Source organism: Pinus tabuliformis, chromosome 8 (assembly GCF_031772625.1).
Source record: "Pinus tabuliformis cultivar Carrire ecotype Pingquan chromosome 8, CPIR1, whole genome shotgun sequence".
Taxonomy (NCBI): Eukaryota; Viridiplantae; Streptophyta; class Pinopsida; order Pinales; family Pinaceae; genus Pinus; species Pinus tabuliformis.
In genome coordinates this window covers 826906671-826978759 of record NC_142294.1, presented here as the reverse complement: position 1 = coordinate 826978759, position 72089 = coordinate 826906671, and the positions used below count along the sequence as shown (strand labels likewise).

Here is a 72089-nt window from a genome sequence, read left to right as displayed (position 1 = left end):
TTGAAAGACAAGAAAGTGGAGTGGTATAATGTCTTTGCCAACTTAGAAGACAAACAAGATGCTAAAAGATCAACGATTTTTCTTGGATAGGATTGATTCTCACCTTGCACATGTGGAGGGGCATATTGCATGTGAATTTGATAGCAGGGATGTGCCAGATCCACTAGGTTCGAGCACAAGGGTACCGATAATGATCTCATCCTCAAATAATGATTAAAATTCCAGTCAGTTTGCTTTGCAGTTCTATGTTCTCTATATTTTGGTTCCACCAAGTGAGAAGAGCTTTTGACTTTATGATGTATTTAGTATATAGTAATCTATGTGGTGGTTATGGTGCAATGACTTGTTTTGTGAATTTTTTAACTAGTATTGTATGAAGAAATGTGGACTTGCTAGTGTAAAGAGTAATGATTTAAGTAGGATTAAAATCCTCACAGTTTAATATGGAAAAACTATGTAAACTTGATTTTTTTAGAAATACAAAGTATCAAATAATAATAATATAAACACTCTTATATTTCATATTCGTACCCATAAGAGTACACATATAAACCTATAAAAAATACAATTTACAACACATTAAGTGTACAAAACACGGCAAAACGATGACTACACATAGTCTTTAATTCTTAAACAACCATAGGAAATTTGTGGACAACAAAACAATCTCGTACATGTTCAACAACCTTGGTCAGCAAAAGTAGATCCAACCACAACTGTGACACACTTATATTCAGAAAAGAAAACCTCTATTCATTCGTTTCACAATCTATACAATAAAAAGTGAAATTAAATGTTGTATGATGTGTTCAAAGGGGCTAGATTTCATTATGGAAATTCATGAAAGCTTTTGAGATTGTAAAGTAAGGATAACTCATGAAAGTGTAAAGTAGATGTTAGTACAAATGTTTCACATTTAAATTCCTAGTTGCCCACCTGCCTAACCTTTAAATTCTTTGGACATTTGACAAACCAATGAAAAGATAAACTAAATGTAGATACATGTAATAGATTCATTATTATAGTGATAATGGTTGAAATAATGTCACACTTTTTTATTTTAATTTACACACATATCATTATTCCAAAACTAAAACCTCTCCACAAATTAACTTATTGCATTTATTAATATTATTTTATTTAAGTATTAATGATTATAATTTTCTGTTTGAAAAAAAATACGTATTTTTTCACAACTTTTAATAATTAAATAATATAATATAAAATTTCTTTAAAAACATAATTTGGGACTAATAAAATTATGGTAAATTTCTTTAAAAATATAATTTGGGACAAATAAAATTATTGTTTTGGGACAAATAAAATTATTGTTTTGGAATATATAAATAAATTCAATCGAGTGTATTTGAATGGTAATATTTGGTTTGGTGAATCAAAGTGATCCTTGGCCAACTTCAACCTTAAAATACTAGGTTTCTTTGTCTTTAATGTAGGATGTCACAAAACTTCTTTGGCTATGAATGTAATTGTCATGTTTATAAAAAGGAAAATGGAGGACTCTTATATTTCTTTGACAAATGGTATCCCGGAAATGAATTATGAAGTCGAACATATTTCGTTGCTTTGCATTTTACAAGTATAATACTGTACACACGGAATCATGAGTTTGATTGACAAAGTTCTTCCTGCTACACGATTTCTTCTGTATAATTGGGGGACTTTTATTTATTTTTGACAAATGGTATCCCGGAAATGAATTAGGAAGTAAAACATATTTCGTTGCTTTGGACTTTAAAGTAAAATAATATACACACGAAATCATGAGATTGATAGACAAAGTTCTTGGGCATACCAGTAATTGCCATCCGGCCAGTGACAGTTACCTGTGAATATATTAGTAACAGTAGCCCCGACAGAATTTAATATGTGTCCGTAATTTTCATGAGGTTGAAAAGAATTTAAAATTTATACACAATGGTCTCGTAGACCATACAAAGAATGAAAGAATATGGATCTCGCCCAAATGCTAATCTAATCTCAGAATAAAAACCAGTCCACCCTAGTTTCAAGATTTGGAACTTGGATATTTGTTATATCTGCCAGCCGCAATCCCGAACATGGGCGGAGTTGGGGTGCCATAAAAGCTGGATCCTCCAAAAAATTCACTCTTGTCTGTATCGCACCCAATGTTCCGATTCAGCCCTTGAAAGCTCTGCTCCACCTTCTGCTTCTGTCTCCCTGACGGCTTCAACTTATTAATTGATGAATTGCCGTCGCCCGGGCTTGGGCTTCCTGGAAGCTTTTCCAATATTGGACTATCATCACTGCCCTTTCTATTCTCCGAGGCCCTCTGCAATTTCTCTGGCTGATGAGCGTTGGTGTAAGCGTGGCCTACACCCGGGCTCGGACCCGACGGGAGTTTGTTAAATGTTTGAATGCCCATTCCTTCTTCATCTTTTTGTTTACTCTTGATCTCCATTGTATTGCGCCCATTGGTAGCCGAATTGCCTACTCCTGGACTTGGCCCAGAGGGCAGTATAGTCATCATCATTGCGCTTTTCCTTTTCGAATCTGTCTCTAGGGTGGTGAATGCAGTTTTCTTGTTTGATTCTGATTCTATATTACTCATCTTTTCCATCGTATTTCGCCCGTCGGTAGCCGAATGGCCCACTCCTGAACTTGGCCCGGAGGGCAGTTTGTTCATGATCATTGCGCTTTTCTTTGACTCCAACTCTTGGGCCACCTCGGTGTTGCCATTGATGACCTTGTGCCCCACTCCCGGGCTTGGCCCCGAAGGCAGTTTGTTGAAGGTGCCCAACTCTGATTGAGTGCCGGCAATAGCACTAGTATGGCCATTCCCAACACCGGGGCTCGGACCCGAGGACAAAACGTTGTTGGGTGTTATTCTTCCGGCCGGAGAAGAGGAATATTCGGTTTTAGATTTCTGCCAGTGCCCCACGCCAGGGCTATTTCCCGAGGAGGAAAGAATATTGCCTTCGATCCCATCATTGACATTCATGTGCTCAACTCCAGGGCTTCTCTCTGAATTAATCATCTCGTGAAGGATGGCCGCGTTGCCTTCGATTGGTGTGACTTCTTTGATACCTTCCGGCGCCTTGGAGCCACTGGCAACTCCTGGTGTTGCTTTGTAATATACCTATTGTGATTAACCCAATAACCCACGTAAGGTAATTTTAAGTTACCAATCAGTTAATCAACCTGCGTAAAAGTAATTTTAAATTACATATCAGTTACAACTAATTCTTGGCATTGGTTAACCCTAACAGGGGAGAGAAGGTGGATGGAGAATGGTGTGCTGTAGTGACAGACAGAAAGGGAGAAAAGAAAAGAACATACCTGGTTTTGGACTAAGTCTGGTAAAGACCAGATAGTCAAGACCCTAGGTGGTGCTGTCTTACTGAGGATTGGGATCCGGTAAGCATAAGCTCGGGGGGAGACTCAGGTCCCGAAGGACAAGTCTCAAGGTTGGGAGGATAACGAGCTTAACACAGGAATTTGCAGGAGGCTTGCTACAAGAAAAACAGTACGCGCCGTGACCAGGTAAGTAACGGAAACCTAATAAGCCTGTAGTGGTTTTATTAAGAACAGTAGAGTAAATAATTGTTGTTGCAGACATTAGCCTATTAGATCAGAATATCTTCAAACCTCTGTTACTCTTATCAGGTTAAAGATTGAACAACATTAGAATCTGTACTTTAGCTATAAAACCTAAAATTCGTGGAGCAGCAAAGTTATAATGCCACCGATGGGGTTTCTGGGAAATGTAACCTGTCCCTGTGGAAGTTAGGGCCGGGTAAGGGAACTAAATCACACTGAAACAGTGGAAGATTCTGCTATAGTGTTGTTACCCTAACCTGTATTCTTAAAAAACGGGTAAACCACTACTTCCTGAGTAACTGATAACCTCAAGACAAGTATGTTGGCTTAGTACTGTAAAGACAGGTAGAAGATAAAGAGCCGTGACATCAAGCTTTAAGGCGGGGTTTTCAAGCAGAATCTTGAACGAATAACCGAGTCGGTATTGAATGGTTTCGTGCTCAGTAGAAAAGAAAGAAAAAGCGTAAACCAATAAACATAGAGTTAAGTGGCTTCAGCGCCGTAACCGGCATAACCATCAGTAACCTGTATTCTCTTCGAAAACCCTCATGAAGAGGCTCGAAGACTATCGCAGAATTATAATACATACTCCTTGCATCGTAACCTTGAACCAAAAGGGTTCGGGTTCGAATTCAAAGAGCGCACTGCATGCGAGAACATCCAGCTCTGTTCTTTAAAGAAATAGATAAGAATAAAAAGGAATAGAACTTATGCATACATATGGACTTTACATGATAAGCATTGAACAGAACAGTAAACGATGTAAATGATAGCCCTCGTGGTGCTGAGTTGGAAATCATTTCATAATAATACAATAGTTCTGATCTAAGAGCCGTAAGGGCGTAAGATAGGTCCTGCTGTAGCAAACAAATGATATATATATATAAAACCCTGATATTCATGCAATAGTAAAACCCGCCATACATATTTCAGATAGAGCAATTTCCGTTTGGAATATAGAAACAACCATAGCTTATGCTTTAAAAGTAGATGGTCCGGGCAGCTGTATATCCGCATAGACTCAAGCCGAAGGTCGACCATGCAACCATTGAATCGGATGCAGGTGCGACCTCTCATGGCGTTCCAAGACCCAATGGAGAAATAAGAAAATGTAAACATAGCATTGAACTGAGTTAGTCATGGACAAAATAAATATATATTATGACGAGAAAATCGTATTACATAATCAAGAAATGTATGAGATCTTATTCTTCAAGGCACTGTACAAAAGCATGGTAGTCATTAACTGTAAAATATAACCAATGTCTGTAATTTAACAAAGGGCCGCCTACCCATAAAAGGTCCAAAGCCAGGGATATATGCGGAGAAATTATGAAGTGTGCTAATCTAAACTTTAAACACAATAATATAAGAAACCAGGCTCAGGTAGCCATTTTACATAGCGGCCGAGTAGTACAGTCTCATGATCCAGAGACTGACTTTCCTTTGGTCCGCGGTAACTAGACAAAGGGACTTAACCCAGCGGTTATGAAGAAATTGGTTCTCTGTCATCTGCACCAACCATGAAGCGGTAGGGTTGGGAACTCAGAATCGCTCGGAGAATAATCCCTACGACAGAAGACAAATACTGTTTAACCATAAGATACACCGAGTGTAGGAGAAGATTCATTATGCACCTGTGAAGAGTTCCGCCCGATTAACATCTGATGGAATATGCATACCGCCGATAAGCTCCTATGGCCGCCATTCATAACCTGACAAAGAGGAAAGCTCAGTAATTATCGTTCCTTAAGAGTAAATATAGGAAACCCCGCAATCTCTATTAAACAGTTAGGAATCTTACCGAACCAGCTAGGTAGCTTGTATCCCTGGAGCGGGGGTGCCACGGCAGTGTTGCATGTTGAAGGAAATTGTAACAGAGCCGAGGGTTTGACTTGCAGCGGTGACAGAATGGCGCGGAGGCAATGGGACGCCGAGCAAAACCCAAAGAAATCGCGAAGTATCTGGAGGAATTCCCTTTATAACTCAACAAGCCAACCTAGGAGACGTGGAGCTGTTTCCTCCATCGATCTCGGCCAGCGTTTATCCACCATTGATTGAAGCGGGAATACCAAAGAGGAGAAGCGGGGAAGTTCCCAATACGGGAGCCATACCCAGATCACGTGAACGGATCAGTCGACTTAAATGCCAAGTCCAAGTGTTCTGAGATGGCATTGCCACCTCACACATTCGGTACAGAATCGGACAAGACGTAGCTGCGTAGTATAAAAATACTCATGGCATGATATTAAGACGTAGATACTTCATAACAATGTTAATTTACATCTTTTATTAGATCAACCCATTGACATACGTTGTGATAAGGTATACAGCAAGCTCATATCGACTATGCATACGTTTATATGTATATAGTTGGTGTTATTACCGTGACCCAAGAAAAATTTTTTTATTACCTAAAGTTAAAATGGGTAGAGATGTGACAATATGGTATCAGAGCTAAAGGTTGCAATACTGGCGCCTTTGGGAATTGGTAAGCGGAAAGGATATTGAAGTACGCCATCAGTAGGCATTAACTCAGGTATGAGTTTAATCATTCGCATATTCATTTATGTCGTACACTTTAATCATTCGCATATTCATTTATGTCGTACACTACTTTTGGCATGACAGGTGTGATTCATGTTTATAACTTCTTTGAGAAGTAGGTGATAAGTTGTTGCATAACTACGTTCATAACGTTGGATTCCTGATGAGGATAAAAGACAATGAAACTTTTGTCGCACTTAAGAACAATATTGAACACTCATTGAGGAAGCGACAATCAACTACCAACTTTTGATTTGCACATATGGCCATAACAACAATGCATATATTGAACTAGATTGAAATTACCATGAACGAAACTTAATAGGCCAATACATGAATATAAATCAAGGGAAACATCCTTGAATAGGATGAAAAAATTGTTTTACAAAAAAAGGACATTAGAAGAACCCCTTTAGATATTGGAAAAAAAAAACATGCAATGGGTCAAGCAGCGAGACTTGAGTGTCATAACTAACTTTTGATTTAGCCTTGTCATGGATACATGAAGATGATTGGTAGTTGAGATTGGTTAGTGTTGTATGACTAACCCATAGAACTTATATGCATTAATTGAATTGGACTAAGATTGCTACAATTCGTAAACAAGTAAAGTTGATTGATGTCACATGCATGGAACGTGTGTGTGAAAATTCTTACTCTCTCTGTGCTATAGTTCTAGTTGTTTATGAGAAGAGTCTTAATTTTATTCACCATGAGAATGCATGATGAATAGTATATGCTTATGTCCTAATAGTTTTAATGATGATTACCTTCTAATTAACTGAAATCCATTAGCATGGTATGTGCTGATGTTGATCATTACTTGTTGGGAGACAAAAACCATTGGAGCCTCGATTAAATGATGGTTGAATTTATCTCTACTATGGGAATGATGGATTTCTTATGCATGTTACATTCCAGTGTGAAGTTAAGGGTAGAGGCATGTTCAGTGGGTAACAGTTCTAGGACCCATTCATGGTATAATTACATGTGATAATTATTCATAAATAAACTACCTGTGTTAATACAGTTGTCAGTAAACTCTAATTACCTTCCCCAACCATAGATGCTTCCAAAGGAAAAGGAAGCAAGGAGAAGGAAGAAGACCGTGCTGTAGGGACAAACGGAGATGGGAAAAAGAAATCGCTAAGTTTGGTGATGACCAGATAAAGCAAGCTTTGAGTGTTAGAATCTTGCGGAAGACTCTAAGTCTTGGGATGACTAGATAAGCGCTCGATGTGCATGTGAGTATTCCTTTGACCATGCTTAAGGAGTTGGAAAATGATAACTATAGAGTGTTGATGTTAATGATTTTCATAATGTCTCCTTGAACTCATTATTCTGAAATGGTCACATAGTAGTGTTATGATAGTTGTTGCATATAGCACCAAATGGTAGCTCTAGTGCATGTGTGACACTTAGGAGATTATGCTTTTAATTGCATAAGTAGAGAAATTGCTTCCGGTAGGGGTGGTTTAACTTGTTAGTTATGCATGTTGATCCAAGGATAAGATAAGTGTCTTGTTCACTTACTTGAAGAACACGTATGAATGTTTTATATGATTTCTTAGTAGAGAAAGTATTTGAATGCATGCAATAAAAGAATGGTTCTTTTATAGATTTTCTTGGTAAAGAAAATGTGTTAAGGCATGCAGCTAAAGATTGATTATCTTGTATGTTTTCTTGGTAAAGAAAATAGGTAGTTCCTATTAGAAACACTCCACGTGAGTCTTGTGTGTGAAATGCTTGTCTCTGGTCTATAAAATCCTTGTTAAATATAGCCAAGTATCTTCTTGAGAAAGAGGATGAGGTATATAAATGTCCTGAGAACATAGCATGGAAGGTGGCCAAGTTTGCTTGAATTAAAATATGTATCTTTATTTGATAAAAGCTTCTTGAATATATATATATATATATATATATATATATATATATATATATATATGCTAATTGCATTATGATTCTAGTTAGTCTCTAAGTTCTAGTGAAATGATTATGCATTACATGCATGATAAAAGATAACTAAGGATGTGCTTCTAGGCACATAGATATTTATCCCTAATTTCTTGAGGAAAGAGTATATTACATATATACATAAATATAGTCTCATCCTAAGAGTATGCATACTTCATGTATGAAGATAAAGGATTTTATGAGAGTTCTTGAAAATGGAAATAGAGGTTCTTTCCTTTAAAGACACATTAGAATAGTGTTCATACAAGAACCAAAATCCTTACTTGTTTCATGAAAAGAACTATGTGCATTAAAGTAAAGTAATTGTGTTAGGAGAACACATGTTGCATATTGGTAGCTATTTTGACTTTGGAATTATGAGACTGTGCGTACTTAGAGAAAGTGGTCATGATAGCTTCCTTGAAAATAATAATCTCTTGGAGAGATTGTCTTGTTGGAAGAGCTGTGTTGATTGCTTGATTTGATGCATAAAGGATAAGTAAACCTTGTTTTTGTATCTTGGTTTTTATGCCGAAAGATAGACATCTTTAATAATTTCTTGAAAGGGAATCTTGAGAAATCCTCACATCGAAAGATAGAGAAATGAGGATTAAAATGACTTCCTTAAGAAAGAGGTATGTGGTTTGTCGTATGAAATGATAGTGGTCTTCTAGTGAAGGGAATAAGTGTTGCATACATTAAAGAAGGGCTTATATGATAAGCAATAGTATGCACAAAGATTAGTCATTGTGACATAAGAGTTATGTTCTTGTATGTTAGAGAAATTATGTTTAATTACACTAACGATGCATGACTAAAGCTAGCCATAGTAAACGTAAGATAATACTCCATTAATGACGAATTGAATTAGGACCTCAGATTATGGCAAAATTGGAAATGCTTAGATTGTTAACTCAACTGTTGTTGACATTTATACATTAATGAGTATTTGCATATGCTTTTATACATGACAATATTGTATGCATGAACATTCTTGGAAATGGAATACGTGTTAACTGATGCATATTTATAACTATGATGCTGATGGGATTAAGTAGTGGTAGCTTAATGGCAACAAGAAAACTCATCACATAAATTGCTGCAATGTGAAATGCAATTATAAATGAGAAAGAATGATGTTATATGATATGCATGAATTATGTTATTTGGAAAATTTGCATGCATATAACGTGTATGATAGATATGTTTCCATCAATCTTGATGTTGTGGACCCATGTTGGGGGTTAAGTGTAAATGCATGGTATACATGCATGTTTGTTGTGCTAATGATAATATTCATGCTATGTCTGGTTAGGATCAGATGGCATAAGAGGAAAGAATTTTCCTGTGTACGCTATGTCTGGTTAGGATCAGATAGCGTTTACTGGCGAGACCAGTGTAATTGCGGTCGAGTAGGACCTGCAAGTGCTTGGGTTGATGACAGTTACCTGCCCGGAGGGGTTGATGGTACTTGTCTGCCCGGATTGTGAAAGGCTTGAATGCCTTGGGTTGATGACAGTTACCTGCCCGGAGGGGTTGATGGTACTTGTCTGCCCGGATTGTGAAAGGCTGGAATGCCTTGGGTTGGTGACAGTTACCTGCCCGGAGGGGTTGATGGTACTTGTCTGCCCAGATTTCTTCTCCCTAGAATTCTTCAGCCCAGATTTCTTCTCCCTAGAATTCTTCAGCTGGTTGGCCAGTGGAATTCTATGTTAGACCTGGTAAGGTCTCTATCAAAGCAACTATCTGGATGTGAAAATGACTCGATTTGGTTGTGAGAACCAGTTTCCATGGGTTGGGAATTCTTTAGTCCATTGTGGACTCATGGCTAAAGGAATTAACTAATCAACTATATGTTATGTTAAAAATGAATTTTACATATAGTTGTGTAAAATATGTTATGCACATTTAATAAGAAATGAGCTTAGTGCTCAATAAAGAATAAATGGAAATGTTAATTCCTTTATTGTGTTATTAATGTTGTGAACATCTTAGTGGGAGCTAAGACAATTCTTGCTTGATGCAGTGATTGACTGTTTTGATGATTAGAGAGCTAGGTGCTCTTTTGGTACTTCTTGAAGTACTTTACGAATGTCTTTAGTGAGAATTCGTTCAGTGTGCACGTGAGCAGTGATTTATCATTTGATGATTAGTGTTAGTGCTCTTTAAGTACTTGTAAAAGTACTGTGATTTAGAAAGCATCTAACATTGCACAATTGATTGCTAGTCAAAAGTGTCTCATTTGACTCAAAATATAGTGACTAATGTGGTTGAATTTGTTAGTCATATATTGCAGGAACTACTTACCATGGAAGGTTGAAGAATTGTCCAACCTCTATTAACAGGCTTACATGAAAGTATTCATGATTTTCAAGCATAAGATGGTAAGTTATGGTAAGTTGACACAGAGAATTGTTTATTATGAATGAATAAGGGCCAGGTGGTGGCGATTAGAAGTTGCATATTTTTGCAATTACGAATGATTATGACTATTGATGCTTATAACTAATGATATTTCTTAAGACTATATCATTACTATTTTGTTTGTCGTCTTTTCTTGGAATGAAATCGTTGATTTCAAAGAGAAAGGATCACGTTTTGTGTGGATTAGATGGTAATACCACGAGTAAAATATCAAGTTCTGACGAAAGATGAACACCGAGGACGGTGTTCCTGTTAAGGGGGGGAGTATGTAATATACCTATTGTGATTAACCCCACGTAAGGTAATTTTAAGTTACCAATCAGTTAATCAAACCTGCGTAAAAGTAATTTTAAATTACATATCAGTTACAACTAATTCTTGGCATTGGTTAAATGGATCAGCAAGCACCCTAACAGGGGAGAGAAGGTGGATGGAGAATGGTGTGCTGTAGTGACAGACAGAAAGGGAGAAAAGAAAAGAACATACCTGGTTTTGGACTAAGTCTGGTAAAGACCAGATAGTCAAGACCCTAGGTGGTGCTGTCTTACTGAGGATTGGGATCCGGTAAGCATAAGCTCGGGGGGAGACTCAGGTCCCGAAGGACAAGTCTCAAGGATGGGTGGTTAATGAGCTTAACACAGGAATTTGCAGGAGGCTTGCTACAAGAAAAACAGTACGCGCAGTGACCAGGTAAGTAACGGGAACCTAATAAGCCTGTGGTGGTTTTATTAAAAACAGTAGAGTAAATAATTGTTGTTGCAGACATTAGACTATTAGATCAGAATATCTTCAAACCTCTGTTACTCTTATCAGGTTAAAGATTGAACAAACATTAGAATCTGTACCTTAGCTATAAGACCTAATATTCGTGGAGAAACAAAGTTATAATGCCACCGATGGGGTTTCTAGGAAATGTAACCTGTCCCTGTGGAAGTTAGGGCCGGGTAAGGGAACTGAATCACACTGAAATAGTGGAAGATTCTGCTATAGTGTTGTTCCCCTAACCTGTATTCTTAAAAAACGGGTAAACCACTACTTCCTGAGTAACTGATAACCTCAAGACAAGTATGTTGGCTTAGTACTGTAAAGACAGGTAGAAGATAAAGAGCCGTGACATCAAGCTTTAATGCGGGGTTTTCAAGCAAAATCTTGAACGAATAACAGAGTCGGTATTGAATGGTTTCGTGCTCAGTAGAAAAGAAAGAAAAAGCGTAAACCAATAAACATAGAGTTAAGTGGCTTCAGCGCCGTAACCGGCATAACCATCAGTAACCTGTATTCTCTTCGAAAACCCTCATGAAGAGGCTCGAAGACTATCGCAGAATTATAATACATACTCCTTGCATCGTAACCTTGAACCAAAGGGGTTCGGGTTCGATTTCAAAGAGCGCACTGCATGCGAGAACATCCAGCTCTGTTCTTTAAAGAAATAGATAAGAATAAAAAGGAATAGAACTTACGCATACATATGGACTTTACATGATAAGCATTGAATAGAACAGTAAACGATGTAAATGATAGCCCTCGTGGTGCTGAGTTGGAAATCATTTCATAATAATACAATAGTTCTGATCTAAGAGCCGTAAGGGCGTAAGATAGGTCCTGCTGTAGCAAACAAATGATATATATATATATAAAACCCTGATATTCATGCAATAGTAAAACCCGCCATACATATTTCAGATAGAGCAATTTCCGTTTGGAATATAGAAACAACCATAGCTTATGCTTTAAAAGTAGATGGTCCGGGCAGCTGTATATCCGCATAGACTCAAGCCGAAGGTCGACCATGCAACCATTGAATCGGATGCAGGTGCGACCTCTCATGGCGTTCCAAGACCCAATGGAGAAATAAGCAAATGTAAACAGAGCATTGAACCGAGTTAGTCATGGACAAAATAAATATATATTATGACGAGAAAATCGTATTACATAATCAAGAAATGTATGAGATCTTATTCTTCAAGGCACTGTACAAAAACATGGTAGTCATTAACTGTAAATATAACCAATGTCCGTAATTTAACAAAGGGCCGCCTACCCATAAAAGGTCCAGAGCCAGGAATATATGCGGAGAAATTATGAAGTGTGCTAATCTAAACTTTAAACACAATAATATAAGAAACCAGGCTCAGGTAGCCATTTTACATAGCGGCCGAGTAGTACAGTCTCATGATCCAGAGACTGACTTTCCTTTGGTCCGCGGTAACTAGACAAAGGGACTTAACCCAGCGGTTATGAAGAAATTGGTTCTCTGTCATCTGCACCAACCATGAAGCGGTAGGGTTGGGAACTCAGAATCGCTCGGAGAATAATCCCTACGACAGAAGACAAATACTGTTTAACCATAAGATACACCGAGTGTAGGAGAAGATTCATTATGCACCTGTGAAGAGTTCCGCCCGGTTAACATCTGATGGAATATGCATACCGCCGATAAGCTCCTATGGCCGCCATTCATAACCTGACAAAGAGGAAAGCTCAGTAATTATCGTTCCTTAAGAGTAAATATAGGAAACCCCGCAATCTCTATTAAACAGTTAGGAATCTTACCGAACCAGCTAGGTAGCTTGTATCCCTGGAGTGGGGGTGCCATGACAGTGTTGCATGTTGAACGAAATTGTAACAGAGCCGAGGCTTTGACTTGCAGCGGTGACAGAATGGAGCGGAGGCAATGGGATGCCGAGCAAAACCCAAAGAAATCGCGAAGTATCCGGAGGAATTCACTTTATAAACACAACGAGCCAACCTAGGAGACGTGGAGCTGTTTCCTCCATCGATCTCGGCCAGCGTTTGCCCACCATTGATTGAAGCGGGAATACCAAAGAGGAGAAGCGGGAAAGTTCCCAATACGGGAGCCATACCCAGATCACGTGAACGGATCAGTCGACTTAAATGCCAAGTCCAAGTGTTCTGAGATGGCATTGCCACCTCACACATTCGGTACAGAATCGGACAAGACGTAGCTGCGTAGTATTAAAATATTCATGGCATGATATTAAGACGCAGATACTTCATAACAATGTTAATTTACATCTTTTATTAGATCAACCCATTGACATACGTTGTGATAAGGTATACAGCAAGCTCATATCGACTATGCATACGTTTATATGTATATAGTTGGTGTTATTACCGTGACCCAAGAAATTTTTTTTTTATTACCTAAAGTTAAAATGGGTAGAGATGTGACAATATGGTATCAGAGCTAAAGGTTGCAATACTGGCGCCTTTGGGAATTGGTAAGCGGAAAGGATATTGAAGTACGCCATCAGTAGGCATTAACTCAGGTATGAGTTTAATCATTCGCATATTCATTTATGTCGTACACTTTAATCATTCGCATATTCATTTATGTCGTACACTACTTTTGGCATGACAGGTGTGATTCATGTTTATAACTTCTTTGAGAAGTAGGTGATAAGTTGTTGCATAACTACGTTCATAACGTTGGATTCCTGATGAGGATAAAAGACAATGAAACTTTTGTCGCACTTAAGAACAATATTGAACACTCATTGAGGAAGCGACGATCAACTACCATCTTTTGATTTGCACATATGGCAATAACAACAATGCATATATTGAACTAGATTGAAATTACAATGAACGAAACTTAATAGGCCAATACATGAATATAAATCAGGGGAAACATCCTTGAATAGGATGAAAAAATTGTTTTACAAAAAAAGGACATTAGAAGAACCCCTTTAGATATTGGAAAAAAAAACATGCAATGGGTCAAGCAGCGAGACTTGAGTGTCATAACTAACTTTTGATTTAGCCTTGTCATGGATACATGAAGATGATTGGTAGTTGAGATTGGTTAGTGTTGTATGACTAACCCATAGCACTTATATGCATTAATTGAATTGGACTAAGATTGCTACAATTCGTAAACAAGTAAAGTTGATTGATGTCACATGCATGGAACGTGTGTGTGAAAATTCTTACTCTCTCTGTGCTATAGTTCTAGTTGTTTATGAGAAGAGTCTTAATTTTATTCACCATGAGAATGCATGATGAATAGTATATGCTTATGTCCTAATAGTTTTAATGATGATGACCTTCTAATTAACTGAAATCCATTAGCATGGTATGTGCTGATGTTGATCATTACTTGTTGGGAGACAAAAACCACTGGAGCCTCGATTAAATGATGGTTGAATTTATCTCTACTATGGGAATGATGGATTTCTTATGCATGTTACATTCCAGTGTGAAGTTAAGGGTAGAGGCATGTTCAGTGGGTAACATTTCTAGGACCCATTCATGGTATAATTACATGTGATAATTATTCATAAATAAACTACCTGTGTTAATGCAGTTGTCAGTAAACTCTAATTACCTTCCCCAACCATAGATGCTTCCAAAGGAAAAGGAAGCAAGGAGAAGGAAGAAGACTGTGCTGTAGGGACAGACGGGGATGGGAAAAAGAAATCGCTAAGTCTGGTGATGACCAGATAAAGCAAGCTTTGAGTGTTAGAATCTTGCGGAAGACTCTAAGTCTTGGGATGACTAGATAAGCACTCGATGTGCATGTGAGTATTCCTTTGACCATGCTTAAGGAGTTGGAAAATGATAACTATAGAGTGTTGATGTTAATGATTTTCATAATGTCTCCTTGAACTCATTATTCTGAAATGGTCACATAGTAGTGTTATGATAGTTGTTGCATATAGCACCAAATGGTAGCTCTAGTGCATGTGTGACACTTAGGAGATTATGCTTCTAATTGCATAAGTAGAGAAATTGCTTCCGGTAGGGGTGGTTTAACTTGTTAGTTATGCATGTTGATCCAAGGATGAGATAAGTGTCTTGTTCACTTACTTGAAGAACACGTATGAATGTTTTATATGATTTCTTAGTAGAGAAAGTATTTGAATGCATGCAATAAAAGAATGGTTCTTTTATAGATTTTCTTGGTAAAGAAAATGTGTTAAGGCATGCAGCTAAAGATTGATTATCTTGTATGTTTTCTTGGTAAAGAAAATAGGTAGTTCCTATTAGAAAGACTCCACGTGAGTCTTGTGTGTGAAATGCTTGTCTCTGGTCTACAAAATCCTTGTTAAATATAGCCAAGTATCTTCTTGAGAAAGAGGATGAGGTATATAAATGTCCTGAGAACATAGCATGGAAGGTGGCCAAGTTTGCTTGAATTAAAATATGTATCTTTATTTGATAAAAGCTTCTTGAATATATATATATATATATATATATATATATGCTAATTGCATTATGATTCTAGTTAGTCTCTAAGTTCTAGTGAAATGATTATGCATTACATGCATGATAAAAGATAACTAAGGATGTGCTTCTAGGCACATAGATATTTATCCCTAATTTCTTGAGGAAAGAGTATATTACATATATACATAAATATAGTCTCATCCTAAGAGTATGCATACTTCATGTATGAAGATAAAGGATTTTATGAGAGTTCTTGAAAATGGAAATAGAGGTTCTTTCCTTTAAAGACACATTAGAATAGTGTTCATACAAGAACCAAAATCCTTACTTGTTTCATGAAAAGAACTATGTGCATTAAAGTAAAGTAATTGTGTTAGGAGAACACATGTTGCATATTGGTAGCTATTTTGACTTTGGAATTATGAGACTGTGCGTACTTAGAGAAAGTGGTCATGATAGCTTCCTTGAAAATAATAATCTCTTGGAGAGATTGTCTTGTTGGAAGAGCTGTGTTGATTGCTTGATTTGATGCATAAAGGATAAGTAAACCTTGTTTTTGTATCTTGGTTTTTATGCCGAAAGATAGACATCTTTAATAATTTCTTGAAAGGGAATCTTGAGAAATCCTCACATCGGAAGATAGAGAAATGAGGATTAAAATGACTTCCTTAAGAAAGAGGTATGTGGTTTGTCGTATGAAATGATGGTGGTCTTCTAGTGAAGGGAATAAGTGTTGCATACATTAAAGAAGGGCTTATATGATAAGCAATAGTATGCACAAAGATTAGTCATTGTGACATAAGAGTTATGTTCTTGTATGTTAGAGAAATTATGTTTAATTACACTAACGATGCATGACTAAAGCTAGCCATAGTAAACGTAAGATAATACTCCATTAATGACGAATTGAATTAGGACCTCAGATTATGGCAAAATTGGAAATGCTTAGATTGTTAACTCAACTGTTGTTGACATTTATACATTAATGAGTATTTGCATATGCTTTTATACATGACAATATTGTATGCATGAACATTCTTGGAAATGGAATACGTGTTAACTGATGCATATTTATAACTATGATGCTGATGGGATTAAGTAGTGGTAGCTTAATGGCAACAAGAAAACTCATCACATAAATTGCTGCAATGTGAAATGCAATTATAAATGAGAAAGAATGATGTTATATGATATGCATGAATTATGTTATTTGGAAAATTTGCATGCATATAACGTGTATGATAGATATGTTTCCATCAATCTTGATGTTGTGGACCCATGTTGGGGGTTAAGTGTAAATGCATGGTATACATCACATCTATATAGCCCACATGACCTGGATTGCCACAGATTTATACAGAAGCAGGAAGAGATAGTCCACATAATGTTTTCATTTACAGATAACACATACGAAAATAGGAGCAAATAGATCGTCCTAGAAGCAGAGATCCCAAAATATAAAGACTGTTACCAGCAAAACCGGAGCAGAAAAAAGACCCCAGAATCATATTGCAGGCACATTTGGCGACCAGACATTTTGATGAAAAGATTCATGGCAAGCCAGGATTCGCTGAAGAATGGCATGAAGGGGAACCCCTGAACCTTGGAAGATTTGATCATTTCGCCAGATCCACAAGAACCAATAGGAAATGATAAACAGCGACCTCCAAGATGAGGATTGTTTGCTCCACCAAATGAAGGCATCCTGGATAGAAGAGAAGATAATGTAAGGAAAACCAAATTGTAAAGACAAATCATACCAGATATTGAGAGACGAAGCACATTGAAAGAACATGTGCAGGTTTGATTCCGCATCATTGAGGCACATAGAACATCTGCTCGGCCCCTGCCATGATTTCCTCTGAAGGACCTCCCATGTAAGATTTTTGTCCCAAAATAACAGCCAAGAGAAAATAATCATTTTGAGAGGACATGCAGCCTTCCAGAGACAGGGGGAAACTGCAACTGAGTACTGCCTTTAGTGACAGAGATCAGATCAGCATAGATAATCTTTACGCTCATTGACTTATTGGATCTTTTGAGGCCCCAAACCAGAAGATCTTTTGTACCTGATCGCGTGATTCCAAAGCTACAAAGGCTCGCTTTTACCAAATTCCACTGGGAGAGCATCGAAAGGGGGAGATGCAGGTCTTCACCATCTTTCCAAACCGGGGATAGACCAGACCATTCTTTTATCAGCTTATCCCAGGTAAAGCATCCCAACCTATGAAAAGTGAGGATCAACGACAGAGGAAACGAGAACTCCCGGGCACAAGAAATAGGATCATAACCAATGAGCATACTAGCTCCCGAGCAAAGATTCCAGCTAAAATACTTCATGAAGAAATGATGCACTTTCCTGAGACTCTGCCAAATCGACGATCCCCTCCTGATACCAATAGACCGCCTCCTGTACCAATATTCAATACTCTTGCCCCGAAGGTATTTTTCCTTTATAATCTTACTCCATGGTCCGTCGCCAAAGATACCTCGATGAAGAGATTTACATAGAAGGGCATTTCCGAAGGTGCGCAAATCCAACAGGCCCCATCCACCGGCACTTTTTGGTTTCGAAATAGCCGAGAGCTTAACAAGATGAATTTTGTTATGAAATGAATGGCCTCCCCACAGGAAATTTGCAATCAGTCTGTTCATATGGTTTATTGTAGGAATTTACAGGGTAAGTTCCTCAGACATAACACCAAAGGACACTGCTCACAACCAGATCGCAGATCAATACACCAGTATTTTTGACGTGGTTAAAACCCTCAAAGAGGGAAACAGTCCACGGCCTGAGCCAAAGCGGACACTTCAGGCAATTTATTAATAAAAGAATGAAAATTTACATATGCTTCTCTCATGCACGGATTACCCTACAAATGACCCTCCATGCGCTTTAAATAGAAATCATGGACCAATCGGGTGTCAAGCCACGGATCAAGTGTCGGTAATACCGAGGAGAGAATGAACCGTCGGATCACTACATATCGTGACCGTCAGATTGTAAGTTACAAAATGTACAACGGTAAAGAAACACACTTTACCTAACTCTATACCTAACTCTATACTAGACCAAGTTGTACTTAACTATTTCCTATGTGTCGGAATATCCTAACATCCCCCTTAAGAACAACTTGGGATAGGATTGAAGGATTTACAAATATGACACAATAGGAGAAGGAAGAAGGCACTAGAGCCTATCCCCCCTTAGTGACAACTTCCTGAACTCCAACCATAAATCGAAGTTTAGTGAACTTCGCCTCTGTGAGAGCCTTTGTAAAGATGTCTGCAACTTGATCATTTGTAGAACAATATTGCACTTCAAGAACATGGTCATGGATGAGCTTTTTGATGAAGTGCATGTGCAGTTCAATGTGTTTGTTGCGCTAATGTTCGACTGGATCTTTGCATAGCTGAATGGCACTTTGATTATCACACCAAAGTGTAGTCGGATGCTGCTGCTGAAAGCCAAACTCTGACAGGATCTGACGAAGCCAAAAGGCTTCCTTACTAGCTTCTACGGCACCACGATACTCTGCTTCTGCTGATGAAAGAGAAATGGCAGCTTGTTTCCTACAAGCCCATGTAATAGGTCCTGAACCAAGAGTGAACACATAACCGGCAGTAGACTTCCGATCATCAGGGTCACCAGCCCAATCAGAATCAGTGAAACCAACCAATAGAGGAGCTGCTTCGGCACTGTAATGAATCCCAAACTGAACTGTACCTCAAACATAACGAAGTATTCTTTTAGCTGCTTTCCAATGACTTTCACGTGGGTTTTGCATAAACCAAGCAACAAGGCCAACATCAAAGGAAAGGTCAGGACGAGTATGAGTTAGATACAAGAGTTTTACTACAAGTTGACGGTATAAGGTAGCATCAACTTCAGGAGAAGTACAAGTGACTAAAAGTTTGACTCCAGACTGAAAGGGAGAAGGGGCTGGCTTACAGTCTTCCATGTGAAAATGACGTAGAATATCACAAGCATACTTGAACTGGGAAAGGGAAATACCCTCCTTGGATTGCAAGACTTGAAGATCGAGAAAATAGTGTAAGTGTCCTAAGTTTGTCATTTCAAATTTCCTTTTAAGGCTAGACTTCACATGGTTTATAAGGTTGGGATCACTACCAGTAAGGATAAGATCATCAACATAAAGAACAAGGATGATAAGAGAGTTGCCCACTTTCTTGGTGTAGACAGTATTGTCAGAATGACACCTAGAAAAGCCAGATTCTAAAAGAAAGCTATCCATTTTGGCATACCAAGCCCGAGGAGCTTGCTTGAAAAGGGATTTCTTGAGTCGACATACAAGGCTGGAGTCTGTTTGTATGAAGCCAATGGGTTGTTCCATATAGATTTCTTCATGCAAGTCCCCATGCAAGAAGGCAGATTTAACATCCATCTGATGGACTTCCCATTTGAAAGAGGCAGCAAGGGAAAGAACAAGGCGGATAGAGTTCATTTTGGCAACAGGGGAGAAGGTTTCAGTGTAGTCAATGCCTTCAACCTATGAAAAACCCTTAGCAACAGGACGAGCTTTATGTTTATCAACTTTCCCATCTGGTCCATACTTGGTTCTGTAAACCCATTTGCATCTAACAAGTTTTCGTCCCTTTGGTAAAGGAACAAGATCCCATGTATCATTTGCCAACAATGAATGATATTCTTCATTCATAGCTGCTTCCCAATCTGGATGTCATGAAGCTTCTGCAAAGGTGTTAGGATCATAATTTACTGGAGCTTGAGCCAGTAAAGAAGAGGCTCTCTCGAACTGAGAACGTGTACGTCGCTGATCTGTAGGATCACTGGCAAGATCACCTGCTGCATCTCGAGTAGCACGAACCCATTTTGGAAGCTGAGGAGCTCAAGGAGGATCCTGAGATGGTGGGGGAGGATTGTCATGCTCACTTTCATCATCTGAAGAAGAAATGTTTTCAAAAGTAGAAGAGATAGGGAGAGGTGGCACAACCACCGGACTAGGCTCGCAGGCCGATATATTTTCATCAAATTTTACATCTCTTCTAATGATAACATTTTTGGACTTAAATGGAATAAGTCTATAGCCTTTGACATCTTCAGAATATCCTACAAAAGTACATTTTTCACTCTTAGGTTCTAAAGCTTTATGCTTTTCATATGGAATATGGGCCCACGCTTCACTTCCAAAAACACGAAAGTGACTTACATCTGGTTTGATTGAGCTCCATGCTTCTTCTGGAGTGATATTCTTTAAAGCCTTAGTAGGAGTGCGATTTATTATGTAATTTGCACAGTTAATTGCTTCTGCCCAAAAACTAAGACCAAGTCCTTTATATTGTAGCATACAATTAGCCATTTCCTTTAAGGTGCGATTCTTCCTTTCAGCTACACCATTTTGTTGTGGAGTATATGGAACAGTATGTTGCATTTGTATTCCATTCTCAGTGCAAAAGTTGATGAATGTGTTTTTAACATATTCTCCGTCATTATCAGATCTTAGCTTAAGAATTTGATGTCCAGATTTTTTTTTAACAAAGGCTTTGAAGGCCAAGAATGTGTTGAATACTTCACTCTTGAGTTTTAAGAAGTATACCCAAGTGCGTCTGGAGAAATCATCAATGAAAGTTAAGAAATACTTGCAGCCAGAGAATGAAACAACAGGAAGTGGACCACACAAATCACTATGCACAAGCTGTAAAGGGGCTGAGGCGTGCCAAGAGGCACGTTTTTCAAAACTGTCCCGATGATGTTTTCCGAGTACACATCCGGAACAAACACCATCTCTGCAAGATACCATAGGAAGACCTGTCACCATATTTTCTTTACATAGATGCTGAAGGGAGCGATAGTTTAAGTGACCAAATCGCTCATGCCAAAGTTTGCTCACTTCATCGTTATGAGCAACAAATACTGAGGGAAGATTTGATGACCCAAAGTTGTGAAACTTATACAACCTTGTAGAATCATCAGCAATGTCAGTAGCTAAAATATTTTTAGGATCTCTTAGGTCCTTGATTACAACATCATGAGGTGAAAATTCAACGATTTTACCTTCACCTGAATGAGTTATCTGATATACAGATAGAAGGTTGCAGGATAAGGTTGGAACACATAATACATCATTAAACTGACCATTGTCTAGATGAACAGTTCCAGTCCCTACAACACTAAGAGATCTATCATCACCAACATATATATTTTTGGTGTTACAATCATTTAAAGAAGAAAACATGGCTTTGTTTTTGGCCATGTGATAAGAAGCTCTAGAATCAATGAGCCACTCATGAGAATGAGAAGAAGAAGATACATTTAATGCATAGCCAGACCGAGATGCTTGACAACCACATGCAGAAAGTGCCATTCCTGAAGATGAAGTTGAAGTTGAAGATTGCCCCAAATGGATGTTATGCTTCTTCATTGCTTCTTCCAAGGCTTCCATCTTCTTAAAGCATTTTGATTCTAAGTGGCCATCTCGATTACAAAAATTGCAATGTCTGTCAGTCTTCTTCCCATTGTTTTTATTTGTCTTATCATTTTGTTGAAATGATTTTTCATTTTGGGGCTGAAATTGCTTAGGACCCTTGTTTGGTTCAGGACCATTCTTTTTAGGATATGACTTCTTAGGATTCTTTGAATTTGGTTGCTGCTGGGCGGCTAACGCTTTCTTGGAAGAGTTTCCAAGATTAAGAAGACCAAGGTGTAAGAGTTTTTCTTGTTCTCTTATTAAAGAATCACAAAAAGAGTCAAAGGAAGGGGGCTTGTAGTCTGTTCCTTGAGAGATGAAGGCTTCTCTTGTAGAATGGAAGGTGGAAACAAACACAGAGTAGGCTGGTCCCAACTTAGTAAGAATGGAATAGATGAGGTTACAATCTTCTTTCTTAACTTTAACACCTTCCAAGAGATATCTAAGGGTCTTGAATTTGGACAAGAAATCTTCAATGCAAGAAAAATTATTAGGGTCCAATGTAAGCAACTCATTTTCAAGTTGATAGACTCTAAGTTCATTTTTAATCCCAAAAACTTTATTGATTTGTTTCATTGCTTCATCAGGAGTATCAAGTTCTGCAATATGGAATCTAAGATCTGGAGAAATAGACATCCCTATCAATCCACGTGCTTGATCTTGCCTCTTTTCCCATTTAGCAGCCTTATCTTCATCCTTTGGTTTCTTTTTTTGGCCTGAGGCTATTCGGTAGAGACCTTTACTTCTAAGTAAATCCTCAATGTAGGACAACCATTGGAAGTAGTTGGTGTTGTCAAGGGTAACTTGGTATTGACTTTCCATTTCAATGGAAACTGAAGCTAAAGATCATGAAAATAAGTGTTCCAATGGATAAATCTCGAAAAATTAGGCTGGTTTTAAAAAAACGGCTCTGAAAACGGCTTCCTGATGAAGAAGTTATGGCTTTTTGAAAAAAAAGTTGATGAAGTCGCCGACGAAGTGCGGGAATGTGCAGAAATGAAAAAATACGCCCCCAAAAAATGGAGACTTGAACCCAAAACCTCTACTCTCTTAGAATAGCTTTGAACCAATTGAGCTATACAAAAAAATTTAGAGAGAGAGAGAGAGAGAGAGAGAGGTGGGGGTTGATGCTTTGGGTTGCGTGCTTGCTTTGAGAAGGATCTTTTTCCCTACAAAACAAAAAACACAAAACCCAACACGGACATGCAAAGAAAACGAACCTTACAGCTCAAAGTTAGCTTGGGTCAGAAACTAAATATTTTCCTCAATGTTTTTGATTTTCCGAGATCACCCTAAGGCGCAAGGAAAAGAGCATACGCATGAGAAAAATCCTTCCTTTCTGTTTCTGATTTGCCCAGATCACACAGAGTCGCAAGGCAAAGAGCATACGCAGAAATGAAAGGTATAGATCCAGTAATAAAAAAAGCTAAATAAACCGAAACCGAAATAAACAAAGAGAAAATAACAGTAAACTGCAAATAAACAATGTATACCTCCAGATCTTAAAAATGACGCAACTAGGGCTACCGGAAACCTTTTCGCATGAAACGAAAGGGGTTCCTCACTGGAACAGATGCTCCCAACACAACAGAGTAGTCCTCTCGGCCCGAAAGCAGTCAGAAACAGTAGATCTAGGAAACAGCAGTCGGATGCAGTTCTACCGGCTTCAGATTTGGATCACCAACGGACGCGGCCCTCAAATAGCTCCGATACCATGTAGGAATTTATAGGGTAAGTTCCTCAGACAGAACACCAAAGGACACCGCTCACATCCAGATCGCAGATCAATACACCAGTATTTTTGACGTGGTTAAAACCCTCAAAGAGGGAAACAGTCCACGGCCTGAGCCAACGCGGCCACTTCAGGCAATTTATTAATAAAAGAATGAAAATTTACATATGCTTCTCTCATGCACGGATTACCCTACAAATGACCCTCCATGCGATTTAAATAGAAATCATGGACCAATCGAGTGTCAAGCCACGGATCAAGTGTCGGTAATACCGAGGAGAGAATGAACCGTCGGATCACTACATATCGTGACCGTCGGATTGTAAGTTACAAAATGTACAACGGTAAAGAAACACACTTTACCTAACTCTATACCTAACTCTATACTAGACCAAGTTGTACTTAACTATTTCCTATGTGTCGGAATATCCTAACATTTATAGTGCTAGCGGGGAGATAGAAAATATGAGCCCAATAGACTGAAAGTTGAGTAAGGACGGCCTATACATGGATGAATCTGCCAGCCAGAGAAAGAAATTTTAACTCCCATGCTGAAATCCTTTTATAAAACCGATCTATTAGCCATAGCCAATCCATATTTGAGTTCCCTTTTGCATTTAAGGAGAAGCCCAAGTATTTAAACCCTTGCTTTATTGAAAGAGGAGCAATACTCATCAGATCAGAAACCCAGAGAACAATCTCCATATTTGAATCATTATGAAACAAGGAGGATTTTTCCTTATTGATAAACAGGCCTGTAGCTCTCTGGAATTTGGTGAGAATATCATTTATGCAAATCCATGAGGCCTTACAAAGCATAGCAAAGATAAGGACATCGTCCACAAAGAGATTATGAGAAAGGGAGACTTCCTTACAAATCTTTACCGGGCGGCATTGCTTCTCCACAACTGCTTTATTTATATGCAAACTGAGAGAGTTCATTACCAGAACGAAGAGCAGTGGAGAAAGGGGGCATCCCTGTAGGAGTCCTCTCTCCGCTTGGAAAAAAGACGAAGAATATCTGTTTGCTATTACTGAATATTTAACATTATCAACACAGCTCATTACCCAATTAGCTATATTAACCCACACGCAATGTATTTGTGGCCATTGAGAAATTCATAATGTCCTTAATACGATCATACTTGCGAATTGGTGATCAATAATGTGCTCACATTGCAGCACACGCAATGTATTTATGGCCATTGAGAAATTCATAATGTCCTTAATACGATCATACTTTCGAATTGGTGATCAATACTGTGCTCACATTGCAGCCGTCGATGAGGAATGAGCATGGTGGGGCAAGTTTGTATAAATCAGTTGCATGTGTGAAATGATGGTGAGATGCCACCACGTGATTCGGGCTCTCATGCGGATGTGGAGAAATTATATTTTCCATATTTTTCTGGCATGCCCTGTTAGCACTTTTATTGCCTTCGATATTCTGATTTCTTACGATGTGAAAGACATCTTTATAAGGGAAACCAACCACATTAGCATTCTATTCAATAGATTTTCCAGATAATTATTTTGTCACCAAGTTTCATCTTGTAAATGTTGAATAATTTCAAGTTAATCTCTAAGCATAACAATACTGGTAACTTGAGTAGTTTTAGCTAGTAACCGACCTTGCAACATGTAGTCAATTTAGGCATATTTCCCCACCTCATGCATACTTTATGATCAATTTTTCTTTAATGTTATACAACACCTTTCTTTTTCAACATGTAGTAAATTTAGTCCGGAGTATTGGTCATATTTCCCCACCTCAGGCATACTTTATGATCCATTTTTATTTAAGGTTATACAACACTCTTCTTTTTCAAGATGTTATTTGTAATTATTGAAAATATATTAAATTTTAGGAATATCTAAATTATTGATGTTTGTGTTATTTGTTATTTGATTATTTGTATAGTAATTTTATAATTGCATTAAATAAATCTGAAAAGGTAATATGGATTTAGGGATGTAAGGTAATTAATATTTGAAATTTTATTCACTAATGTAGAGGAGGACCATAAGATAATTATTTGGATTAAAAAAGGTTAATCTTCCAACACTCACAATTTTGTAGTCATAATAATTAAAACCCAATTATATCACACGACTAAAAAAGTTTCAAAATCAATAATAGTTATTAATTAATAATTCATGTATCAAAATTTTATATTAACATAATAACTTATAATATAATTAGTGAAAAATTATTATATAATTAGTAGAAATTTGTTGCATGATCTTCAAAGCGCCATGGTGCAAGTGACCCAATCTCCTGTGCCACAACTCATCAATGTCTCGGCTCTACACCTTCTCTGCTTTCGTGCTCAAGGCAGCACAATCTTCTACCTCCAACTTGTAGAGGTTCTTCACTCGAACCCTTATCCTCTTCACCTATCCTGTGGCTATGTGACGAAGGAACGCCTTTCCCTTACTAAATATCACATCATAGCCTCTATCCTCTAACATGGAAACATATACCAAGTTCTTCTTCAAACCAGGAACATACATAACATCTCGCAAAGTGAGGGGAGAACCCGACTCCCTCTGAAAGGTAACTGTACCGATCCCGGTAGCGCTATACCTCCCATCATCACCCATCTTGATATGCATATGGAGATCCTTCTCCTCCAAGTTACTGAAGAGATCTTTGTTACCGGTCATGTGGAAAGAAGCTCCATTGTCCAGGTACCACACACTACCCATCATCGATGACACCATACAAGTGATGAGGGTAAAGTCCAATTCGAATTGTGAAGCAAGAACCTCACCTGCCGCTCCTCCTGAGGGCTTCTTACCAGCCTTCTTGAGCGGACACTTTGTGGAAAAGTGTCCCAGCTCGTGACAATGAAAGCATTTGACTTTCAACATGTCCTTCTTCTTGTTGCCCTAACAAGAATCTGATCTGGAATGGGATGACTTCCCCTTCCCTTTCTTTTCCTTACCCGCTAAGGCACAATTCTCCTCATCATCATGCTTAGATGATGATTTGTCTCTTTTGTTTCGCCAAATCTCTTCATGTACCAAGTCGAACCACAGCCGCTCCCACTCTTGTAGTTTCTCCCTCCCATTAATAAAGTCTTGGTAACTATGCCATCTCTTGGGAAGTCCTAGAAGTGATAGGCTCACCAGATCGTCTTCAGCAACAGTAATCCCAACACTTCCAAGCTCATCCCAACATTGGGTGAACTTGGTCAAGTACTTCGGAATTGAGTCGCCCTTCTCCATCTTGATCTTTCTGAGTTTTTCCTTTAGTGCCAACTTCCTATGGTCACTGCTATTTTGAAACAGGTCTGTCAATGCCTTCCACATTTTAAATGGAGTTTCCTTACCGTGGAGATTCGAGACAATGTGATCTCGAACTCCTTCCAGGATAATCCTTCTCGCTTTTGCCACACACTTTCTCCATTCAACCATATCTTTAGCATCAGATGTTGGAGGCTTCGGAATATCATGATCTATGAATTCCTTGAGGCCATTATCTTCCAACACTGCCTCCATCCTGTCCTTCCAAGCTATGTAATTTGAGCTGCCCTCCAGGGCATACTCAAGTCTCAAACTGTAGAATGACATATTGCTGACTCTAAAGTATGAACTTGCAAATTCGATTTCACCTGCACAACAAACTTGAATTCTCCTCTTCTATACTGTCTTCAGCTTTGATACCATGTAGATTTTTACTGTAGATTCAACAGCTTATGCGATATGCTAAAACAAAAGACAAGAATCTACTCTACTCTTCGGTGGAAACCAAATTGATCGATGAAAACAATAAGCAGAAAATGAAGAATTTCAATCGCACATAACACAATATTTTTCTGGGGAAAGCAACAGCTAAAAACCCTGACTATCTATATTGCATTAATGAGAATATCCGCGAAGAAAATACAATGCTTGTTCAACCCGAACAATTTCTGCACAAGTACAATCTATCTCTCTTCTTCAAAAGCCAACTCAAGCCAACACTTAGCTAATTCTGCTGCCTGCCAAGCTCCTACTTCATTGTGAAATTAATGAGAGAATTAGGTCATATTTAATTGGAAAATTCCTCACCATAACTTCGCAATCGATCATAGGCCTTCTACTAATTGCATGCACCATCTGTACAACTAGGAAAATTATACAATTGATACTGCATTGCTACAGAACTCTAATCTCAACTAGGTCTTCCTCTGAACTGACATGCATGATTTATTTATGAGTGAATCTTTAGTTAACTGGTGTGGCACTGAGGATGCACTGGTGCCCGTCCCCACTACTAGACCTCCTACTAGCTCCTCCAACAGTTAGAACTAGTTTAACTGACTATAACTCAGTTAGAATGAGTTAATAAATTACAAATCAAAAGAAGTCAACCTAGGCCCCTAAAATTTAGGGATCACTCTACATGACTCTAGATAGACTTCCAAATCGAATTTCCTAAGCCAAATAATTCAAATTAACTTAGTTAACTATTACAAGTTGCTATGAGAATAGAATTTCGATTTAATTCCTAATTTAATTCAAGAAGAAATTAAATTAGGATTTCTTGCTGCTATTTTGAACAAAGAAGATAAAGTTTACAAATTAAAGAAAGAATTACATGGATTGAAACGAGCACCTCGAGTATGGTATAGTATAATTGATGAATATTTGAATAACAATGTGTTCATCAAGAGTCCAAGTGAGCCAACTTTGTACACAAAAGTAAATGAGGAAGGTAAAATTTTGATTGTGTGCTTGTATGTTGATGATTTGATTTTCACTCGAGATCTCTCAATAGATGATTTTAAGACAAGCATGAAAACGAAATTTGATATGACTAATTTAGGCCTAATGAAATATTTTCTTGGTATTGAAGTTACTCAATCTGAAGATGGTATTCTCATTTGTCAATCTAAGTATGAAAAGGATATATTGAAAAGGTTCAGGATGGAAAATTGTAAGCCAGTTGTAACCCCAATTGTAATTGGTACAAAACTTAGTAAGAATGATCAAGGTTCCGATATTGATCCAACCTTGTATAAGAAAATGGTTGGAAGTCTTATGGACTGCAACAAGGCCCAATATAATATTTGTTGTAAGTTTAATTTCCAGATTCATGGAGTCTCCGAAGAGTACCCATTGGCTAGCTGGAAAAAGGATTTTAAGATATGTTGTTGGAACAAGAAATTATGGTATCTTGTATACATCTCATTCAGATTTTAAACTAATTGGATATATAGATAGTGATTTTGCAAGCAAATTCAGGACAAGAAGAGCACATTTGGGTGTGTGTTTAGATTTGGTTTAGGTGAAGTTTCATGGGCATCAATGAAGCAATATATTGTGACTCTATCATTAGCTGAAGAAAAGTACGTTGCAATGACAACAACAACATGTCAAACTGTGTGGATTAGAAGAATTTTGAAAGAGTTATTTCATGGACAATAAGAACCAACTCAAATTTTCTGTGACAACATTTTTTCCATTGCATTATAAAGAAATCATGTTTTCCATAAGAAGAGTAAACATATTGATACAATGTATCGCTTCATTCGAGAATTAGTAAGCAATAATGAAATATGTATGGACTTCTATAGATCAAAAGACCATTTTGCAGACATATTTACAAAACCCTTGGGAAAAGAATTGTTTGAAACTCACAAGGAAAACATAGGAGTATGTATGATGTAACGACATTTTGATGTAATAAAAAACTTTTTTTTTTTTTTTGTTTTTTGGTGAAATAATTAAGGGGGATAATGTAAGAATAATTATTCCATCTTTAGTGCACGCCACCATGACTCTTCAAACTCCAAACAATCACCACCGCCTGATCACACTGCCTCAACTCCTCAAATTTGAAAGGCCAACACTGATTCAAATGCGAAGGGGAAACACCGCCTAGAAAATTATTTTTTTAATTGATGTAACTGACTCCATTTTTTCTATAAATAGAAGGGATAATCCAGAGGCACAAATCATCCCACTCGGCTTTCTCATTTGTTGGTTTGTTTAACTTAGCAATTGTAGCTATGTTTACAATATGTCGAGTGTCTCTCATCGTAGACAAACTTCCCTCAACTTGGAGGTCCCAAGGAAACTGCAATGTCTATGAGAGGCTACATCCAATTCTCTCAATGAGGAAACTAGGAATGAATGAGGCGAATTATCTACAGGAGTTCGAGTTTTAAACCTTAGCTATATTAACCCACACGCAATGTATTTATGGCTATTGATAAATTCATAATCTCCTTACTATGGAATACATTCATACTTTCGAGTTGGTGATCAATATTGTGCTCACATTGAATTTGTTGAATGAGGAATGATCATGGTGAGGCAAGTTTGTATAAATCAGTTGCATGTGTGAAACATTGGTGAGATGCCAAGATGTGATTTAGTCTCTCATCCAAATGTGGAGAAATTTTGTCCTTATAAGTTTTGCTAACATGCCCTGTTAGCACTTTTATTGGCTTCAATATTCTGATTTCTTAGGATATGAAAGAAAGCTTTATAAGGGAGTCCATCCAACCACACTAGGATTCTCTTCAATATATTTCGATTGTCTTTTGGCGAAGTTTCATTATGACAATGTTGAATAATAACAAGCTAATCTCTAAGGATAACAATCTTGGTAACTTGAGTAGCTTTAGCTAGCAATAGAGCTTCCAACATGTAGTGCATTTCGGCTTGATTGTTGGTCATATTTCCCAACCCCCATGCATACCTCATGACCAATTTTCCTTTAAGGTTATAAAACACACCCTACCACCCCTTGAGGATGTCATTTTTTATTATTGAAAACATATCAAATTTTAGGAAAATTTAAACTACTGATGTCTGTGTTATTTGTTATTTTTTAGAGGATGTTATTTGTTATTGATATTTTGCATGGTAATTTTATAATTGCATTAACTAAATGTGAAAAGGTAAATATGGATTTAGGGATGCAAGGTAATTAATATTTGAAATTTTATTCATTAGTGTAGAAGAAGCAAAGAAAATATGTCAACATCTTTTATTTATGACCCTAAGATAATTATTTGGATTAAAAAAAGATTAGTCTTCCAAACACTGGCAATTACACCTAAAAATTATGGTGATAACAATTAAAATTAAGCTATATCACACGAGTTAAATAATTCAAAATTAATAATAATAATTAATTAATAATTCATGTATCAAAATTTTATATTAACATAATACTTTATAATATAATAAGTGAAACTAGTAATTTTATTGCATTTTTATTTTCGACGTGACAATTTGTCCTTTGAACTAAATAGGTTTACCTTTAAACTGCATTGCAATCTTTCTATCCTTAAATAAATAAATTTATAACTGAATCTCGTGTAACAGCCTCAACTTTGATTCCTCACTTTTTTTTGGGTTCTAACTTTCATTTATGAGATACACTTGGTTTTTAATTTTTATGACATAATGCTTCAATAGCAACATTGTTATTGATTTCAATTTACAATTACCAACAATTTTATAGCATCCTCTATATCATTTAAATATTCTCAAATATATCCAAATCAAGATTCAAAGAGACATTTTACAAATTGAAATAATAGTTCTTACTTCTCATAATACCCCTATATATCACCCCTATATATCATTTAAATATTCTAAAAGATATCCAAACCAAAATTCAAAGAGAACTTCTACAAATTCCAACCATAATTCTTACTTCTCATAATACCCTTTAAACAAACAAATAGGAATCATCTTAAAACTTACAGTTAGGACACACTAAATTATTTTTTCCTTTTGATGCTTTAAAGCCCATAACATATCAAAATATTCCCTGCAAATCTGGTATGACCTCCAAAAAAAAAAAAAAGGCAATCTTCCACTAGCACCATGTGAAACACCAAATTTGAAAAAAAACATAAGGTATCATTGACATGCGGGGAACATTAGCTAGCCAATTCTTCAAGGATAACAAATCTAGTAACTTTCATCAAGCTGTAATTATTCTCTAGAAAATCCATATATTATAGTGTTATTTTAATCTCGAATTAATTATAATGTAATTAATTATTAACTTGTTTAGAATATAATTTTTAATATTATATTTTTTATTGACTCATTTAATTATAAGTATGAAGTCTTAATCATAAGTAATAAGTATAAGGTTTTAATAATTTTTGCAATTTTCGAATATCTTTTTCAATAACTAAACCAAAAAATGTTTTTAAGGCCATTAGCTATGCATAGTTGCTTATGCTCACCCCTATGTCAATTTTAAACTTCAAAAAATTGATTGCATTTAAGGAATAACACCCAACCTACTCCACACAACTTAGGATCCCATTGACTTACTCCATCAAAATATAAACACTCTCGATTATGATATACTTCTTCATCTACACATGCCCTACCAGTCTTTACTTTTTTCCATTGAATTGAATGCCTGAAAATATTGAAATCATGAGTTGTCCAATGGATAGGGGGTATAATTTTATCCTCAAATGGTTTAGAGTTTTTAGTGATTGAAACAACCCCAAGTGATAATCAAAGGTAAAGTTGAATGGATCCTTAGTTGTATATTTTGGCATCATAGCCTCAAAACTTTTTCAACTGAAGTTCCTCTCCATACACCCCAAATTCCCATTATTGATTCCACCATCCAATCTTAAAGAGAGTGTAGGGAAGCCATGAAAACATGGCAATTAGTTTCTCATTTTTCTTGCATAGACATACACTTTATTGGACCCTATTTATTCCTTTTTTTAGGAATATTCCAATTTAATTCTTTATTGTTAAGCACTAGCCACACAAATAGTTTTTCTTTAGAAGGGCTTTGATCTTTCAGAGACACATAAACCACCACTTGTACTCACCAACTTCCTCCTTTTCACTAAGAACTTTGTATCCATATTTTGGAGTGTAATCCCTTGAAGGATTATTTGACCAAACTATAGAATCCATTAAATCATTCAACCTAACATGGCTTATTCCAAGCTTCTCAATGTAACAACCCCAAATTCTAGCATCCAATATTGAAATCCAATTTCCTCTACAAACAACCATGCTTGACCCTAGATGGTGGTGCAAAACTAATCTTCCACTTGGTTAATATTAGGAAAAATAATCTTTCTCACACATTGGACCATATGGTTAGGAGATTGATAATCATTTATGTACCCAAACTAGGTGTCCTCACATACTCAAATACTAAAACCATAAGCATTGTCCCAAACCAACTGCTAACGCATTACATGAAAGGATACAATAACGACTTTCCACATGATAGATACATTATGGATATCTTTGAAAGGGCTCCTATTTCACTCCTCCACAAAATCAAGCCAAAGATATTTCTGTATGACCTACTAACAACATAAACATTTCCCCAAGATCAATTTACAAATACACTTTGTTACAATAGAATTCGGAAAGAGAAAGAGAATTTTTGAGCCTCATCCCTCAATATCCGTAAGTCTTGCCAATCCTTTCCATTTTACTAATCAAAATGCCCCTTTTATCTCTACTAATCAACCACATAAATGTATAATTTATTCTTTTTATCAACTATTGGACTCCTTTTGAAACCAAGGATAAATACATCATGCATGTAGGAATGGCCTCAAAAATAGATTTAATTAAAGCCAACCTACCTCCCCTTGAAAGTTATCTATCATTTTTCCACTTTTTGCATCAACCAATCCCAATCCTTTTTCAAATTTTCATTTGGTTTCAAGATAAATCTTAAATATTTCAACCCATTATCCAACTCTACATGATTATATAAAAAGATTTGGGAGAAAGTAATTTCATCTTAAACTAAATTCCATTTATCTCTTTATATTTTATGGTATTCCTTCTAGACCCATTATAAAATATCAATATAGAATCAACAAAAATAAAATGTGAAAGATAGGATTTCCCAATTCTTATACCTTTAAATGCTCTAGAATGATCAACATCCATTAATTCCCTACTAATCCCTTTTGCCACGATAAGAAAGAGGAGAGGGAATAAAGGACATCCTTACCTCAATCATCTTTCAGGTCTAAAGAAAAGTGGTTTCTACATTAATCAGAACAAAAAATTTCAATGGTGTCACATGGCATTACCAATTGAAAATTTGAACACTAAACCCAATATGAATAAGCTGCGGGCTTATATAGAACTAGAAAACCTTATCATATGCCTTAGACAAATCTTCCTTTATCACCACAACCCTTAGCTTCTTTGTTTCGATAGAATGGAAGCCCTCCTAAGCCACTCCAATAATATCATGTATCTACCTTCTTAACATAAACAAAATTACCCATTAGAAATTATAGAGGATAATAATCTTTATGCCCTTCTTGAAATGACATTTTCAATTATCTTATATATGCAATTACATAGAGATATTAGCCTACATTATTCAAAAGAAATGGGGTTATGACCTTTAGGAATAAGTGCAATAAAAGTGGCATTGAAGATATCCAACACAATCTCATTTAACCTTGATTCCTCCACAATTCTCAACAAATCATCCTAAATTATTTTGAATAACCTTAGAAAAACTCTTCTAGATAGCCACTAGGGCTAAGGGATTTTGTCCCTATGGAAACTATGAAGCACATTGCGTTGATAATTCAATAGAGAAATAAGTAGGATAATTCTTTCTAATTTGATAATTGTTTTTGTTACCTTTTTACTTATTAGATTTGTTCCTTATTATTGATGTGTGTGATACATCAAACAACCAAAACAATAAGAACAGTGACATAGTATATAGGATGCAATCGAGGGCCAAGACCCCTCCTCTTGAGGGGAAAACCCGTAAATCTCTTCTCTTCTTATAGATTATGCAATTGACGAATACCATGACCTAGTGAATCAGAGAAATACCCTCCAAGATCAATATCAACTTAGCCTCTTGGTGTAGTGATTTTGACCTCCCACATTAGATCTGAAATTTTGGCTCACGACAACTACTATTGCTTCTCTTGGAGACTTTGATCTCCCTCGAATAGCCTTTTCCTCCCTTCTCTTGCCTTTCCTTAAGTCTTAGGGATAATGATACACCATAAGAGACCTTTGTTTGACTTCCTTCTCTTCTTCTTCCAAGATCGAACCAATTGATAGTCCCAGCACAGAAACCCTAACTTCAACCTTCTCAAGAGAGAGAGATATAGCCCAAGCACTTCGACTTCCTCTTCTTTGAATTATTATCTTCCTCTTCTTTGCATATAATGAGATGAGTGAATGTGTCTAATGTAGGATGATTTCCTATCTATATATAGGCTCTTCCAAGGGGTAGACGTGGCTCTTCATGTAGACCGACTTTACAGCTCCTTAGGCTGACTTGATCTTGGAGATATTTCGACACTTTAAAGACAATAATTTTTTCTTTACAAGATACAATGTGCCCATAGGGTCTTCAATATATGACAATGAATCTTTAACCTAGGACAAACCCTAGAAGCACTCAATGGGTGATTGACCTATAAAATAAAAGAACTTGAGCATGAAACCCATGCTCCAATACTAATTTCTTTTCATTTTATTATTTACAAAAATGCATTTCATACTTATGAAGACCGAACCTAGTTACACATTCTTCAATGCTCCCTCTTAACTAGGGAGGTATTCATAAAGGGTACATGGTCATTCTCAATCTAAAGAGATCTCATAAAAAGAGTCAAATTGGTTACCCATCTGCTTAGCATCATATTCATCGGCATTGTTACATAGCAAGGCATTGACTAACAACTCTATCCACATGATCAGAGCACAATGTTGGTGAGATCAATGATCAATAGACACCAAAATCATTGTCTCTTAAGGTACATACTCCACCCGGGTGTTCACAGAGTATGACCTTCCATTGGACTATTCTTCTATTGGATAACTAATCGTCAAAGAATATTTGTCCACGACTACTCTTGTCCTGAATGACCTACTACATTCTCAAAGAGTATCGAATGCCAGATGGTTAACCAATCCTCCATTATTTATTCCAAAATAAAGACAAGAATATAGGTATATATATCTCCCTCTCAATTAGGGAGGATATATCAACCAAACCAAGCTTGTCTCTTAAGTATACAAGCTTCTTGTTCGGAAGTGATTTCGTTAATATGTCAGCTACCTGCTCATTAATGGAGATATATTGTAGCTGAAACACACCATTTTGTACCATTTCTCGAATATAGTGATACTTGTTGTTTATATGCTTTGTCTTTCCATGAAACACTGGATCTTCAGACAAACGTATACAACTGGTGTTATCACAAAGTATCACTGTAGGGTCTATCGGTCCTTCAAACAAGTTGGATAACAACTTCCTCAACCATACTGCTGCTCTTCTTACTTCACAAGTTGCACCGTATTCAACTTCAACACTACTCAAAGCAACTGTGTCTTGCTTTCTGCTCATCCATGAGACCATGGAAGAACCCAAACTAAAAAATGTTCTTTTAGTGCTCCTTCCATCTTGCTCACTGCCTCCCCAGTTGGACTATGTATATCCATTCAATTGGACATCATTTCTTCGATCATACTTGAGGCAGTAGTGCATGGTTCCTTTCAGATATCTCAGAATATGTTTTGCTGCCACCCAATGATGATGCTTCGGCTCCACTTGGAGTTGACTAAGAACATTTATTGCAAAGCATATGTTTGGTCGAGTGTTCACCAATTACACCAATGAGACAATGATTTTCCTATGCTTGGAAGGATCCACAAGGCTAGATTCAGAACTTCTTAGTCTCTTCAAGTTAGTGATCATCAGAGTAGTCATAGGTTTGTAGTCCATCATGTAAAATATTTTCAGAATCTCGATCACGTACTTTCCTTGACCCAAGAAAACTTCATTATGTCCTTGCTAGACTTCTAGTCCCAAGTAATAATGCATCAGCCCAAGATCTTTCATGTCAAATTCTGCTACCAGTAGCTTCTTACATTCTTCAATTCGTCCTTCTACACTAGTCAAGAGAAGATCATCTACATATAAAATAATAATTACAGGTTTTCCATCTACAACCTTGATATAAAGGTTTGAATCAGCAAAACTTTTTGTGAAGCCTATTCTTTGTAGGTATGCATCCATTCTAGCATGCCATGTCCTTGGTGGTTGATAGAGGCCATATAATTCTTTCTTCAATGCACAAACATATGCCTTTTTGTCTTTAACCTCGAATCCCAAGGGTTTCTCTATGTATAATTCTTCATCTATTGTGTCATTCAGAAACATTTTTTGACATCCATTTGGGTGGATGTTCCATCCTATTGATGCTGCTAGAGAGACTAATGATCGATTTTTTTTATATCTTGTTGTTGGGGCAAATGTCTCTTCATAGTCAATGCCTTTAAGTTGAGAGAATCCTCTAGACACAAATCTTACTTTATACTTATCTATATTTCCATCAGTTGCATGTTTGATCTTATAAATCCATTTGGAAGTAACCATAGATTTGTCTTTGGGCCTAGGTACGGTCTCCTAGACTCCATTCTTCATTATAGATTGATATTCTTCATTCATGGTATCCTTCCATTCTCGATAATTTATATCCTCTGCAAAGGAGGATGGTTCTGCTTCTATTAGTTTTGTCATGTATGCAACATACCCAAAATATCTCTTTGGTTTCTTGCTTTCTCTGAATGAGACTGACGTTACTCCATGACCTTCTGCATCAAGTAGTGTAGATCTCAACAAATTAGGTATTTTCCTTGTTTTAGGAATGACCACGGGTTGAACAGGTTCACTGGGACATTATTCTTCATGGTGTGATTCTTCTTTCCCTTTGCCATCTTCTTCCTCAAATATCGGAAGTTCTTCATCATTAAAGTCTATGGAAAGCTCCTTTGATTTCTTGAATGTTATTCTCTCATCAAATATGACATCACGACTAACTTCAATGTGATGTCCATATTTCATGTAGATCCTATAAGCTTTTGATGAGTTTCTATACCTCAAAAATACACCCTTCATACCAAAAGGATCTAGCTTCTTTCTTTTGTGCTTTGGAATATGGATATATACAGGACACCCAAAGATCCAAAGATGATCTACAGATGGATTCTTTCCAATGAGAACTTCTTTTGGAGTTTTGTTGTCTAGAGATTTGTGGGGACTTCAATTTTCAATGTAGACAATTCTCTTCATGGCTTCTCCCCACGTGTGATGGGTTGTCGCAAAAGAGGTATGTGCAAAGACCTAGTTGAATGTGATAGTTGTAGACGAAGGTTGCATGACGAGGTCGCGCAAAGAAAAAGGTTGCATGTGACCAGCTTGAGGGAGGTCGCAAGTTAGGATTGTGTAGAGCTAGGAGTCACATGTGACTAGCAAAGGGGAGGTTATGAGGCAAATTTGTGGGGAGGAAATAATTGCATGCGGCTAACAAAATAGAGGTTACGAGGTCACGAGGTCGCAAGGTCGCAAGGTCGCAAAGAAAAATAAGTTAGAAAAATGCGTCTCTGCAACTTGGCGATTGTGTTGTCTAAGGGATCAAGGTCGCATGTGACCGACATAATAACAGTTCACAAGTCACGACAAAAGAATGATTAGAGGAAGTTGTGATTTAACCAAGAGTGTGACTTTGATACTTTTATAATAGAGCTAAAGTGGAGGTCGCAAGTGTTGACTTTTAGGCTTAGCTGGGTTTTTGTTGATGCGACTAGCGAACAAAAGGAAAACATTGAGTTTAGGTTTTGTAGGTTAGGGTTTTCTCAAACCCCAAGGAAACTCAAGAAAAATAAGAAGATCGGGAAACTCCAAGAGGAGCACAAGCAAAGGGTGACAAACAGTCTAGTAAATGGGGTCTCCACATTTTGAAAAGGGCTAAATTTTTGGGTTGTTGTAGCTGCTGCAATAGGGTGCAAGGGTGGATGATCCTATCATTGTGGCCACTTTGAATTCATGATCCAACTTTGCTGCAATGGTCTTTGTTACTTATCATGTTTACTACTTTTTTGTCTCAATGTTATTAGTTTTGTTTCTATTAGACCTATAAATATCTTTCATACTAATTTACACCTATAATTTTCTTTATAACAAGATGAGATTGAGAAGATTTTGAAAACAATCTACTATATAATAAAAATGTATTTCAAGAAATAAAATTAAACTTAAAAAAATAAAATTATACAACACAATTAATACTACCCTACATCAAAAATAAAATAATATAAATAATATTTTTTTAATTTTATTTAACTTTATATTTCCTGTAAATAAAAGTAGACATAAATTTATAACACTTCAACATTCATCGCACTAAAATTCTTATTATTTAAAAAGACTTTACAAAAAGAAAGTTGCACTACTTTTTATTTTGAAATATATATGATTTAATTTTTATTTATTTTATATTTACTCTAAATAAAAATAACATATAAATTTATCAAATTTATAATATGCATTTCAGTTAGAAATTTTATTATTAAAAGGATTTAAAAATATATTATGAATTAAGAATTAAAAATATATTATTAAGAATCATATATGTAAAATTGATGTTATTTTAAATTAAAGGCCATTTATTTATTTTAGTTTTTCTTTTAAGTAGAGGTATTTAAAATAGTTTTCCTAGGTGTGCTTTTTTTGGTCGCAATGATGTCACCGAGACAACGAATGTACTGTAGGGGAGGGGAGGCGGTAGAGGACCGCCAGGGCATAGAAAACGAGACTCTTCACTCATGACTTTATTGCCACTTACTTCGATGCAGTTTTGCTAGAAGTTAGGAAGGGGATACGTAAATTGGAGACTCAAGTTGGGGTGGAGAGACAATCCCACTCTGGTCCAGAAATATTGGAGGATATGTTGACTTGAGTTCCTGACCTTGGGCACACCAAGGGCAAAAATACACAATATCTGAATTCCGTGGCCTTACACTGGAAAATGAAGGCTTTATTGGGACTAGTCCTAAAATACAAGCAAGTGGAGCGGTATAATGCCTTCACCACCTTGGAAACATAAAAAGGATGCTCAAAAATCAATGATTCTGCTTGGACATGATTGATTATCACCTTGCACATGTGGAGGGGCATATTGCATGTGAATATGATAGCAGGGATCTGCCAGATCCACAAGGTTCGAGCACAAGGGTGCCGACAATGATCTTGTCCTCAAATAATGATTAGAGATGTTGTTGGTTTGCTTTATCGCTCTATGTTCTTTGTGTTTTGGTTCCACCTAGTGAGAAGGGCTTTTGACTTTATGATGTATTTAGTCTATAGTAGTTTATGTGGTGGTTATGGTGTAATGACTTGTTTTGCGAATTTTTTAACCAATGTTGTTTGAAGAAATGTGGACTTGCTAGTGTTAGGAGTAATGATTTAAGGAGGATTAAAATCCTGGGAGTGTAATCTGAAAAGAAAAATTGTAATCTAAAAAGAAAAATATAATAATAATAATAATACATAAATAAATAAAAATTGATTTTCTGGCAATACAAAACATCAAATAATAATAATAATATAAACACTCTTATATTTCGTATTCATACCCATAAGAGTACACATATAAACTTATAAAAATTACAATTTACCATGCATTAAGTGTACAAAATGTTGCAAAAATATGACTACACATAGTCTTTAATTCTTAAACAACCATAGGAAATTTTTGGACAACAAACCAATCTCATACATGTTCAACAATCTTGGTCAGCAAAAGTAGATTCAAGATTTGACCATAACTGCGCCACACTTATATTTGGAAAAGAAAACCTTTATTCATTTGTTTCACAATCTATACAATAAAATGTGAAATTAAATGTTGTACTCAAAGGGGCTAGATTTAATCATGGAAAGTTATGAAAGCTTTTGAGATTGTAAAGTAAGGATAACTCATGAAAGTGTAACGGAGATGTTAGTACAAAGGTTTTACATTCAAATTCCTAATTACCCACCTGCCTAACCTTTAAAATTTTTGGAGAGATAATTTGACAAACCCATAAAAATATAAAGTAAATGTGAGTACATGCAATAGATTCATTATTATAGTGATAATGGTTGAAATGTGTCACATCTTTAGATTTTAATTTAAACACACATCATTATTCCAAGGCTAAAATCTCTCCACAAATTAACTTATTGCATATATTAATATTATTGTTATTCCTTTCACACTATACATGGTACACATGAAAAGAAGTATTAATGATTATAATTTTTTATTTTGAAAATGTTAAATATTTATTTTTTCATAAAATTAAATAATTAAATAATATAATATACTTTTTTGTTAAAAATAAAATTTGGGACTAATATTTTGGAATATATAAATAAATTCAATAGAGTGTATTTGAACTGTAATATTTGGTTTGCTGAATCAAAGTGATTCTTACCTTACTTCAATCTTAAAATACTAGGCTGCTCTTCCTAGGTAGAGGAGTCTAGCTCTCCTTTTATCTAGAGGTGTCATGTCTCCTTATTTTTTAGTAATATCAAATATTGTAATTAAAAAATAAAAATAAAAAAAATATTAGGTTGTTATCCTTTATTCCAAGCAAACCAAAAATACATTAGATAACACCTTTATTGCCTTAAATTTTATCTTAATAAAACACATTTGATTTGCATCCTAAGACTCATCTATAAATTTCATACATATGACCAAAGTAAAAACCTCATTCATTTTATTTTCTCTTTTCATTTTTATTAATTAAATTCCAAATTATATATATATATATATATATATATATATATATACATATATATATATATATATATATATATATATATATATATATATATATATATATATATGTTTGAAGGAACACGAAGGGCATACTCGAAACGATGGTGAGAGCATCAGAGTTTGTTAAGTGTGTATGCGAAGCTCCTCTGCCCTACGAGTTGGGCACTTTGGGAGATCATGGGATGGGGACTAGATCTCCGCACAGTAGATCTGAAGGAAGATACCCAGATCATGCCAAACAGAAGTATCTTCGACAACACCATGATCTTTGGAAAGGGATGAATGCTCCCCTATGGAATCGAAGACTTTCCCTCAGATTGGGCCATTTCCTATTAGATCTGTGCCCCCAGAAATTAGATCTGCACTCGCAACGACCATATCTAGACGTACATGCTCGATCTGGCTTCTTCTTTTGCAGATCTGCCGCCCGTGAGATAAAATGCAAAGGAGATTTGTTCGAGAAGTCTGATATATGTTCTTTATAATGTTGGGGACGCTTAGACATAGATCTCTGGTTTATTGATGCAGGAGCATCCGAGCATTCATAATTACAAGAGGAATCCAAAGCGGAGAGCAAGGACGACGTGGACCATCGGAGCAAAAGAGGGGAAATTATGTTATAAACAAAGCTAGTTTGATGGAACGGATAAGTCTCGAGAAGACTTAAATTAAATGTAATCTGCCATGTATGCAATTAGTTGAGAGTTTTGAGGAAAGGATATGATCAGATCCTTCTCAGTGATCTGATCCAATGTTTCCTTATATATATATATATATATATATATATATATATATATATATATATATATATATATATATATATATCTATTAATGAACTTGTGTGTTCATATGGAGAGACAGAGTAATATAGAGTGAGAGATAGAGTGTTTAAAATGTAGTCAAAGGAGAACTTGTTCCTAAGGCTGAAATGCCTTAGGTTGTAATAGAAGTCTGTATATGTATAATAGAAATATGCGTGTTGTGTGGATTTCCGCGTGTCTATGTATTTTACGCCTTTTCCAATTATACTGTGTATATATGAATTGGTGTCTTGAATCCCATTTGTATGTGTGTTGATTGACCATCGATCACTGTAAGATCAATGGCAATCCAAAGATATATATTAATGAATGTTGTGTGTGTCGTAGCAGAGTATGGCAGAAACCGTGTTAAGTGAAAAAATCCATCGAAGGCAAGCCGAATTCTAGTTACACTAAGAAACAACAAAAACATAGTCCGAGTTTGAAATCCGGACCTGAAATTTTATAGACAGGACCTATACCCTTATCGGGTCCGGAAGGCATATCGGGTCAGCACATTGAACTAATCAGAACAGGCCTTGAATGATTGTGATCGCGATGATGCGATGGAACATGGACTATCAGATCAAGATTCAGATCGATGGTCCAGATCTCATCATTGATCGCAATTGGGGAGATCAAAGGGCTAACAGTAATGGATGTTGCGATAGTGCTAATATGGTGGAACGTCGATACGACGATAGCGATAAATCGACAATCGGAGGTCAGGGCGATCAGCGCAGCAGAAAGGGTCGGAGTGAAGAGCGGACCCGACAGATATATAGATCCAGGTGAATTGTTTTTGAAGTCCGAACAAAGGGTTCAGAGCGGAGTTTCCATGTGTTTCTATGCATTCCTGTGTATTGGGATAAAGTGGTTGTCCCGGGATTTTTATAACTAGAACGCATATTTTAAAGCTTATGATAGTGTAGTGGGCTTCAATAGTTGTATGGTCCACGGTTTTAAAGGCTTAAAGCCTTATGGAATGCTCCTGATAATGAAATGGGCTCATAACCCATAGGTCCTAGGATCGAATATTGTAAAGAAAAGGGGTTTTGGCCTTACCCCAAAATCTCTTTTCATCAAGTGGTATCAGAGCAGGGAAAGTTTTCCTATGAGAAGGAAGAAGGGAAAGGAGGTACAGTTGTTTAAAGCTAGAGAGTTTGTGGTCTTACTGTCGTGTAGATAATGGCAGCGGAAGGTGAGAAGATTTGCAACAACCTAGAGAAAGGAGTGCTTAATTGGTTCCAGAGAAGAGAACTAGAAGGATGCCAAAAGACTGAGTGAGGAGAGCTTGGTGAGGTATCATGTAGCAGAGGAAGACTGTTACTGCAGAGGTTGGTTGCAGCTCACAGAAGATCATGAAGGCAGTTCCACTAAGAGGTGGGTAGAATTGCTAAGGACAAGGAGAAGCATATGACCAGGAGGTCATAAATTTTTGTGCCTCAGGAGTCTGATGCAGGAGCATCTGAGCATTCATAATTACAAGAGGAATCCAAAGCGGAGAGAAAGGACGATGTGGACCATCGGAGAAAAACAGGGGAAATTCTATTATAAACAGATCTAGTTTGATGGAACGGATAAGTCTCAAGAAGACTTAAATTAAATGTAATCTACCATGTATGCGATTAGTTGAGAGTTTTGAGGAAAGGACATGATTGGATCCTTCTCATTGATCCGATCCAATGTTTCCTTATATATATATATATATTGATGAACCTGCGTGTTCATATGGAGAGACAGAGAGTAATATAGAGTGAGAGATAGAGTGTTTAAAATGTAGTCAAATGAGAACTCGTTCCTAAGGCTGAAATGCCTTAGGCTGTAATAGAAGTTTGTATATGTATAATAGAAATATGCATGTTGTGTGGATTTCCACGTGTCTGTGTATTTTACGCCTTTTCCAGTTATACTGTGTATATATGCATTGGTGTCTTGAATCCCGTTTGTATGCATGTTGATCGACCATCGATCACTGTAGGATCGATGGCGATCCAAAGATATATATTAATGAATGTTGTGCGTGTCATAGCAGAGTATGGCAGAAACCGTGTTAAGTGCAGAAATCCATCGAAGGCAAGCCGAATTCCAGTTACACTAAGAAACAACAAAAACATAGTCCGAGTTTGAAATCCGGACCTGAAATTTTATAGATGGGACCTATACCCTTATTGGGTCCAGAAGGCATATCGGGTCAGCGCATTGAACTGATCGGAATGGGCCTTGAATGATTGCGATCACGATGATGTGATGGAACATGGACCGTCGGATCGAGATTCAGGTTGACGGCCTAGATCTAATCGTTAATCGCAATCGGGGAGGTCAAAGGGCTAACAGTAATGGATGTTGCGATAGCGCCGATGTGGTGGAACGTCGATACACCGATAGCGATAAATCGGCGATCGAAGGTTGGGGCGATCGGCACAGTGGAAAGGGTCGGAGCGAAGAGCGGACCCGACGGATATATAGATCTGGGTGAATTGTTTTTGAAGTCCGAACAAAGGGTTCGAAGTGGAGTTTCCATGTGTTTCTATGCATTCCTGTGTATTGGGATAAAGTGGTTGTCCCGGGATTTTTATAACTAGAACGCATATTAAAAAGCTTCCGATAGTGTAGTGGGCTCCGATAGTTGTATGGTCCGCAGTTTGAAATGCTTAAAGCCTTATGGAATGCTCCCGATAATGAAATGGGCTCATAACCCATAGGTCCCAGGATCAAATATTGTAAAGAAAAGGGGTTTTGGCCTTACCCCAAAATCTCTTTTCATCATTTATGAAGGTCGATTGACTCTCTCTGGGGACGAATTTGTCTCCTTTAGTGGGGATAAGCTTCAATATCCCAGATCTGGAGCATATTGTTATAGATGGTCCTTTGGTTGGGACTAATCTTCCCATATCAAAGACCCTCTCAGCAGATCCAGACCAGAGGTGGACAATTCTGTCTAACATTCTGATTGCGTGATCTTCCTCAACATGGAGAATGAGGTGATACGGTGGAGAACTGTGGCAACGAAGGAGTGGAGGCGCTCTCAATTCAATGTCTAGGGGCAGAGAATCTTTTGCATCAGGAAGAACCGATCCACTTCCAATTTTTTCTAAAATATCTTGCTGGAAAAACCTCATTAGTATGGGTGCATGCTACAGACAAGGTATTCCAATTGAAGTAGAATTTCATGCAAACTTATGGATATCCTGCACACCTGCAACACCTGATCTATAGGGGCATATCTATGCAGGACAATCGATATCTACAAGAATACAACATTCTATCAGCAACCACCATCATCCTAAATCTACGACTGAGAGGTGGAGTAGCAGGATCAAGTAAAACAAAAGGCGTTGGAGGAGGAGCTGGACCCAGCTTATCAAAAGGTACATAACCAAATTAGGAACACATAAATGGTGGACTCTCCTATAAAAACATTCTATAGGGAAAATCTGCAGCTTCAGCACACACAGAACAAGCATGTAATACCCCCAACCCCTACATAGTGGAGCAACTAAATTATATCCCAGAACTGATTATAGACATCACAGAAACAAAAGATCTCTACACTACTTATGAATCACAAGCCATCATCTGCATATTTAACAGTTTCTGGCCAAAACCAGTGGAGCTCTTTCATTGGATTTTCACAAATTGGACAACAAACTGTGAAATACACCTTTGTTCCAAAGGGTTTTTTATTGTAAAGTTCCCATCATCAATGGCTCGTGATATTATTCTTCAGGAAGGTCTGTGGTTATGGGGATTGATGGGACTCTTCATTACCCCATGGTTCCCATATTTTGATGCAAATACCATGATAGTATCCAGAATGCCAGTATGGGTCTAGCTGCATAACCTTCCCTTACATTTATGGCATAATCAAGTATTAGAAGGTATTGGGACTATCTTAGGGTGATATATAAAAACTGACACACAAAGAATGGAGGAAAGAATCTATACTTTCGCACGAATTTGTGTGGAAGTGGATCTCAACAAAGGCCTACTGGATCGTATACAACTGAAACACAACAAGCAGAGTTGGACTCAGTTCTTAGATTACGAGAACACAACGTTCAGATGCAGAATTTGCCGGCAAACAGGACATCTACAAAACACGTGCCCTGAAGCCAAGAAAGAAACTCGAAGGAAGAAGAAAGCAGGAAAGCAACCCAAAGGATGGCAATTCCCCCAAATGAGTTAGATGAGGAAGAGGATGAAGCAAAAAAAGATCCCATACCCAATGAGAACAATCAGACACCAAATGAAAAAGAAGAAAAGGGGGAAGCCTCTCAAGATCCATCTGACTTACAGATCACTTCAACACAGTTAGCAAAGCTACCAGAAGTAAAGGATACCAACAGCTTCAAACGTCAACTCAGATGCAGACAAGGACACTCCATGAACAGAAGAAGGAAATCAACTCGCTCTTGTCTCTTCCACGCCATCTCAAGGAGAATGGCGCAAGGTTGAAAAAAAGAAATGGAGAAAAACCTAACTTTTCTCTTCATCGATTTTTAGTTGTTTTTTGTATGAACTTATGATCATCAGTTATTAACTAGATGATAAAATACTTTTAAACATCTACAATATGTGATTTTATTTTTCACTGATTTCTTTAAGAAAAAATATAAAATAAAATATTTTATTTTAATTTATTTTTAAAATTTCAATTAATTTTTGCACTCATTTAAAATATTACCAAATTTAGAATCATAGTTACCAAGTTTTACCGTATTAAGCCCCCCACAAAAAAAAAAGAAAATTCGCCCAGAGAATTCCATTAGTGGAAAAATATGTTTAACTTGATACGGTACGGATTTGTTTGATACGGGATAAGTTTTATATTAAAAAAGATGTGCTACTTCCAGGACTTTATCAAGATCTTGAATGTACGACAGGTCATAAGATAAGGGTAAATAGTTATACCGTAAAAGCGATTCATTCAAGTGAAAGTGGTACAGGGAGCAGAGTAAACCGCTCAATAACCTATCTTAGGTAAATTGTATATTAAAAAATGAAAAATAATAGTATTAAAAAGATTATTGAAATTTTGTATTTAAAAATTATAGTTAAATAATGGAAAGTTTTTTATTAAAAAATAAAAATGAAAAATAGTAAATTTTATATTAAAATGTTATAGAAATTTATATTAAATTTTTTTTATTAAAATATTGTAAAGAAAAATAAGTTTTATATTTTAAAAGATATAAAATTTTAAAATCTATATTTTTATTTTTCTATTTTTTTTGGTTTACAATCTCTTATATATTCATTGTAAATCAGAGAATTAGTGGTGTGGAATTTAATTAGAGAGATTCTTTTTCTCCCATCTATATCTGCACACACACTTATTGTTAACTAAATTTGGATCCAATAGTATTTGTGATTGAGACATAAATTTAGTATGTGGAGTTCACTTCAAATTTATTTTTAATATATTTTTATTGAATTTCAGATTTGACGTGTTGTTATTTATGTTATTAGATTTTACTTACCTATTTTCTCATTCCTCGTAAATTTTCTCATTCGACAATTCTAATAAATTTGATGCATATTATCCTTCATTATTTTTAGACCTTTATAAAAGAAAAATAAACCAGAGTATCTTTATAAGAAAAAAATTTAATCATTTTTCTCTATAATTTTAAATACAATTATCATTAATAAATAATATATTAATCATTTTAAGATATATACTCTCAAGTTTTTTCCGCTTTAAATTTTACGCATACTATTTTTTCCAAATCAAATTCAAATTCAATTGATAACCATGATTATAATAATTAAAAATAAAGTTTTAAGGATAAAGAGAATTTAATATTTAATCTTAAGAATCGTTTTTTTTATATGAATCTTCACTATTAGATTTAGAAAATCCATCTGTTGTGTTTTACCCTCGTATAATAATATTATTAAACTTAATTTGATGAGTTAGAAAAAAATGGATGGATGATTGATGGATACAAATTTTATTAAGCCTAAGAAATCCTACAAAGTCAAACACGTTCGATGTGGACTCAAACTTTTGTATCCTTTCCATCATTTAATGATATTATCAACCCTACTTTCATTGAGTTTAGAAAAGGAAATTGCGGGACTTTTATTTATTTTTTACCAATGGTATCCTGGAAACGAATTAGGAAGTCAAACATATTTCTTTGCTTTGGACTTTATAAGTATAATACTTTACACACGGAATCATGAGATTGATAGACAAAGTCCGCGAAATGACAGAATTTAATATGTGTCCGTAATTTACACGATGTTGAAAAGAATTTAAAATTTATACACAAATGGTCTCGTAGACCATACAAAGAATTGAAAGAATATGGATCTGTCCCAAAAGCTAATCTAATCTCAGAATAAAAACCAGTTCAAAATTTAGAACTTGGATATTCGTTATATCTGCCAGACGTGATCCCGAACATGGGCGGAGTTGGGGTGCCAAAAAAGCTGGATCCTCCAAAAAATTGACTCCTGTCTGTATCGCACCCAATCTTCCGATTCAGCCCTTGAAGGCTCTGCTCCACCTTCTGCTTTTGGCTCCCTGACGGCTTCAACTTATTAATTGAAGAATTGCCGTCGCCCGGGCTTGGACCTCCTGGAAGCTTTTCCAATATTGGAGTTTGATCACTGCCCTTTCTATCCTCTGATGCTGTCTGTAGTTTCTCTGGCAGATGAGCGTTGGTGTAAGAGTGGCCCACTCCCGGGGTTGAACCCGACGGGGGTTTGTTAAATGTTTGAATGCCCATTCCTCCTTCATCTTTTTGTTTACTCTTCTCCATTGTATTGCGCCCGTTGGTAGCCGAATGGCCTACTCCCGGACTTGGCCCAGAGGGCAGTATATTCATAAATTCGCTTTTCCTTTTCGAATCTGACTCCTGGGTGAGTTCAGTTTTCTTCTTTGATTCTGATTCTATATTACTCATCTTTTCCATCATATTTCGCCCCTCGGTAGCCGAATGGCCCACTCCTGAACTTGGCCCGGAGGGCAGTTTGTTCATGATCATTGCGCTTTTCTTTGATTCCAACTCTTGGGCCATCTCGGTGTTGCCATTAATGACCTTGTGCCCCACTCCCGGGCTTGGCCCCGAAGGCAGTTTGTTGAAGGTGCCCAACTCTGATTGAGTGCCGGCAATACCACTTGTATGGCTATTTCCAACTCCGGGGCTGGGACCGGAGGACAACACATTGTTGGGTATTGTTCTTCTGGCCGGGGAAGAGGAATATTCGGTTTTAGATATCCGCCAGTGCCCCACGCCTGGGCTATTTCCAGAGGAGGACAGAATATTGTCTCCGATCCCATCATTGACGCTGATCATGTGCGCATGAACTTCAGGGCTGCTGTCTGAATTCAGCATCTCGTGAAGGATGGCCGCGTTGTCTTCGACTGGTGCGACTTCTTTGATATCTTCTGGCGCCTTGGAGCCACTGGCAACTCCTGGCGTGGCTTCTTTCTGTAAAAGCTCTAGTGCGATTGTTTTAACATCTTGAGTAGAATTCTCAGAGTTGCTACCGGGATTGGACTTCGTCTCCTTGTGGTTTGTCACATGGCCTCCAGTCGTGGAAGCCACGGCTACGGCATCGAGATGAGCGGAATTATGCTGCAGGAGGGCCGAGTTGTGGAAATGATGCTCCAGAAACCTGGCTTCCGCAAATTGTAAAACAGAGAGTGTAGTGAATAATAAGAGCAGGGAATCCATTACGCGGAGGTGATCCATGAATTGGATTCCAATGGATATGGTGGAATAACACACAGATTACCAAATGGTAATTGATATTTGATCCTCCTAACGCTCACAGAAAGCCGATCAGCCGGATGTTTTGAGAAAAGTGAGGTGAGGTTAGTTTGTTTGATCGAGAGAGGAGTATGTTGGCGTCAATATATATATATAGCTGCGGCACTCCAAAGAATCTCGGTAATGCGAAGCAGAGGGGAAGCCTGGATCGCTGTGGTTGACTTGTTCTCGATCGGCAAATGGAGGTGTTTTAGATTATCATGTATGCTGCGCTGACAGCCTTTGCGTGTTGATTATGTTGACCGGGCTTCTCTCTACGTTACATAGAGACTTGGAGTGGTTGAAAATGTGTAACGGCGTTGTCTAACTATTTTAGATTTAAATTTGACAATTTTAAATGTGTAAATGAATTCAATATCGTTACATACTTAAATTTAAATTATGAAAAATTCAAGCAATGAGTTCAACAAATTTGAACCAATTTAATAAAAAATATATACAATATAAGTCTTTGAACCAATATAATACAAAATATATACAATATAAGTCCAAAAGGTACCACAGTCAAACTACAGCATGTGGAACTGGTTAATTGACTTTATAGGTTGATTTTTATGGTAATTAAGCGCACCGCCTCAACCTTTGGACTTAGCAACATAAAATTGATTTTATAAAGTCCTCTTCAATGGCTCCGGACACCATCATCATCCAAAGCCGTCGTTGAACGAGGCCACAATCTCGCAAGCTGTAATTTAAAGAGGTTATAATTTCTCAAAAAAATATCCAAAATTTGTATATATTTTTTTTGGAAATTTGAGTTACAGTTGTCAAATTTTACATTTTTTTAATGTTTTAAGAATTTTAACAGTGCTAAATTTATTTTCATTTAAAAAAAATAATTCAAACACTCACAAAATTAAATTTCTTAAAATAACTCTAGCAAAAATTTCATAAAGCTACTCCAACATTTTCCCAAAATTAAATTTCTTAAAAAATTTATAACTTAATTAAAAATTGTTACCTAATTAAAACAATGTTTCATCCAAATTGGATAAATCATTTTGTGGTTTAATCTTTTATTAAATATATTTTAATTTTCTTAATGGTGAATTTTTTTATAAAAAATAAGTGTGATCACAATTTCTATTCCAATTAAAAATTCTCGCCATCAATGAAGGACACTTTTGAAGCTTAATTTAACAATCCCTAGTTTGTTTTCCCATGGAATATGGCATATTTATAATATTAATTTATATTTTTAATATTAATCTCTTGGATTTATTATTTTTATTGGTTTATAATATCAATCTCTTGAGTTTATTAACATAAGAGTTCCTATTGGGAGGGTGTAATATTATTCATAACGTTTATAATATTAATAATTAGATTTAATATAAATCTCTTGAGTTAAATTAATTAACAATAATTTTTTTTTTTTTTTTTTTTCCGAAGGTGGCAAAACCTATCAAACTCAGGTGTCAAACCAACAGTGAGGACAGCCATCTCTGGCTGCTATCCGCGAATGTCAGTTTGACTCATCACCGTTATCAAGGAAAACCACGCCACCTGTAATAACCCGCTGGTGGTCCGTAAGGGAGCAGGCTTTCACTCCTGCCAGATGCCTCTGGGTCTTGGGCCGTTAACCTGTTTCCTTACGTCCGAGGAAGACGAGCTCTTAGCCAAGCAGAAGCAGTTTTACGGCATACTCCAGGCCGAAATTAATTAACAATAATTAATATAAATAAATAAATAAAATAATATTCTATATTTTCTTAATAAACAATAATAATAAATTAATTATTATTTTTTTTTCTCGCTAAAACACTAATCTATTATATACAGAACAAAAGAAACAGTACATTCAAGAGATGCATCCTCAGAGGCCTGAATTTGGCACTCTGGTCTGTTTGAGATCAGAATGGGCTACCTTCGCAGAGGTGCCATGACTAGTTGAGACCTTCCATACCAGGGTTCTTTGTACTTCAAAAAACTTCATCCATGTCAAACTAGAAAGCCCACGCAGGGGCAGCAAAATATCAACTACAATATCCCACGCAGGGGCTTCAAAAAACTTGAAACTAACAAACATTAAAAACTGAAAATATGAACCGAACGCCGAGTTAAAACCTGAGAGTCGCTGAGGCTGGTGAATCTGCTCAGGAGACCAGCTACTCCTTCGGTTCCTCTTCGACGATCGGATACCACCCGAATCGACTAATTTCCCCCGCAGAAGGGAAGGGGTCAAGGTAGGTGTCGACCTGTTTGGACGTAGATGCCTCCTGAGGCTGAATACGGCTGGGGGCCTGAACTGCTTCCTTCCCAGGCGAGGCCTGGACCACCTCCACTTCCTTCCCAGGCGAGGCTTGGGCCAATTCTGGCCTTTCGCCCTGTTGCATCCCTTGGTGGCGGTGCTCATCATTGACGGATTGTGCCTCCTCCAGAAAAAGTACTGAGACATGGGCATTGATGCGGGGTCTGTCCATCGAGCTATTGAAGGCAAAAATGGCTGAGCCGAATGCAGGTGCAGGGACTGAGTCCTGGTCCGGGCTGTAAGAGTCCATGAATTGTCTGGATTGGATAGGATGAGCGGCAGGAAAGCTATGGCAGCGGCAACGACAACAATAGGACTGGGAACCTTCAGCAAGCGTCCGAGAGGAGCCTCCTCGTGTAGTTCCTCGTCGGCTGAGCATACGCTCACGGGGACGAGCCATTGCTGCCGGCGCACTGAGGCTGAAGAGCGAAACGGGGTGGGGAGGCGGCAATGGCAGAGAGGCAAGCGGGAGGCGAGAAATGAAACAGAGGCGAAAAACACACAGAGGTCTTTCAGTCCCAGAATTACATACAGAATACAATGGAGCGGGAGATAATGCCTCCGGGAGGGCCAGAGACCATACCAACACCTGAACAGAGAATACCGAACGCCAAGCATGAAACTGCTTGTGCTGAACCCCCTCCTCACCTTTCTTAAACCCTGCAACCCATTCTCGAACCACGAATGCCATAACTGCTCTCTGCTGACGGACCTGCAACTTGAATGCGGCAATGAATGCCGACCTACGGTGAGCCTCGACCTATATTCCATGGCGGCGAACTGACGGGGGAGAATGTCCTTATACCTGAGGCATCACATGCCTGGCATGTGTCTCCTCGCTATCTGCTGGCGTGTCACCCGCATCCGGGGGGGCAGCCTCTCTTTGGATCAGACTTTCGCAATCCTGGACCTGGAGATTGTTAGGAATTATATCCGTATCTCCTGAGAGGAGGGTTTGTTCATTTTCAACCCCTATGTTGGCCAGGAGATCAGCTACCTTGTTACCCCCTCTCTTCGTGTGATTGAAGGAGATGGCCCTATTATTGCGCAAATCTTGTGCAATGGCATTCAGTCTAGCCTTTAGCCTCCAGCTGGAAGCAATTTTCCTAGCTTGAGAGCCATTCTGTAAGCGCGTTGCCATGTTTATGAGGATTTGGGAGTCGCCTTCTACAATCAGGGGTTGAAGGTTGAGATTCCGTGCTAGCTGCATGCCTTGCCAGAGTCCCTCAAGCTCTGCAGAGTTGTTGGTATCCCATCCCATATTTCCAAAGTAAACCTGCAGAGGAGTACCTTCATGGTTCCTCAATATTCCTCCAAACCCGGCTGCTCCCGGATTACCTTTGGAGGCCCCATCAAAGTTGAGTTTATAGGAGTGCTTGGGGGGGGGGGGGGGGTTCCATAAGCAATTGTCCTTGGTACTGCTTTTGGAGGGACCATTCTTGGGGCTTTCTTGAGGCAGATGCAGTTGCCAATTATCGTAGATGCTTTTCTCGTTATCCGTTGAGGGGAGATCCTCCTTTGTCCATGTCCGAAGCGACATCGTTTCTTTGAGATTCTCTAGAAGCCTGTTCCAAATTTCTTCGTTTGGAGAGCGCTTGTCTTTGAATATTCGTTTGTTCCTTTCCTTCCAGATGTTCCAGAGGACTAGTCCGGGGATGATGTTCCATAGGCAGTTGAGAATCTCGCTGTTGTAGGGATTCTGTGGCCATTGTCTTATGGAGTTGATGATGTCGTTCTCCACTCTGCATTTTTTTTGGCATCTGAAGCTTACCTTTTCCCATATCCAATTGGCTAGAGGGCATGTGTCCAAGAGGTGTTGTAGCGTTTCTTCACTTTGATTGCAGTTATGACAGATAGAAGGACCTTGAAAGTTTCGTCTTCTTAGTTTATCCCATGTGAGAATTCTTTTATGACCTACCAGCCAGAGAAAGTAGGAGATTTTGGGCCACGATCCGAGACCCCAGATTTTGCTCCAAATTGGATCTGGGAGAGTGGGGAGGTTGCAAACCAGGTTGTAAGCTTCGGAGGTAGTGTAGGTCCCTTTGGGTTGGTATCCCCATCTAAGGATGTCATTGTCTCCATCATACCTGATGTTTCTTTTCTTTAACTCTTTCGCCAATTCTTCTTCCTCACTAGTATTTGTCCTATTGAGAATATGGTTAATCGGTCTCCATTTCCTGAATCCGTGCTCTATCTCCTGCATCCAAAATTGGTGTATTTTTTCCTGCTGCTGTTCCTGCCTGTCTGGTATTTGAGATGGATGGAGCACACTGATAAGCTTAGGCATCTGGTTCCAAGCATCTGTCCAGAATCTTGCCGTGCGACCATTCTTTATTTCCCAGAAGCTGTGCTTCTGTATTAGCTGATAGTGTTGTTTGGCCGCATTCCAGATTAGCGACCCCTTTTCGGTAGGAGTGAATCTGATAAGCTCCTCCTGAGGTCTACTGTCGGCGTATTTGGCAGTCCAGATCTTTACCCAAGGCTTTTCTGAATTAGTGACCCATTGCCACCAGATCTTGGCATTCATAATGGAATTGCTGTGCTCAGGGTCCCTAAGCCCAATACCTCCCTTGTTTTTCGGTAAGCAGACAGTAGACCATTTGACCAGAGCCCATTTGCGGTTTGTAGCCGAGCTGCCCCATAGAAAGTCACGCTGAAGGTTCCTTATTCTCTTTAGAACCCATTTTGGCGCCGCAAGGATTGTGAACAGGTAGAGAGGCATGGCCTGAAGGACTGACTTAATGAGCACCACACGACTAGCAAGATTTAGAGTTCTGTGAGTCCAGAGGTTGAGACGAGAATCCAGCTTCTCTAAGAGAGAGCGCCATGCGGGATTCTTTAAGGCTGAAACAGCTAGAGGGGCTCCGAGATATTTAGAGGGAAGGGTTGCTGAGGGAAAGCCTAGAATGCGAGTTACAACCGATTTGACAGAAGGAGGAGTGTGGAAGAAAAAAATCTGTGATTTGGAGCAGTTGACATTGGTGCCAGAGGCTTCCGAAAAATCATTGAGAAGGGTTTTTAGGCAAGAGGCTTCCTGGACAGAGGGGTAGCCAAAAAGCATAGTGTCATCAACGAATTGCTGATGAGAGGTAGCTGGAGTGTTATGGACAGAAATGCCTTTGAGCTGGTGAGAGAGGAGGGCATGCTTGATGTGCCGGCCGAGGCCCTCAGCCATAAGAACAAACAGGAAGGGGGATAGGGGATCCCCTTGCCTAATACCCCGAGAGGGTTTGAAGGGGCGCGAGGGGATACCGTTTACAAGAATGGAGAGGTGGGTGGATGTGATGAGACTCATGATCCAACGAATCCACATGGAGCAGAAACCAAAAGCTTTTAACATATGATGAATGTAAGTCCAGCTAAGTTTATCGAATGCTTTGGAGAGATCCAGCTTGAGAAGCATACCTGCCTGCTTTGAGTGCTTGAGGGAGTGAACAATTTCGTGCGTGAGGATAATGCCATCCATTATCTGTCGCCCTTCCACGTACCCCGACTGTTCAGGAGATATGAGCAGAGGTAGGAGGGGTTTTAGCCTGTTTGCAATAACTTTAGATATAACTTTGTATATGACATTACAGAGAGCTATTGGCCTAAATTTATCAGGGGTGATAGATTCCTCCTCTTTGGGGATGAGAGTAATGAAAGTAGAGTTGAGGGAGGGAAGTATCCAGCGTAGGGTCCTTGATTCTTCTACTATCTGCCAAACCTCCAGTTTTATCATGTCCCAGAAAGCATGAAAAAAAGTGGTGGTGAAACCATCTGGGCCAGGGGCCTTTCCCTCTTTAAGCTGTGACATAGCCTCATCCACTTCCTGGGGGAGAATAGGGCGAAGGAGAAGCTCATTGTGTTCCTCCGTGATGAGCTTTGGTACATTGCTGGTTATCTTTCCAATAGCCTGTTGCCGATCTGCTACATGTTCCTGGTGTACCTGATGGAAGTGATTGAGGATTACCTCTTCTATATCTTCATGCTTCTCTACTTTTGCCCCTTCTGGATTTTGGATGAAAGGTATGTAATTGTGCATCCTCCTCTGCACAGTGGTTCTGTGGAAGAATTTGGTGTTACGTTCTCCCTCCTTCAGCCATCTGACCCGAGATTTTTGCCTCCAATAGATTTCCTCCTGCTTCCTCCTTTCTTCGAGTTTGCTGTGGATGAGCCTTTCCTGTTCCAGGGTGGCCTCCGAATGCCCTTCTGTGACTATTTTTTGGTGGAGTTCCTCCAGTTCCTGATTTAGATCTTGTTGCGCCTTAAAAATGTTCCCGAAGGTCTCCCTGTTCCATCTCTTAAGGTGGTATTTAAGAAATCTAAGCTTTTGTTGGAACTGATACATTTTTTACCCTTCTGGGGGGATGAAGGCTGCCCAGGTAGTTTTAACAAAATCTTTGAATGTAGGGTGTGAAAGCCAGAACCCTTCAAATCGGAAGGGTCTTTTTGTCAAATCACCTGGTCTTTGCCAATGTAAAGCAATCGGCCAGTGATCCGAACCAGTATGCGCCAAAATTGCAGCTGAGATGTCGCCTCCTAGATGAACCGCGTTGTCTGAGATGAGGAAGCGGTCCAGTTTAGAGGCGATTTGATGTTTGCCAGCCCTGCGATTGCTCCAGGTGAAAGTGCCATTACAGAATGGCATGTCTATGAGAGATGCAGTTTGGATGAAGTCCTTGAAGCGAGCAACTTCGGGTTCCAATCTGCTTCTTCCTCCTTTCTTCTCCTCGCTTTTAGTAATCATGTTGAAGTCTCCTCCAACAATCCATAGAGGGTGCCTCCTGTTACTGTTCAGAACTTCTATTGTGTCAATGAGTGCTATTTTGCTTCCTGTGTCTTGCGGGAAGTATACATTTGATATATTGCCATGAATGTTGGTGCCCAATATGTGAAATGCCGCCTGAATGAGGTTATGAGAGGCGTGAAAATCTGAAAGGGACACCGCTTGGGTATTCCAAATTATAGCAAGCCCTCCTGAGGCTCCTGAGGCATCAACCGCGACCGATCGACAGCCTGGCCAAGCTTTAGAGAGTATACTGCCTAGTGTGGAGCTGTTACACTTGGTTTCCTGGAGAAAGCACATCTGAGGCTTTTCCATTTTAATCATGTTTTTTAACATTCTGAGTTTTCCAGGGCCGTTAAGCCCTCTTATGTTCCAGGATACGAGCTTCATGGTTCAACTATTGATAGAGGGTTTGTAGTACTTCGTCAGTTTTGCGTACCTGCCTGAGTCTACCAGGATTTTCCCAATCTCAATCGTTCTTTGGAGATCTGTTTTTCTTCCTCTCTTTTTAGTGTCTTTTGGGCGGAGGCTGCCATCCCAATGGCTTCCTGGTTGTATCCCAAGTAGGTGCTGATGATAGGCCCTTGAGATGACCAATTCCAGCTTATTGAGTTGAGTCTCTGATATTGTGTCGTAAGCTTTCTTTTTGCAGGCTGATTCTAGTTCCAGAATGTCAAGGCCAATTAGATCTATGCTTTCTGGCTCTTCTTCCATTTGTTGCACTTGATTGCTTTCCTCTGTATTGATCTCTGGGTTCTGGGGGAGGTCTGCCTTTCCATCAACTTCCATGTCCTTGTGGATCTCTGCTGTATCTTTCTGACTTCGGCTGAGGATAGTGGGAATGATAATGGGGGGTTGAGAGTGCGAAGGGGAAGCTGAGGGGGGAGGATGGGCGGATGAAGAGGGCTGAGAGGGGTTTGTCTCAGAAATCGGAGGTTGTTCATCTGAGGACTGCGCAAGGATTTCAAAGCTATTCTTGGTTTCAGGGCTATGGGAATTTTTTTGCTGGGGCATAAACCCATTCTGGTGCTTTTTATATGCGCGTTTCCTACTAGGGACTTTGATAAAGCCTTCTTGGGTTTGGGTTTCGGGGGGGTCAGGGGGATTGGCCTTGGCGTTTAGAGGGCAATCCCTGAAAAGATGCCCCAGGGCATGGCACTTCCTGCAGCGAAAGGGAACATGCTCGTAATCGAGAGGCTGGATCCATTCTTCATCTCGGTGTGCAAGATAAATTCCCCTACCACTCTGATAAATTCCCCTACTCCGTTTCCTATGCCCTTGAGAATGTCCTCGTCCCAATATTCGTCTGGAAGAGAGTACAGTCTGATCCAGACCGGCGCCCATGTGAGATCTTCTTTGTCGGGATTGAATCTTGGAATCCATTCCCTTAGATATAGTCCTGCTGAGTTGAAGAAGTAAGGCCCATTTCCTAGAATCCTATATTTATCCTCCAGGCAAAAGAAGATTGCAGTGAAGAAGCCTTTCGGCCCTAGTTGCAGAGTGACATCTCCCTTGGGTTTCCATTTCACTGCAATCCAGCCCTTTAAGGCTCTTTCCGTAGGCCAGAACCCTATGAACTTCCCTATGAGGGCATGATCTCTCATGTATACTATTCGCCTGTCTATCTTGTCTCCCGGCAGCTCTATTCGTGGCCGTTCTTTGGCTAATGGTTTGCATAGTTGTCAAATTTTACATTTTTGAATGTTTTAAGAATTTTAACAGTGCTAAATTTATTTTCATTTAAAAAAAATAATTCAAACACTCACAAAATTAAATTTCTTAAAATAACTCTAGCAAAAATTTCATAAAGCTACTCCAACATTTTCCCAAAATTAAATTTCTTAAAAAATTTCTAACTTAATTAAAAATTGTTACCTAATTAAACAATGCTTCATCCAAATTGGATAAATCATTTTGTGGTTTAATCTTTTATTAAATATATTTTAATTTTTGTAATGGTGAATTTTTTTATTAAAAAATAAGTGTGTGATCACAATTTCTATTCCATTTATAAATTATCGCCATCAATGAAGGACACATTTGAAGCTTAATTTAACAATCCCGAGTTTGTTTTCCCATGGATTATGGCATATTTATAATATTAATTTCTTGGATGTAATATTATTTCTTTATATTTTTAATATTAATTTCTTGGATTTATTATTCTTATTGGTTTATAATATCAATCTCTTGAGTTTATTAACCTAAGAGTTCCTATTGGGAGGGTGTAATATTATTCATAACGTTTATAATATTAACAATTAGATTTAATATAAATCTCTTGAGTTAAATTAATTAACAATAATTAATATAAATAAATAAATAAATAAATAAAATAATATTCTATATTTTCTTAATAAACAACAATAATAAATTAATTACTATTAATTAATTAATTAATAATATTATTATTTAATTAATTGTTATTATTATTTAATAACTAATTATTTATTATTAAATATTATTGTTACTAATATTATTAACAATAAATTATAAAATAAACAATATTTATAGTTTTTTAATAAATAATAATAATAGTAATAAATTATTTATTTATTTATTATAAATTTAAAGATAAGTTGTAAGTGATAAGGAGTTAGAGGGGAAAAGAAAGTTAAGATACTATAAGGAGGTAATCAACCCCACACTTGCTAACCAGAATTACCTTTTTGTATTAACCAATGCTAAGAAGCGAATGAATATTGCAAGGATTAGAACTAATTCTCATGAGCTCTGGAGTGAAACTAGGGGTTGGTTTATTCCCAAGATTCTTTGGGACAAAGGAATATGTTTCCTTTGCTTAAGAGAGTCGAAAATAAACAGAACATTATCTTGGATTGTCTGACCCTTACTCACATCCATTCTAATTTCCATAACATTTGCCCCACTACCAACCTCTTTTTTTATCACAAAAATAATAGACCACATTTCTCTTAGTGGACAGTAATCATCATCATCATGTTAATTAATTAAAAATTATTATTATTAATTAAATTAATATTTATTAATTAATAATTATACTAAATTTAACTAGCAATAAAAAAAATGATGATGATGATGATTAACGTTCACTAATATCAATGTGATCTATTGGACCTCTAAAAAAAAGTCTAATTGTCATTCTTCAAAATCTTATTTCTGTAATCAATGAGAAGGGAAAGAAGCTCTCCAAGATCGTTATAGTTAAGTTGGCTTAATAAGTAAAAAAAGGTTGGAGGTGTGGTTGATGATAGGGAATTGAGAGCAGATGTGGGCAAGAGTCGAGCAGTATAAAAGGAAGTGTTTTTCATCTTCCACCTTCTTAGTGTCACAAATCTAACAAATTCTATCATCCCAAGGAGTCTTGGGAGTAGACCACTGCCCGATCTCACTTCGAACTTGATGAGAATTAGTTCTTATCTTAGCAATGTTCATTTTCTTCTTAGTGCTAGTCAACATAGAGAGATAATTTTGGTTATCAAGGGTGGGGTTGATCACCTCCTTATAGTATCTTAGCTTCCTTTTACACTCCAGCTCCTTACCATCCCACATCTTGTCCTTAAAATTGGTGGTAATAGTATCTTTGATAGTATCCTTGCTTCCCATGATGATCTCCTCCTTACTCCCCCAAAGGTTGAGCCAAGACTGGGCATCGTTATGCCATCTGTGCTTGAGGAGCAGGTGGGGGTTTTGACTAAAGTTAAAAGCAAGTTTTGGGAGCCTCTTATATTCTATGTTGTAAAACTTCTTCTTATACATCAGATATCTAAACATAGTCATACTTTCAATGGGGCACAAGCCCGCTTCGATCAGGAGGATAAGATAGGGAGTATTTCCCTTGATCTTGAGTCTATAGTTTATGAATTGATTTTGGATCAGCTCAATCTTTGTCCACGACTCTCTAGATATATTGCAACCCCAAACTTCACATTCGTATAAGACAACAGGGGTGATGAGAGTCTCAAAGAGGAACCTTATTTTACTCCAAATGCTGAGATCGACCGACTTACAGTTGTTTACAAGCTCATAATAAGCTTTCCAACCTCCAATGGTTCTTTTCTCGATTCTATAATTCTAGTTGAGCTAATGAGGAAAGTTAATACCCAAATATTTATAAGAAGAAACCTGCTCTAGCCAATGGTTATCATAAGCGAAACTATCATGCTGATCTTTTTGTATTTAATGATCATGACTTTAGTCTTTTTAGTATTAGCGGTCATATACATTTTGGAGCAGTAGACATGAAGAGTCTTAAGTTGTTTTTCTAGGTCATCATGGCTTTTGGTAAGAAGAACAATATCATCAACATAAAGGAGAATAGTAATGATTATGCTAGCGAGCTCGGTGCCCTTGCAACCTGTAGTTTCCAGACACTCCTCTTGCTTATCGATGTAAATACCAAAAAGAGTAGGGGATAGGGGACACCCTTGCTTAACCTCGATATTGCATTTAATATGTTTAGACCATTCTTCATTGGTCTTAAGATTTGCAATGACAGTCTCGTAGAGGTGGATCATAGCAATTCTTAGTTCATGAAGAACCATAATCTCTTAATTAATAATAATAAATATTATATTAATAAGTAATAAATAATATCAATAATAATAGATAATTAGTAATAAAAATAATCATTTTAAAATGATTATAATAATAATTTATTTACATTGTAATTAACTCTTAATATAAATTAATAATAATTATTAATTATAATAATAATAATAATAATTTTATTACAATAATTTATTATTATTATTATTACCATTAAAGCTTATTGTTTTTTTTCCATCCCATTTACTAATGTGATCGGGTTTATATTATTAATAATCCTGTGGGTTTATCAATCCCTTAAGTTTAATTATCATTCTCTTGGGTTTAAAATATTAATTCTCAGATTTATAAATCCCTTGTGTTTTTAATATTGATCCATTGGGTTTGTTGATCGCTTAGGTTTATAATATTTATTCCTTGGGATTATAATATTTAACTTTTGGGTTTATTAGTCCCTTCGGTTTATAATATTAATAATTACTTGGTTTTATAATTTAATCCCTTGGGTTTATTAATCCATTGAGTTTAAAACATTAATTCCTAGAGTTTGTTAATTTCTTGGGTTTAAAATGTTAATTGCTTGTTAATTCATGAGAATTTTCGGAAAAAATCACATAGAGAATATCTCGTTGACGCGTTTTGAACTAGCCAATGTGGTTGTTAATTGCTACGATTTATTAATCCCGTGTGATTTTAATGTTGATTCTTTGGGTTTGTTGATCCTTTAGGTTTATAATATTTATCCATTGAGGTTACTAATTAATTCAGTTTATAATATTAAACCCTTGGGGTTTATTAGTTTCTTCGGTTTTCCTTGGGTTTGTAATTTAATCTCTTTGGTCTCTTAATCTATTGGATTTAAAATATCATCTCCTAAAGTTTTTAATATCTTGGGATCAATATTTAGAACACAAGGGATTAATAAACCTTAAGGTTTAGTATATGAAAATTTAAACCCTAAAATTTAAATTTTATAACATATTATTATTACATATTATATTATTATATGAATATTCTTATATATATTATTATATTATCATATTACTATTTTATATATATATATATTATTTCTTAGTAATAATATAATATATTTTAGTTTAATATATAGTTTATATATAATTAATATTATTAATATACTCCAAGTAATTATATAGAATATATTGACAATTATATTAATTAATATATAACAATAATAATAATTAAGTATTACTCCTGATTGGGCTGCGAGCTGGAGGGTGACCCCGTCAAGGCAGTTTTAATGTCAAGTACGTCGAGGTACACCACCATCGCCCCCCACACGCTTGAGGTGATGGGTGTGGTGGCTCTATGCATGCATAAGGATATCATCACATAGGAAGGAGGCAGAGTTATTTTGTTAAGTTTTCAGTCTAGTGGCAAGTGTCTTGAGAGGGGTGTAGGTCGTTTTCGCGCCCAAACGATTGCAATACAACGACTCTGTGAACAGTGAAGCGGAGCATCTCCAGAAGCGGCGGTGTATTCTTCAACTCCAGTCGAGGGTAATCTGTAAACTATTCCCCGCCCCCCCCCTCCATGCATCCGAGTGTCTTGTTTTGGAATTGGGTTCTACATGGGGGAAATTTGCCTACGATTGGGGGTAAATTGGGCTGGTGGAAGTGTTTAGTGCTAGTAGTTTGGCAACATGATTTTATCCTCACCAAAATCATCTCAGTGTCTATTAGCTATGAAATTATCCTCTCTCTAATGGGGTTAATTGGGCTCCGGGGCAGGGGTGTTAACCCTAGGGAATGTTGCAATCTGACTTAGGTCAAATACCAGGGGGTCTAGGATTGGATTTTTGTCAGTTTATGTTTTACTTTTAAGGTCTGCTTTACTGTGGTTTATGGTGATGGCTTTTGAGGCTTCGCACCCATGGCCTGTGTCAAAGCATCTGCAAGGTCACTGTTTAGGTGCTATGTCATCCGGGGTATGGGAAGTGTCATAATGGTGTTGGAGCTAGCTATGATAGGCTCATAATTTTTTGTTTCTGGTCGTTATGCAAATGGGCCTGTGGTTGGCTAGCTTTCGGGGCTTCACACACATGGCCTGTCTCGAAGTGTCTGCGAGGTCGTTGTTGAGGTGTTGTGTCACGCAAGCATACGAGGAGGCTATCGAAGTGTCGCATCACCCGGGGTATGGGAATTTTCATAATGGTGTTGGAGTTGGCTATGAGGGGCTCGGAATTTTTGTTTCTAGTTGTTATGCAAATGGGTTGGTGGATGGCTAGCTTTCGGGGATTCACCCCCACGGCTTGCGTCGAAGTGTCTGTGAGGTCGCTATCAAGGTCTTGCATCATTTGGGGCATAGGAATTGTCATAATGGTGCGGGAGCTGGCTATAATAGGCTCGAAATTTTTGTTTCTGGTTGTTATGCAAATGGGCCTCGAGGTCATGGGAATGAATGCCTAGGTGGGTTGGCGGACTTCGGGTGGCTGCAGAGCTTGTGAGTGGTATAGAGACAATGAATAGTTTTAATTCAATTATAGTTTCTTTCTCCCATGACAGGTGTGTGGAGAGATAGGCTCTCGTGGGCGCGAAGGGCTTCTGGGCTCGCACCCTCACCTACATAGGGATTTATCAACTCCTATTTCATTACAAGGCACCAAGACTGTGTTGCGATGGTAAGAGTAATGAAGGCTAGGGGTCGAGGCAGGAGGCCTCGGGCGACCAAGCAAGAGGATGATACCAGCTCCTCAGGTGGGAGACATGGCAGACCGGTCGCCAGCCTCATTAATGAAGCGGCCAAAGCATACCGAGAGGGGACCAGTGAAGAGATTAGAAGTTTAATTCAGCAATGGGAAGCTGACTTAAAACGCCAAGAGAACACATCGAAGATAGAGATGGAGGATTTGTGCATGATGGTGCCGAACCCTGGACATACTCGAGAGCATGTAATTGGATTATGAAAATCCTCTTCGGCAAGGACCTGGAACAAATTTCACTGAGCATGGCGACAATAGTGCAGGACTTTCTCAAATACAAACATGATTTCAATAAGTTGAAATTCCAAATGCAAAAAAAGGATGGACACCTCGGTCGCATTGAGAAACACTTCCCTTGTTTGCTCTCACAGACAGTGTTGCCTATGTAACAACCCTAATGAAAATTCCATGTAAAATATATAAATACCACAGATTATTGGACACATATTCCAAGCAAAATGGTGGGCAAGACATCCTAGTGGGTGTTCATTTGGTTTTTTATGGCTAAGGAAATTCACAAAGGCAAATCATGCACCCACTAGCCTTTAATTTGTTTCCATGCAATTTAGGTTTCTTCTCTGCACAAGAATACCTCATACATCCCAAGCAAGCAATCCTCCTCCCCATCTCTAGAGTCTATGTCCCTTTGACTCAATCCCCTTTTTAAAATTCACATATTTGTAAAAATATTTATAATGCATTTTATGAGAGAACCATGTGCAGGTTTGTCACAAGTCACCCCAAGGGAATAAAGAATCAATATTTATAGTCTGTCACCCTTCATTGGCAGTTGAAAAGACTATTGGCATGTGTCGTCCATGAGAATAATGAAGATATGAATTATATCATATCATTCTTGGATGAAATTCAACAAAATTAGTGGAAGATGCGAGATAATATGAAATTTTTTAATGCTTTCCTATCCCACATGAAAAAACACATCCATTGTGATTTTAATCTAGAAGAGCCTTTGGGTGTCAATGGGCTAGAATGTTTTTCCAATAGTTAGGGGATCTACTTGGTGTAGAATCCTAATTAGGATCTACACCATTTGGTTTAGGAGTCCTATCTAGTATGTAGGCCCGATAACCATCACGCTGCATATGATTCACTTTGGACAAACAAACAACAATTGTTAGAGAAAAAAATATAACCATTGATAAATGAAAATAAATAACTTATGGAAATTAAGCACACAATATGATATGAGTAGAACAACGGGTAAGTAGTGGTGACATGAATATTAAGAAGTAATGTTAGCAGAACCTCAAGTAAAACCCATGTATTCAATATAAATTAGTTCATTGATCATAAATGAGTTCACAATCAATGATCTCATGAAAGAATGTAAAGGCATACAATATCATATATAATATATACTCAAAAGCGATGAAATCATTCACCAATAATAAGCAGGATATAAGATCAGCATGTACCATCTGATCATCACAAGAAGAATCTTACAGTGATTGATAACACATGAAAGCTTGCACACATAAGTGTCAAAGGCTGAAATACTCATCACATAATCACATTAAAATTCCATGACACCCATAAATGGAAGTACAAAATCAACACATGCATTCACAAAAGATACACTAGCTCTCAAAACAATATGCACCAATATATTCCAAAACTAAAAGTCCTTTACATTGGGTCATGAGGACATATTTATAGAAAATGGGTGACCTTTTGTCTACCCCGTTGACCCTTGAGTTACCTTATGACCTTTCATATTTTCATATGACTCTCTACTCTATTATCTTTTTTACTACTAGCATATTACATGAAAGGAAAAGAAATGTTCCTAATCTACTAATCTAGTTATAGAGAGATCCAGGACATCCAAATGCAATTCTTGTACTAGGAATATATGTCAATGCTTGGACTCCTTTGCAAGACTAACAACCTTATGTTGTAGCTCGTCCTCATGCTTGTGAAGACATTCTAGGGCATCTAGAAACATGGCGGATTTCTTCACCTTCACTTGATTTAATAGGGTGAGGCTCAACCACATATTGGGAAATTGTTTCCTTTGTAACTTGTAAGTCCTCTATAGTAGCAACTTATTTAAAATGATTTAAGAATGCTTAGATTTCTTGTTGGAGTTCCTCTTGTGGCCTCACTGCACCTACAAAACCACTAGAAGGGAATTTATGCACCTGAATAAGAGGTTCTAACCCACTCAATAAATGTTTGCATGAAGCTAACACCTTGTCCAAATCCTTTGCTAATTTGTCATGTGAGTGGACCTTGATGCATATTGCAACTTTGTCATTTTCTGCAGTTATCCAATCCTTTCTGGGAAGTTCTATTGGTGCATCTAGATATTGAGTGGTACACTCATTTATGCTCTCGATAGCTGCTATGGCTTGTTTGAGCATTGTTAGGAACATTGATATAACCTATTGAAGCTTCAGCATTTCTTGGTAGACTTGGTCCATGACATCTTCTAATATTGTCACCTCTCCTTGAATAGATGGTTGTAACTCCTTGGTGCTTGAATGAGTCATATGCAAGGCTTGATTTTCTTTTTTTACTTTTGCAACTCTTTGCGACTATAAGCAGGTTGCGACCTAGGGAAATGATAGGTATAAATTTGGCTCTCTTGGATTCATAGTTTGGGAGAGCCTATGAGATGTTCGCTCAATCGTTGTGACTCAAGCCTTAAGCTCTAAGTGGGTGAAAAACTAGAAGGAACCATATGATCTGACATGAGCCAGAGGTTCGATCAAGTTACGAGAAGGGAACGGTGTTTTCAGGGTACGAAATTTGGGGAAGGTATCACATGATAGCATGGAAGCATGGAGGATGAATGAGATAATATCGCTAGGTCCTGAGTGCAATTTAGTTTGTTGAAAATGGAAGTTCTAGATGTACAGTCATGTGATGGGGAGCGAGGGCAAGAGGGTGGCGAGGGCTTATTTTCCCTTTTGATGATATTTGAAGGAAAGGGAGGCTCTTGGGGTGGAGAGGGGGAGGCAGGAATCTATAACCCATGGTGTCAAAGAAGGGGACAAATTTCAATCATAATTATTACAAGGAAGAGGAAGCGTTTCTTCCCTGCAGGGTTCACAAGGCATTGCGGGTAGATGAAGAGGGCTATGTGTGCTCAACTATGACGTAAGAATCAAATGGTGGAAAGAACAGTGGGTTAATAAAAAGACTCCCACATGTGCGATGGGTTTAAATTTATATTTCCTTTAAATAAAAGTAGACATAAATTTATAACACTTCAACATGCATCGAAATAAAATTATTATTATTAAAAAGACTTTGCAACAAGAAAATTGCATTACTTTTTAATTTTGAAATATATATATAAATTTTTTATTTAGAGTAAATATAAATATATATAAATTTATAAAACTTATAATTGCATTGCAATATAAATTTTATTATTAAAGGAATTAAAAGTTATATAATTATATATATATATATATATATATATATATATATATATATATATATATATATATATATATATTTATTGCATCATAAATTTTATTATTAAAAGAATTTAAAAATATATTATAAATTAAGAATTAAAAATATATTATTAAGAATTGCATTATATATGTAAAATTGATGTTATTTTACATGAAAGGCTATTTATTCATTTTTTAATTTTTTTTATGTTTCTTATCTTTTGTTTTTTCGTAGGTAGAAGATTTGTAGTAGTTGCTCCAAGTGTGCACTTCTGGTCTTACTGATGCCACTGAGACAATGAATGTGTTGTAGGAAAGAGGGTAGGTGTCACACCCATGATTTGAGCATGTGCAATGGAAGATGACGGGGTGGGAAACTTCGGTTAAAGGCGACGAGTGGTGTGTGTTCGATTAAACGCACCCCGGTGAGCATGCGACGACGAGCGGTGTGTGTTCGGTTAAACGCACCTCGGTGAGCATGCGACGATGAGTTGTGACGAGCTACTTGGAGGGTCAAAAAACTAAAAAGGGAAAATCATCTAAGTATAGAAGGGTGCATGTGATGAGTTTATAGAAGTGTCAAAAAAATGATGAGTTGGTGGGCCAATGTGTAGAATGACGAGTTGGGTGGATCGACGCCTCTCTTAATATTTTATGAGGCGATTTGTATGGTCAGCCTAGGTAGGATGACCCACCTTAGCTCTTGAAGGTAGCGTATATATTGGTGGCAACCTTGGTGGAGTAAGGCATGAAGTCATTCATCCAACAAGCAAGTTCAACGCATTACTTGGACGAGCAAGAGGGTGAGTGAACAAGGAGGGCGAAGTATAGACAGACTGAGTGCCACAGTACTAAGCCGAGGAAAGAAGGACGATTTTCAGGTTTCATGTGAGTTCTGGGTGGACGAGCCGCAGGTGGGAAACCCTGCCCGCGGATGAGCCATAGTAGGCTTTCCTGCCCGAACGGATGAAACGTAGTGTGGAGGACCGACGTTGTGGGCGTGTCTTCCTGGTGAGCTACAGAGGGCGACATGAGACCCCGCGCGCTCTTGCCCAACGGCGAGTTACGAAGGGTGACCCAGGGGTGGGTGCCTCTGCCCTGACAAGCTGCAGTGAATGACACAATTGGGTGTTGTTTCCTGAACAAACGTGGAGGACAAAAGAGAGGGTGGGTGCGCCTGCCCAACAACGAGTTACGGAGGGTGACACGAAGGTGGATTCCTATGCCTGAACGAGTTGCATGACACGACGAGTGTGGGAGCTGCTAAACGGAAGGGCAATCTGAATCGGTAATGTCGGAGACCCTGAACGAGTAGGCTGAATTGCTGATTTTGGCAGTTTGTTAAGGTGAATCTGGGGTTCTTAGCAAAGATTGCATTTGTAAAGATACTTGTAAAAGTTATATTATTATTACCATTGGGCAGACTCTAATATGGGATTTCCCTCTCCCATTAAAAGAAAGTTATCCGTTGTGCATATTTATATGATGATGATGATGAATGTTATTTCTGAAGTGTAAAATGATGAATTCTTAGTAGAATTTTTGAAAAATAACTAAGTGTTGAATGTTAGGCGTAGCCCGTACTCATTAGTATTGGTGAAAAGAAATTGGGTATTGGTGTCGCACCTGCCTAAGTGTTGTTCAAAGACCACCATCAAGATAGGGGCGTAACAAGTGATACTAGAGCTCCGGATTCCACAGAGCTTTTGAATGATTTGTAGAAAGCTGAAGTGAAGTAGATATCTCTTGGTAACAGGTGGTATCAAGACTTTCCGCATGGCTTGGAAAGTTCGACAGGGACAGGTAAAGGGTCAAGTTGAACGATAGGAGGATTTCATGGTCTCAATGAGATCACAAGCGAAATTGATGGTTGATCAAGTGGAAGAACCTCAAGTTATGACGGGAGAATCTAGCAGGGATGCCGAACCAGATTTCATGGACATATTAGTGGATAGAATGGAGGAACTAGCTTCTGATATAGCTTCAGTGAAGGCTGAATATGTCGAGCATCGGGATATGGCAGCAAAGTTGTAGGAAGAGGACATGAAGTTGAAGGAATATTTTGAAGACCTAAAAATCCGATACGAGTATACAGAATGGATGTATGCGCAAATAGACAAAGAAGTCAAGGACATTGGAGTTGCAAGGGATCAAGGTTTGGAAAAATCTTGAAGTTGCAGAGGGAACTTGACGATGCTCGAAATGAGATAGTTGTTTTGAAGAAAGCAGTTGGGCAAGGTTCTGGAGGAGGAGTTGCCCATGTGAAGGTCAAAGAACCCAAATCTTATGATGGGATGAGGAGTGAGAAAGATCTTGGGAATTTCTTATGGGATATGGAGCAATACTTGGAACATTTGGGTATTGTTATCACTCAGGTTATCCTTAAGCTCTGGAAAGGATACGGCCGAGGTAACCACAAACCAACTTTGGACTGCAGGTTCTAGCCCACCTGCAGTCAGAGAGGGCTCTCTCTTTTTGATTTTTAGATTTGTTTAAAAGGATTTTAGTCTAGCTATTGGGTTCAAGGGGTTTGCTTTTTTTTTTTATTTATGGTGGGAAGGAGAATACTCTCAGGCAGAGAGGCAAGGCATGTTCTGGAAACTTCTAACCATTGGGCGTGGAGTCAAAGAGTAGGACCACTGGCGCATTTTCTTGGTCATAAGACTAACATGGAGCAAGATAGCTACATATGAAACAATTTCTCAAGTTTAAATGATGGAAAGGACGCCAAGGAATGAGAGGCAACAAAGAATCTCTCAAACAAGTTAGCAGAGGGAAGATGAATGAGCTCAGCCTAGGAGCAATTAAGAATTCCTAGTTAACAGTCATTCATACGTGAAATAGGTTAAACATGAGCCATTAAGGAATTCATATTCATGCCCAAATCAAGAGGAAAACATTAAGAAACCACAGAAATTGAGCGTAGAGTGCAGATATGCAATTTCTAGACTAATCTTTCTTTCTGTGATTTGTGCATATATGAAATGGAAATGACAGAGATGAGGAACACTTATTGTTTCATATAGTAGTGCAAGAATTCCATATTCACATCTTTAAACCAATTAAACACGATGCAGACAACCATTCCTCCAAGCTTTCAACAGTCTTTGATTATAGAAAATAATAGGAATGCAGTGCGAGTCTCTCCTGGAATACATAAGCCGACCAACCCCTTTAACAACACAGAGGGTGGTTTTTATACAAAATTTTGGACACAAAAATATCTAGACGAGGAGTTAATAGCTGATAACTTCACTACCAACTCTTAAGGAGTGATTGATGAAAAGTAAATGCTAAAATAAATACAAATGCAACAGCTGTTCACTTTTGGCGGTAGATGTTGACTTTTGAGTCGGCGGGGCTGCGTTCTTGGAAATCCACGCTCTTGAGTTTGGCATCTCAATGTCATTGCTTTGTACCTGCTCACACCTGTCCTGCGCGTTCCTTCATTACTCTGTCCTGTGCATTCTATGCCTTATCCTGTGCTTCTTGCTGACCTGTATCTAACATAGATTTTGAAATGAACAAAAAGAGGCAAAAACTGAAATCACCTGGGTAATATGGCCAGCATTTCCTGCCACCAGTTCTGAGAAGGAAACTGATGCCTTTGTATTTTGACAAGTGTTTCATCGGCCTCTGTGTACTTGTAATAACTGGGCGGCATATCAAACAGATGATTGACCTCATGCTCCAGGTAAAATAAGCTTTCCAGCTTGTCGTAGAGTGTCTGTCCTGTAGGCGGCCCTGCTTCTGTTGTAGAACTTGATGCAGCAGTAAGCTGATTTGTGACAAAATTATTTAGCTTGGTAGCATATTGGTCACATGTTAATAACTTACCAGCACTGGTCAGCAGGCTGGGCAATCCTCTAATCTGTAGTGCTGCAAGCTTTACATCAAAATTGTCTACATCCCTCTGTATATCCCGACATCTTGCCTCCAGAGTTTGCACCAAGCTTCTTAATGTGAGCACACTTTTTGCTGTTAATATGGCATATGTTCTGTTCATGATATGGAGTGCTGCCAGCTCTTCCCTAGTTTGATGATTCAGAAAGTTGATCATTCTGTTAGCCTGCTCAGGCATGTTTCCTAATGCTGCCTTGGCTCTCTGGCTTTCAAGCTTAGCACGGCCAATCAGTTCTACTTGTTCGTACATGGCCTGAATTGACCTCCATTGGCCAGTGATTGACTAATTTATCTTGGCCCACAGGATCTTCTTTATTTTAGCCAAAGTTTTGTCCAAGGATAATTCTTTCTCCAAGGTTTTGATTCTGTCCCTCAGGGTTTTGATTTCCCTTGATTGCTCACCCACCGTCATTTTGG

General features: G+C 37.7%; 2 protein-coding genes and 1 long non-coding RNA gene across 3 annotated transcripts; all 3 read right to left on the bottom strand.

Moving 5' to 3' along the window:
• Window positions 1-4881: 4881 nt before the first annotated feature.
• On the bottom strand, window positions 4882-5597 carry LOC149238149 (uncharacterized). The gene is made up of 3 exons (XR_016245345.1): window positions 5384-5597; window positions 5217-5294; window positions 4882-5091 (listed from the first exon to the last, which is right to left on the bottom strand). It is a non-coding gene; the product is annotated as an uncharacterized LOC149238149 (long non-coding RNA).
• A 6913-nt stretch (window positions 5598-12510) lies between these two features.
• On the bottom strand, window positions 12511-13443 carry LOC149238148 (uncharacterized). Its single transcript, XM_089369485.1, has 3 exons — window positions 13057-13443; window positions 12890-12967; window positions 12511-12764 (listed from the first exon to the last, which is right to left on the bottom strand). Exons 1-3 carry the CDS (start codon window positions 13441-13443, stop codon window positions 12648-12650), a joined length of 582 nt encoding a protein of 193 aa, XP_089225611.1. The 3' UTR covers window positions 12511-12647.
• Window positions 13444-52184: 38741 nt separating this feature from the next.
• Window positions 52185-56657, bottom strand: LOC149238147 (uncharacterized). Its single transcript, XM_089369484.1, has 3 exons — window positions 54415-56657; window positions 53133-54069; window positions 52185-53039 (listed from the first exon to the last, which is right to left on the bottom strand). The coding sequence occupies exons 1-3, from the start codon at window positions 56655-56657 to the stop codon at window positions 52185-52187; spliced, it is 4035 nt and encodes a 1344-aa protein (XP_089225610.1).
• Window positions 56658-72089: the final 15432 nt, after the last annotated feature.

Coding starts and splice junctions, on each gene's coding strand:
- LOC149238147 (XM_089369484.1), bottom strand. CDS start 56,657: ATGTATCAGTTCCAACAAAAGCTTAGATTTCTTAAATACCACCTTAAG. Junction 54,070..54,414: donor TTAAAGAAAAGAAACATCAG/GTATGATGGAGA, acceptor AAAAAAATGCAG/AGTGGAGAACGACATCATCA. Junction 53,040..53,132: donor CCAGGCATGTGATGCCTCAG/GTATAAGGACAT, acceptor TTCAAGTTGCAG/GTCCGTCAGCAGAGAGCAGT.
- LOC149238148 (XM_089369485.1), bottom strand. CDS start 13,443: ATGTGTGAGGTGGCAATGCCATCTCAGAACACTTGGACTTGGCATTTA. Junction 12,968..13,056: donor CAAGCTACCTAGCTGGTTCG/GTAAGATTCCTA, acceptor CCTCTTTGTCAG/GTTATGAATGGCGGCCATAG. Junction 12,765..12,889: donor CCGGGCGGAACTCTTCACAG/GTGCATAATGAA, acceptor TGGTTGGTGCAG/ATGACAGAGAACCAATTTCT.